Raw genomic sequence first — 72,089 nt, 5'->3', positions numbered from 1 at the left:
ATTTTACCTTCTATGGGGCCCTGAATTGATCAAGTTTTTCAAACTTTTGAAATCCGTCCACAAATAGTTAACGCTGTTGCTCCTGTATTGTATGGCAGCGCGTGACGGAGGCGACCTGAGAGCGCTCGCCCCCCAGGTCTCCAGGGATTGGCTGGGAGCCGCGGCCTCCCCTGTGTACATGGCTTCCTATACATCACAATGGCCAGGAGCGGACAAAGGTTCCTTTCTTGTTTGTCAGTGCAGGCTACATTTTAACAGGATCCTCGTGCCTCCAGGAGCCCGGCGTCATCTTGTAACCCTTTGTCTGAAGTTTATCTGCAGCTTTAAAGCAAAAAAAAAAAAATCTTCAGTTTTTAAAGGCAAATATATTATGAATATGCTTGTCCCAGTGCAGCCACAATGAAGATTTTTTTTTGTTAGATTACCCTTAAAGGGAATCTGTCAGCAGGTTTTACTATGTAATCTGAGGACAGCATCATATAGGAGCAGAGACCCTGCTCCTATATGATGCTGGGTCTCTGCTCCTATATGTTTTGATAGAATCCCTGTTTTCTCTGCTGTAGATCTTGGAATGCTGAGCCGTGTATAACCCCGCCCACACCCCTGATTGGCTGCTTCCTGTGTACACTGTCAGCAAACTGCCAATCAGTGGTGGAGTTACAAATTAGCTGGACTGCTGTGCACGTGATCCCAGTTTTCTAATGATAAAACACTGATTGAATTGAAACTACAGTAAACAGCCTAATAAGTGACACATTGCTGAAACCAGACTCTCTGCCCTACATCATGCTGCTCTGATTCCCTTTAAAGAGTAATTTAACCCCTTAATAACATCTGACGTACTAATACGCGTCTGTGCCCTGGGACTTAAGAGCCAGACCCGTATTAGTACGTCATGGCGATCGCGCGCGCACACAGGCTGTGCGGGCGCGATCGCCGCCCGGTGTCAGCTGATTGTCACAGCTGACACCCGGTACTATGTGCAGGGAGCGGTCACGCACCGCTCCCAGCACATTAACCCCCGCGATGCTGCGATCGAAGTCGATCGAAGTCGATCGCGGCATTGCGGGGGCAAGGGGAGGTGATCGCCGATACTCACCTCCTCTTCCGGCTTCCAGCGCAGTCTGCAAAGGCTTCCCGGGTGTTGCCATGACGACCCGATGTCGTCATGACAACATCCGGGTCACCAGAGAGCAGGAAGATTGCTTGGACATGCGCAGTGCATCTCCAAGCAATCTTCACACTGTGCACTTCTGACAGCCTTCATGGCATAGGGATGGTGCTCCATTCCTGTGCCATGCAGGCGATCAGAAAAAAAAAAGTGAAAGTCCCAGAGTGGGACAAAGTAATAAAGTGTATAAACTGTGTGAAAGTGGAAAAAAAAAAAAAAAAAAAATGTGCAAAAATATTATAAAAAAATAAAAAAAATAATACACCAAAAATAAAAATATAATGTACCCATCAATAAATATTATTATAAAAAAAATAAAAAAAAAACAATAAAAGTACACATATTTGGTATCGCCGCGTCCGGAACAACCTGACCTATAAAACTGTCCCACTAGTTAACCCCTTCAGTGAACACGGTAAAAAAAAAAAAAAAAAAAACAAGCAAAAAACAATGCTTTATCACCATACCGCCAAACAAAAAGTGGAATAACACGCGATCAAAAAGACGCATATAAATAAAAATGATACCGCTGAAAACGTCATCTCGTCCCGCAAAAAACAAGCCGCCATATAGCTCCATCAGCCGAAAAATAAAAAAGTTATAGCTCTCAGAATAAAGCGATACTAAAAAATATGTTTTTCTATAAAATAGCTTTTATTGTGTATAAGCGCCAAAACATAGAAAAATTATACAAATGTGGTACCGCTGTAAACGTACTGACCCGAAGAGTAAAGCTGCCTCATCAATTTTACCACACGCGGAACAGAATAAAAAAAAAAAAAAAAAAACAATTCCTGAATTGTTGGTTTTTGTTTATTCTGCCTCCCAAAAATCGGAATAGAAAGCGATCAAAAAATGTCACGTGCCTGAAAATGGCACCAATAACAACGTCAAGTCATCCCGCAAAAAACGAGCCGTCACATGACTGTCTGCCAAAATTTGGAAAAATTATAGCTCTCAAAATATGGCGATGCAAAAACTAGATTTTACAAAAAATGCGTCTTTTAGTGTGTGACAGCTGTCAGTCATAAAAACCCCATATGATTCTGGCATTGCTGTAATCACACCGACCCGAAGAATAAAGTCGTCTAATCACTTATACCGCACAAGGAACGGCGTCAAAAATAAACTCTTGAGTTAGGATTGGGCTAGGGTTAGGGCTGGGTTTGGGGCTAGGGTTGTGCTGGGGCTAGGGTTGTGCTGGGGCTAGGGTTGTGCTGGGGCTAGGGTTGTGCTGGGGCTAGGGTTGTGCTGGGGCTAGGGCTGGGGTTGGGATTTTTTTCAAAAGTAAGAAAAAAAGATGACGATATGGCGACTAGTGTTGAGAGCAAGTGCTCGCTACTTGAGTTTGCATCGGGTGCTCTGGTATGCATTTAGTATCGTGGGTATTTGAGTGACATGCTCGAGTCTCTGCCCCATATGCTTCGCGGCCAAAAAACTTTACGGGGATTGCCTGCCATGCACGAGCGATCCCCGCATGTTTTTTTTTGGGTGTCTAATAACCGTGAAACATGCGGAGCAGGGACTCGAGCATGTCACTCGAGCACACGCTGTACATGGTGCATACCTGAGTACCCGATGCAAACTCAAGTAGCGAGCACTTGCGCTCAAGAATAATGAAAACTTATTCAATATGATGACCTAATGTAAACAAATAATGTGCCGTACCTCTGGGTTCAAAATGTTCACTATACACCTTAATAAAATCTTTGAGGGGTATAGTTTCCAAAATGGGGACACTTGTGGGGGAGCTCCACTGTTTAGGCACATCACGGGCTCTCCAAACGCGACATGGTGTCCGCTAACAAATTGAATGGAAAATCGGCTCAAATTGTTAGCGGACGCCATGTTGCGTTTGGAGAGCCCCTGTGTGTCCAAACATTGGAGCTCCCCCACAAGTGACCCCATTTTGGAAACTAGACCCCCCAAGGCACCTATCTAGATGCATAGTGAGCACTTAGAACCCCCAGGTGCTTCACAAATTGATTCGTAAAAATGAAAAAGTGAAAATAAAACACTTTTTCATTTTTATGAATCAATTTGTGAAGCACCTGGGGTTCCAAGTGCTCACTATGAATCTAGATAGGTGCCTTGGGGGGTCTAGTTTCCAAAATGGGGTCACTTGTGGGGGAGCTCCAATGTTTGGGCACACAGGGACTCTCTAAATGCAACATGGTATCCGCTAACAAATTGAATGGAAAATCGGCTCAAATTGTTAGCGGACACCACATTGCGTTTGGAGAGCCCCTCTGTGCCCAAACTTTGGAGCTCCCCCACAAGTGACCCCATTTTGGAAACTAGACCCCCCAAGGCACCTTTCTAGATGCATAGTGAGCACTTGGAACCCCCAGGTGCTTCACAAATTGATTCGTAAAAATGAAAAAGTGAAAAAAAAAACACTTTTTCATTTTTATGAATCAATTTGTGAAGCACCTGGGGTTCCAAGTGCTCACTATGAATCTAGATAGGTGCCTTGGGGGGTCTAGTTTCCAAAATGGGGTCACTTGTGGCGGAGCTCCAATGTTTGAGCACACAGGGACTCTCCAAATGCAACATGATATCCGCTAACAAATTGTCGGCTCAAATTGTTAGCGGATATCATGTTGCATTTGGAGAGTCCCTGTGTGCCCAAACATTGGAGCTCCTCCACAAGTGACCCCATTTTGGAAACTAGACCCCCCAAGGCACCTATCTAGATGCATAGTGAGCACTTGGAACCCCTAGGTGCTTCACAAATTAATTCGTAAAAATGAAAAAGTGTTTTTTTTTTCACTTTTTCATTATTACGAATCAATTTGTGAAGCACCTGGGGGTTCCAAGTGCTCACTATGCATCTAGAAAGGTGCCTTGGGGGGTCTAGTTTCCAAAATGGGGTCACTTGTGGGGGAGCTCCAAAGTTTGGGCACAGAGGGGCTCTCCAAACGCAATGTGGCGTCCGCTAACAATTTGAGCCGATTTTCCATTCAATTTGTTAGCGGATACCATGTTGCATTTAGAGAGTCCCTGTGTGCCCAAACATTGGAGCTCCCCCACAAGTGACCCCATTTTGGAAACTAGACCCCCCAAGGCACCTATCTAGATGCATAGTGAGCACTTGGAACCCCTAGGTGCTTCACAAATTGATTCGTAAAAATGAAAAAGTGTTTTTTTTTTCACTTTTTCATTATTACGAATCAATTTGTGAAGCACCTGGGGGTTCCAAGTGCTCACTATGCATCTAGAAAGGTGCCTTGGGGGGTCTAGTTTCCAAAATGGGGTCACTTGTGGGGGAGCTCCAAAGTTTGGGCACAGAGAAGCTCTCCAAACGCAATGTGGTGTCCGCTAACAATTTGAGCCGATTTTCCATTCAATTTGTTAGCGGATACCATGTTGCATTTAGAGAGTCCCTGTGTGCCCAAACATTGGAGCTCTCCCACAAGTGACCCCATTTTGGAAACTAGACCCCCCAAGGCACCTATCTAGATGCATAGTGAGCAGTTGGAACCCCCAGGTGCTTCACAAATTGATTCATAAAAATGAAAAAGTGTTTTTTTTTTCACTTTTTCATTGTTACGAATCAATTTGTGAAGCACCTGGGGGTTCCAAGTGCTCACTATGCATCTAGATAGGTGCCTTGGGGGGTCTAGTTTCCAAAATGGGGTCACTTGTGGGGGAGCTCCAATGTTTGGGCACACAGCAGCTCTCCAAACGCAACATGGTGTCGCTAACAATTTGAGCCAATTTTGCGTTAAATTTGTTAGCGGACACCATGTTGCATTTAGAGAGCCGCTGTGTGCCCAAATATTGGAGCTCCCCCACAAGTGACCCCATTTTGGAAACTAGACCACCCAAGGCACCTATCTAGATGCATACTGAGCACTTGGAACCCTCAGGTGCTTCACAAATTGATTCATACAAATGAAAAAGTGTTTTTTTTTTCACTTTTTCATTGTTACGAATCAATTTGTGAAGCACCTGGGGGTTCCAAGTGCTCACTATGCATCTAAATAGGTGCCTTGGGGGGTCTAGTTTCCAAAATGGGGTCACTTGTGGGGGAGCTCCAATGTTTGGGCACACAGGGACTCTCTAAATGCAACATGGTGTCCTCTAACAAATTTAACGGAAAATCGGCTCAAATTGTTAGCGACACCATGTTGCGTTTGGAGAGCCGCTGTGTGCCCAAACATTGGAGCTCCCCCACAAGTTACCCCATTTTGGAAACTAGACCCCCCAAGGCACCTATCTAGATGCATTGTGAGCACTTGGAACACTCAGGTGCTTCACAAATTGATTCATAAAAATGAAAAAGTGTTTTTTTTTTTCACTTTTTCATTGTTACGAATCAATTTGTGAAGCACCTGGGGGTTCCAAGTGCTCACTATGCATCTAGAAAGGTGCCTTGGGGGGTCTAGTTTCCAAAATGGGGTCACTTGTGGGGGAGCTCCAAAGTTTGGGCACACATGGGCTCTCCAAACACAACATGGCGTCCGCTAATTATTCAAGCAAATTTTACAATCAAAAAGTCAAATAGCGCTCCTTCCCTTCCGAGCCCTGCCGTGCGCCCAAACAGTATTTTTTCCCAAAATATTGGGTATCTGCGTGCCCAGGGGAAATTGCACAACAAATTTTGGGGTCCATTTTTTCTTGTTACCCCTGTGAAAATAAAAAAAATTGGGTCTAAATTAACATTTTTGTGAAAAAAGTTAAATGTTCATTTTTTTCTTCCACATTCAAAAAATTCCTGTGAAGCACCTGAAGGGTTAATAAAGTTCTTGAATGTGGTTTTGAGCACCTTGAGGGGTGCAGTTTTTAGAATGGTGTCACTTTTGGGTATTTTCTGTCATAAAGACCTCTCAAAGTGACTTCAAATGTGATGTGGTCCCTAAAAAAATGGTTTTGTAAATTTTGTTGGAAAAATGAGAAATCGCTGGTCAACTTTTAACCCTTATAGCTCCCTAACAAAAAAAAATTTTGGTTCCAAAATTGTGCTGATGTAAAGTAGACATGTGGGAAATGTTATTTATTAACTCTTTTGTGTGACATATCGCTCTGATTTCAGGGCTTAAAAATTCAAATTTTAAAAATTGCAAAATTTTCAAAATTTTCGCCAAATTTCCGTTTTTTTCACAAATAAACGCAAGTGATATCGAAGAAATTTTTCCACAATCATGAAGTACAATATGTCACGAAAAAACAATCTCAGAATCAGGGGGATCCGTTGAAGCGTTCGAGAGTAATTACCTCATAAAGTGACAGTGGTCAGAATTGTAAAAATTGGCCCGGTCATTAACGTGCAAACCACCCGCGGGGCTTAAGGGGTTAAATATAATTACTTTTTATCGGTCGACCATGACAGCACCACGTGAGAGGGGATCCGCCCACCAAGCACAGGAAACCTACAGGCTTAAAAGGGGCGGCCCTCTCTCTCGCATCAGTTTGGTTTCCTGTCCTTGATGGAGGGAACCTATTTCAGGCTCGTGGAAAGAACCGGATGGCGACGGCTGTCGAGCAGCGCCAATATCTGGGATCTGCAGCTCCAGCGTCTGCTTTGTGGGTGCACCCCTATCTGGGAGTGGCACAGCATATTTTGCACCGGATAAACAGGAGGCTGCGCCCCTATCTGGGGTGGCAGCCCTTTTATCAGCTGCTTCAGCCAGGTTTGCGCCCCTTTCTGTGGAAAAGTCTGCCCCTGGTCTGATCCAGACTGCAGTGGGACTGCGCCCCTATCTGGGGTGGCAGAGCCCACCATCGCCCTGAAGACAGGCGGGTTGCGTGGGATGCAGTCCCCATCGACACCCAGCGGAGGTCGGCGCGCTATATATCCGACGCTGCGCCCCGATCTGGGGTAGCAGGCCTGTGGATCTTGGCAGAGCCTACCTGGAGCGGCGGCGACTGGAGCTTCCCGGCGCGAGTCTCGTGCGGGCGCGCACCTCCGGCCTCCTCCTGTAAGTCGCGGCCCGATGACATCACCGCGCCTCGGGGCGATCACTTGACCGGGATCGGAAGTCCGGTCACGTGCACCTAATTGTAAGTGCGGTATTAACCGCAGCAATGGGGCGCCAAGCGTCCCTGTGTAAAAAAAAAAAAAGGAAATGGAGAAATGTATGCAATTGATATCAGGTGGCTGAGGGGTGGAACAGGTGCTACTTAACTGGCCCAAGCACCACTGTTCAGGGCTTCCCAGCTTGTTCTCCTCATCATGGAGTCCGATAATGAGCAGCAACAGCAGCAGCAGCAGGTACTGCAGCAGCAAGTTGAGCAGCCGCCATCTCCACCATCTCAGAGGCTGTTTGGGGAGCCCCAAAAAGTGCATCGCCTTCGTGTTTCTGGTAATGCCCGGTCCTCAGGAAAAAGAGGTTCGGCGTCTAAGTCCAGTCATCACGGCTCCAGCAGGATGGACGAATCTGCAGTCTCCAGGGATGATCCTCCGGCTGAGAAGGGTCCTTCCTCCAAATTGGTACCAGCCTTTTTTGAGCCGCCTGGGTAAGTGATCTTCGAGAAAGTTCACTTAGTAATGGAGTATCCCTTCTCCTCTTCTAATTTTAATAGGGGAAGAAGTGTACCTCCAAGACCTGGCATATTCAGTGTGCATTGTGTAACTCCGTCCTTCCCGACTCATACCCCAAAAAATTGTGTCAGTCCTGTGTAAATCAAATGCTGGCAGAGGAGACCCATAGCCTGACCTCGGGATTAAGAACCTTGGTCAAGTCTGAAATCAGTAAAATCCTCACCAAAAAAAATAAAGGAAAGGTGGAGCCTCTTCATAATCCACTTCCTCAGATAGAGGTGCGGGTCAGAATTGTTTTCCCCTTAATGGTGTCGATGGTTTAATTAAAGCAATTCGGTAAACCTTGGGTATTACAGATTCAAGACCGGAAAAATCAGTCCAGGATGTTATGTTCAGGGGGCTGGGGCAGAGGAACAGAAGAAGTTTTCCCTTTAACGATAAAATTCAGGACTTGATACGTAGAGAATGGAAAAGGCCAGAGAGCAAGGGTATTCTTTCTCCGTTCTTTAAAAGAAAATATCCCTTTGAAGACTCAGCTTCTTCCTCCTGGGAGAAAGCCCCCAGAATAGATGTGGCTATAGCTAAGGCATCTAAACGATCCTCTCTCCCCTCTGACGATATGGGGGCTCTTAAGGACCCTTTGGATAGGAAAGCTGACACTTTTCTCAAAGGGACCTGGGAAACATCTGCGGGGGCCTTAAAGCCAGCGATTGCCGCTACTTGTACCACCAGGTCCCTAATGATATGGCTGGACCAACTTGAATCCCATCTGAGAACTAACACCCCCAGGAAGGAGATTTTATCAGATATGTCACTCCTTCAGGGGGCAGCAGCCTTCCTGGCAGATGCCTCTGCAGATTCAGTCAGATTGGCAGCGAGGTCAGCCGCCATGTCCAACTCAGCCCATAGAGCCTTGTGGCTGAAATGTTGGCCAGGTGATATTCAAGCAAGAACGAGACTCTGTACTATTCCATGTGAAGGTAAGCATCTTTTTGGGCCTGTTCTGGACGAACTTCTGGATAAAGCTAGTGACAAAAAGAAAGGTTTCCCTAGCTTGTCTATCCCCACTTACAAACGTCCTTTCCATAGGAGAAGGTTTCTACAAAAAAGACCACAGAAGGGTCAGGAGAAATGGGAAGACCACAGACCGAAAGGTAGAGGGCTCCTATTCGGCTCTTCTTCTTCTAACCAAGGCCCCCGGAAACCGAGTCAATGACTCGCAGCCCAAGTTCTGGTCTGAGGTTCGAGTTTCGGCAGATTCCTCGTGGGAGATTCACCTTGACCCCAAACCGTTCCTCAGCATTAGAGCAAACGGCCCTACAAGTGGAGGTCCTGAACTTGGTCCATAAAGCGGTCCTAGTAGAAATCCCGACAGCAGAAAGGGGACTAGGATTCTACTCGCCTCTCTTTTTGGTTTCTAAGCCTGACGGGTCTTTTAGGTGCATCATTAACCTTAAAGCCCTTAATAAGTTTTTGTTAGTTCCCACCTTTAAGATGGAATCCATTAAAACTACAATAAAGTTACTTTTTTCAGGCTGTTACATGGTAGTGTTAGACCTAAAAGACGCCTATTACCATGTACCTATACATATGAACTTCCAGAAATACCTTAGGGTGGCTTTGATCATAGATGACGAAATTAAACATTTCCAGTTTAGAGCCTTACCGTTCGGTCTGGCCATAGCCCCCAGGGTATTTACTAAGGTTATAGCGGAAGTCATGGCTCATGTTAGGGAACATAATATTTTGATTATCCCTTACCTGGATGATTTCTTGATAGTTGGAGACTCAGCCTCCAAATGTGATAATCATCTTAAATTAGTATCCTCCATTTTGGAAAGTCTGGGTTGGATCCTAAATCTAGAGAAGTCCAGGGTAGTGCCTTCAAAAATACAACAGTTCTTGGGTATCATGCTGGATTCAGACATTCAAATATGTTTCCTCACGGAAGCCAAAAAACAAAAGGTTAAAATTGTAGTAGAGAAAGCATTATCAAACCCGGTCATGACCCTTAGAGCTGCGATGTCCTTGTTGGGTACCCTGTCATCTTGCCTTCCTGGGGTTCTGTGGGCACAATACCACTCCAGGGTTCTATAATGGGACATTCTACATAATGAGGTTTTGTTAAATGGGCACTTAGAAGGACGAATGTCCTTGTCTCCCTGATCTGTTGAGTCCTTGCAGTGGTGGGTGAACATGGCGAACCTGTCACGAGGTGTTCCCTGGGTGTTTAGAGTCACTAAAATAATTACAACCGATGCAAGCTTCCATGGATGGGGGGCTCATCTGGGGGATATGGTTGCCCAGGGGTCCTGGTCAGACGCTGAAAAAAGTCTTTCCTCCAACACTAAGAAACTGCTAGCAGTGTGTCTGAACTGTGCCCTAGCCTGTTTGTCCGCCATTCTGGGGGCCGTATACCCAGACTCTCTCCTGTATCTCTTGCAGTAGCAGTTTCTGTCTGAACTGTACCCTAGCCTGTTGTTCTGCCTCTCTGGGGGCCGCATTCCCAGACCTGTTACCTGTGACTTCTAGTCTGTTTCCGCCTCTGGGGGCTGTATACCCAGGCCTGTTCTTGTATCTCCTTGCAGTAGCAGTTCCTGTCTGAACTGCATCCTAGCCTGTTATCTGTTTGTCTCTATGTTCGTACCTTCCCTTTTCCTGCAGTATCTGAACCTGCACCTAACTCCTACTCGTTGTCTATGTACTTCTGTTGTGAGTTTAGAGTCCACTCGCTACTTCATTGCAAGTACCTTGTGTGTATCTGGTTCTGCTTGTCCCTTCCAGTCTGTTCAGTGTGAACAGAGCCCTGTCCTCTCGGCCTTGTCCACCGCACTTGCGGATTCGCTCCGCTCTGTCTTGCCCACCGCTCCAGCAGTTCCTTCCTGCTCTGCCTTGCTCACCGCTCCGGCGGTTCCCCTCTGCTCTGCCTTGCTCACCGCTCCGGCGGTTCCTTCCTGCTCAGCCTTGCTCTCCGCTCCGGCGGTTCCTTCCTGCTCTGCCTTGTTCATCGCTCCGGTGGTTCCGCTCTGCTCTGCCTGTCTACCGCATCTGCGGTTCTGTTCCTGAATCCCAGTCTGTACTGGACCCTATCCTGCCTGTGCTCCAACCTGCTAGTACCCCCACCTGTCTGCATACCAGCCGTGCTTGCCAGCACCCACCTGTCTGCATACCAGCCGTGCTTACCAGTATCCACCTGTCTGCACTCCAGTCGTGCCTGCCAATACCTACCTGTCTGTGTACCAGCCTAACCTGCCCATTCCTGCATTTTCCGGTGTGGGTCAACAGCTGTGACCGGGGTCTGACCAGGAGTCGCACCTGGTCCCTCTGCTCGGTTCCTCCTTGGTTCACGGAGTCGTTAACCGCCGTGTGACCTTGGCCGGATCGGGTTGATACTTAGTTACGCCCCTCAAGGCACTCCTCGGTTCATGGCACAGTGGGATCACTAATCACGCTCACGCCAGTCAGCCCGGGCGCGAGCGTAACAGTTTGCTCAGGCCATGGTTCCCGTTGAGCCCCACGGCCTTTCGCTCTCAGAGACATTTTGAATCCTTGTCTGGCGAATACGTGCACCATGAAAAAAAAAAAAATATTTTCTCAAGCTATGGCCCAGGCGATTTATGCACCAGCCCAAATGGATCTATCAGCATTCGTTCCTGCAGATCCACCACGGTACTATGGGGATCCAAAATGAAGCCTTGCATTTGTGGAGCAATGTATGCTGCATTTCAAGTTCTATGCTCACTATTTTCCTACCGATCAGGTTAAAGTGGCATATATGATGTCCTACCTAGTGTAACGGGTCTGGGAGGCGGAACCTCTGAGCTACTATACAAGGGGGCAGTCCTTGTAAGGGAGCGGGTGGCGACCAGGCAGGCAGTCACAGCAGGTGACCGGGACAGTCTCTGGAAGAACGGGCAGGAGATCACGACAAGTGACTGGGGCAGTCTCTGGGTGAACGGGCAGATGGTCACGGCAAGTGACCGGGACAGTCTCTGGAAGAACGGGCAGGAGATCACGGCAAGTGACTGGGGCAGTCTCTGGGTGAACGGGCAGGTGGTCACGGCAAGTGACCGGGGCAGTCTCTGGGTAAAGGGTTGGTACGACCTGTGGCGGCTGATGGTAGACTTGAGCTCCCAGGTGAGCAGGCGAGAGTCTCTGGATAAACGGGTGGTCACAGCATGTGACGGCGGAGCCTCCAGGAAGACCAACAGACAGGCGGCAGATGAGTGCTCCCAGGAGAGCGGGCAGAAGTCTCTGGACAGGCGGGTGGTCACAGCACGTGACGGCAGAGCCTCCAGGTAGGCTAGCAGACAAGCAGCAGATGAGCGCTCCCAGGTGAGCGAGCAGGAGTCACTGGACAGGCAGGTGGTCACAGCATGTGACGGCGGAGCCTCCAGGTAGACTAGCAGGCAGGTAGCAGGTGAGCGCTCCCAGGTGAGCGGGCAAGCTGGTCCATAGACAGACTGACGGGAGTAGGAAGGCAGACCGTCGGACCTCAGGCAAGCAGGCAGGTGGCTGGTGTGCGCTCCCAGGTGAGCGGGCAGGCTGGTCCTTAGACAGACTGACAGGAGTAGCAAGGCAGACCGTCGGACCTCAGACTAGCAGGCAGGTAGCAGATAATCAGGCAGGAATCTGGCAGGCAACTGGCAGGTAACTGGCAGGTAACTGGCAGGTAACTGGCAACGGGACCTGAGGGCTGAAGCAGAGTAGTGAACAGTGCAACAACATTGCTCGGGCACCTCCATTTTGGAGGAGGTGCCTTATATATGGTAAAGTCCTCCGGCCATTGGCCGGGGACTGCTTAGGACGGCGCGCGCGGCCCCTTTAAGAGGGAGGGAGGGCGCGCGCGCGCGCCCTAAGCACAGTGGCCGGGAAGGAGCGCGCGCTGCCAGCAGAACGGGAGAGGGACGCCGGGCACGGAGCAGAGCGGTGAGGGGAACAGCGTCCCTGCCTAGCAGAGGGCAGGGACGCCGGCACTACAGTACCCCCCCCTTTAGGCCCCCCCTTTTTTAGGCCAGATAGAAATTTAGCTAGGATGAGAGGGGCATGGATGTTCTCCCGGGGCTCCCACGTTCTCTCCTCAGGACCAAACCCCTTCCAATCTACCAGAAAAAAGGTCTTTCCTCTTACCCTTTTGGTGGCAAGAATGTTCTCTACCTCAAACTCGTCCTCAGCAGAAACCGGAGCAGGAGGCGTACCTGTAGACTTGGAAAAAGAGTTAAGCACCACGGGTTTGAGGAGAGATACATGGAAGGAGTTAGGGATCCGTAAGTTGGCCAGGAGTTTCAATTTATAGGCCACCGGGTTGATCTGACTGATGACCTCCAGAGGACCGATGAACCGAGGCCCTAACTTGTAAGAAGGTATCTTGAGTCGAACATATTTAGATGAGAGCCAGACTTTATCTCCTGGACGAAATTGTGGAGGATCCAGGCGTTTTTTGTCAGCGTGTCTTTTCATACGCTCGGATGACAGAAGGAGTGCGGACCGGGTACTCTCCCATATGGAGGAAAATTTGCTAACGAGAGATTCCGCAGCCGGGTTGTCCACAGAGGTGGAGACAGGAAAAGGAATCCGAGGATGCTGACCAAAGACTACAAAAAACGGGGATTTGGAGGAGGATTCGCTCTCGTGATTATTATAAGAGAACTCGGCCCATGGTAGGAGATCCACCCAGTCAGAATGGTGGGCATTAACGAAGTGCCGGAGGTAACTGGTCAGGTTCTGATTGATCCGCTCCACTTGACCATTGGACTGTGGGTGGTAAGCGGAAGAGAAGTCCAGGGTGACGTCTAGTAGTTTACAAGTGGCTCTCCAGAAACGTGAGGTGAACTGTACCCCACGATCTGACACGATGTGGAGGGGCAGGCCATGAAGACGGAAGATGTGGCGGATAAAGTCTTTAGCCAGCTCGGGTGCAGACGGAAGGCCTGGCAGGGGAATAAAGTGAGCCATCTTGGAAAAGCGGTCAGCGACCACCCAAATGACCGTACAACCGGCAGAGACGGGAAGATCTGTTATAAAGTCCATTGCTATATGCTGCCAGGGGGCAGCAGGTACAGGAAGCGGAAGGAGGCGTCCGGCTGGCAGATGTCTCGGGACTTTGTTGCGGGCGCAGGACACACAGGCAGAAACAAAGTCTATTATGTCCTTGTGCAGGGTAGGCCACCAATAGTGCCGGGCAATAAGCTGGAGGGTCTTTTTCTGACCGGCGTGGCCAGCTAGTTTAGACGAATGGCCCCAGTGTAGGATCTTCTCCCGATCAGGTACTGAAACAAACGTCTTACCGGGAGGGAGACGATTTAGACTCACGGGAGCCACCTGCATTACTCTGGCGGGATCGATGATATGTTTAGGTTCTTCCTCGAGATCGGACACCAGAAAGGATCGGGACAAGGCGTCTGCTTTGACGTTTTTGTCAGCCGGGCGAAAATGAAGAACAAAATCAAAGCGAGCAAAAAACAAGGACCACCGGGCTTGGCGCGGGTTAAGTCTCTAGGCATGCTGGAGGTGAGCCAAGTTCTTGTGGTCAGTGTAAATTATTACCGGATGAAGAGCCCCCTCGAGTAGGTAACGCCACTCCTCCAACGCCAGCTTGATGGCCAATAACTCTCGGTCTCCTATGGAATAGTTGCGCTCAGAAGAGGAGAAGAGTTTGGAGAAGAAGCCACAAGTTACCATTCTCCCGGAAGATGATTTTTGAGTAAGTACCGCTCCGGCTCCAGAGGAGGAGGCGTCAACTTCCAGGAAGAACTGCTTGTTGCCGTCCGGGCGATGCAGCACCGGGGCGGAAGAGAAGGCCTGTTTTAGGGAAAGAAAGGCCTCCTCTGCTTCGGGCGGCCACTCTTTGGGATTAGTACCCTTACGGGTGAGCGCGGAAATTGGGGCAGTCCGGGAAGAGAAGTGAGGGATGAAGAGGCGGTAATAGTTGGCGAAGCCCAGGAACCGTTGAATAGCCTTCAACCCCTCTGGTCGGGGCCATTTCTCGATGGCAGACAGTTTCTCAGGATCCATTTGTAGGCCGGTCTGAGAGATAATGTAGCCCAGAAACGGAAGCGAGGTCTGCTCAAAGAGGCACTTCTCATATTTAGCGTAGAGATGGTTCTGCCTGAGCCTGAGCAGGACCTGACGAACATCCCTCCGGTGAGTCTGGAGATCCGGAGAGAAGACCAAGATGTCGTCCAGGTACACCACTACGCAGGAGTAGAGAAGGTCCCGGAAGATGTCATTGACCAACTCTTGAAAGACGGCAGGAGCGTTACAGAGGCCAAAGGGCATTACCAGATATTCATAGTGGCCGTCCCGGGTGTTGAATGCTGTCTTCCATTCATCCCCCTGATGGATACGAACCAGGTTGTAAGCCCCACGGAGGTCCAGTTTGGTGAAGATTCTAGCCCCTCTCAGACGATCAAATAACTCCGGAATGAGCGGAAGGGGGTACTTATTTTTCACCGTGATCTGGTTAAGGCCTCTATAGTCTATACAGGGACGGAGAGAGCCGTCCTTCTTTTTTACGAAGAAGAAGCCTGCTCCCGCCGGGGAGGTAGACTCCCGGATGAATCCCCTGGCCAGATTCTCCTCAATATATTCGGACATCGACCGGGTCTCAGCAGCGGATAATGGATAAATACGCCCACAGGGAGGAGTAGTACCGGGTAACAAGTCGATAGGGCAGTCGTATGGTCTATGAGGGGGTAGTGTCTCTGCTTCCTTTTTATTAAAGACATCAGCATAAGACCAATAAGGAATCGGAAGTCCAGGTAGATTAGCTGGGGTAGGAGAAGGACGGACGGGATGGACGGGAACCAGACAGGTCTTATGGCAGTCCTGTCCCCAGCGAAGGACTTCTCCGGTCTGCCAGTCAAGCACGGGTGCATGTCTCTGGAGCCAAGGTAGACCTAGCAGGAGGGCGTGAGAGAGTCCAGGCAGAACATGAAAGGAGATACTCTCAGAATGCAGCATTCCCACTTGCAGAGTAATGGATTCGGTGATGAGTTGGATGGGGCGTGGTAAGAGACCCCCATCCACGGCAGCAACAGACAAGGGTACAGCCAGAGGTTTGGTGGGGATGCGGTACTTCTCTACCAGGGACTGTGAAATAAGATTCCCGGCTGCTCCAGAGTCCAGTTGGGCTAGTTCGAAATAACGGTTCTCCCCGCAGACGATTGAAACTGACAGCAGCAGAGATGTAGAGGATTTATTCTTGTCTAGGTCGACCTCTCTGAGTGAACCTAGACACAGGCGTTTCCCGACCTCTCTGGGCAGGCACGGATCCGGTGCTCCTTACTGCCACAGTAGAAGCAGCTCCCCTCGGCACGGCGTAAGTCCTGACGGGTTTTGACCATCTTGGTCTGGTCGACCTGCATAGGCTCAGGAGAGTGTACCTGGGGAGAGACGGAGGGAGTGACGGGTTTCTGAAAAGTAGGAGCTAGACGTGGAAACCTCCTCTCACGGGTGACCTCTTTGGCACGCTCCTGGAACCGTAAGTCAATCCGGGTGGCAAGAGTTATTAGGTCATCGAGAGTGGTAGGAACGTCCCGACCGGCAAGTTCATCTTTAATACGGCCGGACAGACCCTCCCAGAAGACGGATACCAGAGCGTCGTTATCCCAGGCCAGCTCCGAGGCAAGGGTACGGAACCGTATGGCATATTGGCCCACGGTGAGACTTCCCTGACGGAGGCGTAGCAGAGACGATGCGGATAAGGTCTTCCGTCCGGGTTCATCGAAGACTTTCCGGAAAGCCGTGAGGAAGGCAGGCAGGTCGGACACCAGGGGGTCTCCTCTCTCCCATAGAGGATTTAGCCAGGCCAGGGCCTCCCCGGTGAGATGGGACATGATGAAGGCAATTTTGGCCCGGTCGGAGTTAAACTGGTGGGACAATAGTTCAAAGTGCAGGGTGCACTGATCAATGAAGCCCCGAGCCTGGGCGGGGTCGCCTCCGAAGCGAGGAGGTGCAGAAAGCCGGGGTCCGGGGTAGGATACCATGGTATTGGTGGGCAGCGGAGCTGCCGGGTTGCGAGTCATGGCACTGGCGGTGGTTGCTGGTGGAGCAGTCAGAGTGTCCAGGCGAGAATTGACATTCCGCAGGTGACCCAGGATGGACTCCTGTTGGGACCTCTGACGGGACAGTTCATGACAGAGGTCCGAGAGCGAGGGAGCTTGGGTGCCACCGGGTTCCATGGCCCGAGCAAACTGTAACGGGTCTGGGAGGCGGAACCTCTGAGCTACTATACAAGGGGGCAGTCCTTGTAAGGGAGCGGGTGGCGACCAGGCAGGCAGTCACAGCAGGTGACCGGGACAGTTTCTGGAAGAACGGGCAGGAGATCACGACAAGTGACCGGGGCAGTCTCTGGGTGAACGGGCAGATGGTCACGGCAAGTGACCGGGACAGTCTCTGGAAGAACGGGCAGGAGATCACGGCAAGTGACTGGGGCAGTCTCTGGGTGAACGGGCAGGTGGTCACGGTAAGTGACCGGGGCAGTCTCTGGGTAAAGGGTTGGTACGACCTGTGGCGGCTGATGGTAGACTTGAGCTCCCAGGTGAGCAGGCGAGAGTCTCTGGATAAACGGGTGGTCACAGCATGTGACGGCGGAGCCTCCAGGAAGACCAACAGACAGGCGGCAGATGAGTGCTCCCAGGAGAGCGGGCAGAAGTCTCTGGACAGGCGGGTGGTCACAGCACGTGACGGCAGAGCCTCCAGGTAGGCTAGCAGACAGGCAGCAGATGAGCGCTCCCAGGTGAGCGAGCAGGAGTCACTGGACAGGCAGGTGGTCACAGCATGTGACGGCGGAGCCTCCAGGTAGACTAGCAGGCAGGTAGCAGGTGAGCGCTCCCAGGTGAGCGGGCAAGCTGGTCCATAGACAGACTGACGGGAGTAGGAAGGCAGACCGTCGGACCTCAGGCAAGCAGGCAGGTGGCTGGTGTGCGCTCCCAGGTGAGCGGGCAGGCTGGTCCTTAGACAGACTGACAGGAGTAGCAAGGCAGACCGTCGGACCTCAGACTAGCAGGCAGGTAGCAGATAATCAGGCAGGAATCTGGCAGGCAACTGGCAGGTAACTGGCAGGTAACTGGCAGGTAACTGGCAACGGGACCTGAGGGCTGAAGCAGAGTAGTGAACAGTGCAACAACATTGCTCGGGCACCTCCATTTTGGAGGAGGTGCCTTATATATGGTAAAGTCCTCCGGCCATTGGCCGGGGACTCCTTAGGACGGCGCGCGTGGCCCCTTTAAGAGGGAGGGAGGGCGCGCGCGCCCTAAGCACAGTGGCCGGGAAGGAGCGCGCGCTGCCAGCAGAGCGGGAGAGGGACGCCGGGCACGGAGCAGAGCGGTGAGGGGAACAGCGTCCCTGCCTAGCAGAGGGCAGGGACGCCGGCACTACACCTAGCGGGTGATGCCTTGAAATGGATCACCCCCTATGGGAAGCATGGGATCCTATTGTCTTTGACCTGCAGGCCTTCCTGGTGGCCTTTCTAATGGTCTTCGATGACCCTAACCCTGAAGCCTCTGCTAAAGCTTCCCTTCCCAATATCCCGGAGCAGCCCCGATGGGTAATGTGTGTAGGTAGCCTTCCAGTCCTCCTGCCCGAAGAGACTGCTGCCCACCCAGAATCCACACAGGATGACTATGCTCCACAGAATACGTGGTTTGGGACCCCCTGACGGTCTTTGTCCAGTGAAGGTTGAAGAATCCCAACACATTAGGCCTGTAGGAGAGGCTGCCCTTGGCATTAGTGTTTCCTCTCCACAGATGACCATGACTGTCTCCGTGGCAAGTGAAGGCCTCGGATTAACCGCAAGTTTCGGGCTTAAAACCTTGAAGAGTCGGTGTCTGATTCCCGTCCGACAACTTCAGAAGCCGGTTTGGGCATTGTCAGCTGAAGGACGAGCCCTACTCAAAAACAGTTAAAATATGTCTGTACAAATTAAGCTCCAGATTGGAGCATTACACATGAAGAAATTCACATTCCAGTTACTGACTGGCTTACCCACAGGTCATCCGGAGCCGAGACATCTAGTACCCGCTCAGGTCTGGAGATCGTGCATGGTGTATCCTGGGGGACTGTTAAGGTACAAGGGGTGTCCAGTCTCCATATCTTCAGGACAGTCAGCAGTTTCTTCTTCTTCACCAGATCTGCTAGTCGCTGACTCCCTGTGCGCTGAAGTCTCCGAAGGAAGAGAAGCGGAGGCGATGTCCCCACACAGTCTCGACGATTGTACCAATGATCTGGCTTCAGGTACCGCCCCGCCTCACAGACATGTCATCCCTGAAACCAGATTGAAGATGGTCCCTATGCAAGGACCCTCCATCTCTAATAAATCTGGTCTCAAGTCCATAAAGGCGGTACCTACCTCCAAGTCTCTGCCGCCCTCCAACCAGGCGGAGGAACCCCAGTTGCCTCCTGAACCCTCTGGGGTGCTATTTGATAATAAATGGAGAGAGACTTTTCTGCACCCTGTACCTGGTTCTTCGCCCACTTCATCCAGCAAGCCTGGCAAAATGAACTCTGAAGCAGTGATTACCCCCGAGTCTCTGCACCCCTCCAACCAGGCGGAGGACCTCCAGTTGTCTCTTGAATTCCCCGGGGTGCTACCTGATAAACGGAGAGAGACTTCTCTACACCCGGTACGCCGCCCACCTCTTCCACTAAGCTTGGCAAAGTGTATGTCATGGCGGTGGTTACCCCCGAGTCTCTGCACCCCTCCAACCAGGCGGAGGACCTCCAGCTATCTCCTGAATCCACCAGGGTGCTACCTGATAACAAATGGAGAGAGACTTTCCTGTGTGCTGTTCCTGGTACTTCACCCACTTCATCTGTTACTGAGGATGGCTGGATGGGAGGAAGCATCCTAGTCACCAAGATGATGAGACCAGTTTCGTTTACTCTAGTGGACAGAAGAAGTAATCCTCTTGAAGAGAAGAATTGGCCTCCAAATTCTCTACAGATGACCCTTGCAGGCTTGAAGAAGAGGGGGCATAAGGGGGGAGGGTACTGTAACATACTTGGCGGCATACTTGCATAGTGCACCATCTCCCACTATGCAAGATCGCAATCTTAGCCTTCAGTCCAGTTTGTAAGCCGTGCTCCTGTTCTTACTGTGTGCATGCTCTTGTGACACCTCATGCTTGAAAAAGCCCTTTAGTTTACCCTGGGTGATGGGGGGACTCGGAGTCGGGTCCTTTGATGGAGAGATGGGGTGCAGCCGTGGCCCGGACCCGACCCGTGCTCAGGGCCGTCACATTAAAAAGAGATGGTGTGGGCTCATCCGGGTTGAGTGGCTGATTTACGACTACGCCACCTGTGGCACCTGGTGAAGGCCACCAGCGCCGCTGCAGTCCGCTGAGGCATGGTGTTATGGCGGCCAAAGTTTTTACTACTCCCCACAGGCGGAGCAAGGCCTCAGGGCAGATAGACAGGAGGATGGGGGTAGTTGTTAGAACTCTCCTGTTAGGTTTTTTTTTAGTTTGCTGGTCACATGACCATTTTTGCCTATTTAATCCGGCTCCGCCCTCCTGGTCTTGCTGGACTTCATTGTATTTACTACTCTTGAGCTAGCTTGGTGCTCTGTTGCCGTTCTCTGTTAGTTTTGCTAGGTCTTCTGACCTCTATGCTTTTTGTTGTGTGTTTGTCTTTGACTGCTACTATTTCTGCTAGGAGGTGTCCAACTTATCCCAGTCCCTAGTTCTTGTAGGGATCCCTCCCTCACATCTATAGGTCTTCGTTCAGACTAGCCGAGGACTTTAGCAGGTCTGATCGCAGGATCAGGTTCCCCGTTACATCGTAGGGATCTAGTTTCGTTCTATTGTAGGGACAGTTCTCCTGTCTTTCCTTAGTCCCTGTAGCAGATCATAACAGTAGTAGTAGAGGAGACGGGCGCCGCGTCTCGCGGTGTGGTGCAGAATAAACAGTCCAGAGGCCATAGGGGTGAACTTCCAAGGCTTTACTCACTTTAGAGATGGCAGAAGGAAGGCGCCTCCCTGCTCCCCGCGGAGTCCTGCGGTCACCAGGGACGGGGGTCCGATAACCTCCGAGTAAGTCCAGAATTCAGTTGGGACCCTACACCAGAGTGTTCCTGAACTACAGACCAAATCCTTTCCTGTCCGTGTGTGTGCGAATAGGCCGGGTCTCCCGCTGAGCTCCTCTCAGAACAAGGGCACGGGTGGCAGCTCCGCTCCGTCCGATACTCGCTGGGATCTTCAGGGCCTACCGGGCTTTCCCGACCAGGACATGGAGTAGCAAGGTCGGATGTCGGGGGCCGGTACCCCGCTTGCAGCCGGACTCCCTCTGAATATATCAGCATGGCGAGGACAGGTGGCGTACACCACTCCGTCTGCATCCTGCCTGGGATCCATTTGCTGTGGAGCCACGCTCTTAAGCTCCGGCCTTCTTGGTCGTGGTCATTGGCCGGGTTGAGACATTCCCCATCTGCAACCTGCCCCTCGTCCCAAGGCCAGGGTACGAGGGCTGTGTCTCCCAACCCTGCAGGCCCACACAGGATCTGCACTCCGGGAGGGATGTCACAGTCACACACAGTGTTTGACAGCACAAAGACTGCTTGACAGACCAAAAACCAAGAACCAAAATGGCTTTTTATTAAATATGAAATTTAAAGTGTAACTAACTTGTAAGTCCTCCACCCTCACCCACTAAATGGTTCCCCTAACTCTTGGTTCCCCAGTCTCCCTGTAACCAGGGGAGCAGCACCTAGTGCATATTAGCCCCTTCTGGTGGAGAAATGTGGTGTTGGATGCAAAGGTTGGGTCACGACTATCACACTGTTCTTACCTCAGAGGAGTAACACTACACTCCATTAGAGAAGTGCAGCATCCCTGTGGCGGTCGAACCCTCAGGGGCACCACATTCACCCCTGGTAAAACACAGCACGTCCGGGGGCTGCAAAAGAAGTAACACCCAGGAAATTTATTTTTTAATATAAACATGAACTATCTTCCCTTTATGGGAGGCACATCTTCTTAAACGTTGCATAACAGGGCATACAGTATAAAAGTACAAAAGTATGAAATTATAACATTATAAAAGTGCTAGCATTTTCCAGAGACATTATGTGCAAACAGACGGGTTAAGGTGCAAAGACGCAGAGTCAGTTCAGAAGTGCGAGGGACCTGTCCTAAACCCTCAATGTGGGCCCTGAGGTGGCTTTAGGGCATGAAGATCCCGAGTTGGACCTCCTGGAGAGCCACCCTGACAGGTTTTTCTTCCAAGGTCTTGAGGTAGAAATGACACGCGGTTTTTGTATAAAACCAATATGGAGCACCTAAAAAGATGCAAACTATATACAATAGAAAGAGTCTGTCTGCTGCCAGTCCGCAGGGACACGTGTCTCTAGAAACCGGGTATTATAAAATAGGCAAAAATAGAAAAGTCAACACACATAACTTGTAAACGAAAACTACAACAGCCGGGGGCTGCTTTAAACCTCGGGCTCCCTCCTGGGAAAAGGCTCGTTCCTCCCGACGGAGGCTAACCGGTCCCCTGAGGCTGGGCGCGGGGTGGCGTCGCTCCCGGACACTTTGTGTACGTCCAGGGCGTACCACCCTCGCTCTCCCTGGTGGCGAGAAAAGGTCACTGTATCGCCCGGGAAGAGGTTCCGGCCAGGGTGTCCCTTCTTTAGGTGCGGCTCGACGTCCCGCCGGCTGACGAAGATGTCGTCCTGGTACTGGGAACATCGGATGAACCCCCACCCCGCCTCATGGTGGAAACGGACGACTTGGCCTTCCACTCGGGGACTGGGACGGGTGGCCTCCTCCTGATGAGCCCGGGATTTGGCAGCTTTGGCCCGTACCTCCAGACATTCACAGCGGAGCTCTCATTGACGTTGCTCCCGAGCGAGCTGGAAGATCTGGTCGCTGCACCACTGGCTACTCCTCTGCGCTTCAGCCCGGGCCTCCCGGGGGAAGCCCATCAGGTCCCCCCCCTGGTTGTCCCAGGCCCACTCCTCAGCCTCGGGCCAGGTTACTGCTGGTGCGGGTAGCGGGGCCATGACGGGTTGCTGCGGGTCCTCTACAGGCACGTACCAGTCCGGGTTGGAGCCGGTGGATTCCTCCGCAGTTTCAGGCACCTCCGTTTCAGGTTTAGGGCGGCATCGCAGGTCCCCACCTACAGCTGCCGATTGCAGCTCTGGTGCCAAAGCCTGCTCCCAGGTGGCCGCGTGGGGTATTAAATACTCTGACATGAGGTCCAGGATTGTCACGGTAGTCTCTGCAGCCGGGGCAGGGGTTGCGCACTCACCCGCCGCTGGGCCGCCCTCGACCTCTGTCACCGCATCCCCTTGTCCTGGGACCTCAACTCCTTGGCGGCAGTCCCGGATACGCAGCAGCATCTCCTGCCGCCACGCAGCCGTCGCCGCCTCCTGGGCCTCTCTTTGTCTCCGCAAGAGACCTGGAGCTTCCTGTCAGAGAAATTCAAAATCTCCCGATGTGAGGATACTGCTGCTCTGCTCTCTGCCGGGTGAAGGGCCTGAACCGGGTTCAGAAGGTGCGTGGTTTTGCTCCCCAGAAGCGTCCATGTCTGCCTCTGACGATTGCCAAGCTCCGACTGCAATGGCCGCACCTTGTTGCTTTTCTCCTTCCTCCTCTTTCGGGGTGGTTCCTGGGCGGCATGCTGACAGGCCCGCCTTCGTTCAGCCCATCCGGCTTGACGGGCATTACCCCGCGGACAGTCTCTGATGGAAGGGGCAGTCCACATTTTTGGCGCCAAGCGGGAGCCCAGCCCACAATGGGAGGTGTTCAAAGACAGTCTTTTCACAGCATTATGGTGCCTGTTCTTCTTGGGCAGGCACCATTTTAAGTGTAAATGACAGTTCAAGGTGTAAGGCACACAGTACCCGGTAGTAATGGGTACTTCCTTCCTTTGCTGCGGGCACGCGATCCTGCCGAATACGCCAGGTTTGTGACGCCTCATGCTCGAAAAAGCCCTTTAGTTTACCCTGGGTGATGGGGGGACTCGGAGTCGGGTCCTTTGATGGAGAGATGGGGTGCAGCCGTGGCCCGGACCCCAGCCGTGCTCAGGGCCGTCACATTAAAAAGAGATGGTGTGGGCTCATCCGGGTTGAGTGGCTGATTTACGACTACGCCACCTGTGGCACCTGGTGAAGGCCACCAGCGCCGCTGCAGTCCGCTGAGGCATGGTGTTATGGTGGCCAAAGTTATTACTACTCCCCACAGGCGGAGCAAGGCCTCAGGGCAGATAGGCAGGAGGATGGGGGTAGTAGTAGAGGAGACGGGCGCCACGTCTCGCGGTGTGGCGCAGAATAAACAGTCCGGAGGCCATAGGGGTGAACTTCCAAGGCCTTACTCACTTTAGAGATGGCAGAAGGAAGGCGACTTCCTGCTCCCCGCGGAGTCCTGCGGTCACCAGGGACGGGGGTCCGACAACCTCCGAGTAAGTCCAGCATTCAGTTGGGACCCTACACCAGAGTGTTCCTGAACTACAGACCGAATCCTTTCCTGTCCGTGTGTGTGCGAATAGGCCGGGTCTCCCTCTGAGCTCCTCTCAGAACAAGGGCACGTGTAGCAGCTCCGCTCCGTCCGATACCTGCTGGGATCCTCAGAGCCTACCGGGCTTTCCCGACCAGGACATGGAGTAGCAAGGTCGGGTGTCGGGGGCCGGTACCCCTCTTGCAGCCGGACTCCCTCTGAATATATCAGCATGGCGAGGACAGGTGGCGTACACCGCTCCATCTGCATCCTGCCTGGGATCCATTTGCTGTGGAGCCACGCTCTTAAGCTCCAGGCCTTCTTGGTCGTGGTCGTTGGCCGGGTTGAGACATTCCCCGTCTGCAACCTGCCCCTCGTCCCAAGGCCAGGGTACGAGGGCTGTGTCTCCCAACCCTGCAGGCCCACACAGGATCTGCGCTCCGGGAGGGATATCACAGTCACACACAGTGTTTGACAGCACAAAGACTGCTTGACAGACCAAAAACCAAGAACCAAAATGGCTTTTTATTAAATATGAAATTTAAAGTGTAACTAACTTGTAAGTCCTCCACCCTCACCCACTAACTGGTTCCCCTAACTCTTGATTCCCCAGTCTCCCTGTAACCAGGGGAGCAGCACCTAGTGCATATTAGCCCCCTCTGGTGGAGAAATGTGGTGTTGGATGCAAAGGTTGGGTCACGACTATCACACTGTTCTTACCTCAGAGGAGGAACACTACACTCCACTAGAGAAGTGCAGCATCCCTGTGGCGGTCGAGCCCTCAGGGGCGCCACACTCTGGTCTGACAGCTTAGGGCGGTGGCCAGGTTACTTCCTGCTTCTTATAGCTGCTGTGGGCGCACCCCTAATGCGTCTCCAGCCTATTGCTGTGAGTCTCTGGATATTTAAACCCCCTCCACCCAGTAGGAGGTGCCTGAGCAACACCTTCACTCAGTTTGTCTTTGCATTCTGTATTGCCAGGTCCTGTCCTGTTACCTCTGTATTCTTGTCTGTTTCCACCACTCTGGGGACTGTATTCCCAGACTGGCTCCTGTATCTCTTTCAGTAGCAGTTCCTGTCTGAACTGTACCCTAGCCTGTTTGTCCGCCATTCTGGGGGCCGTATACCCAGACTCTCTCCTGTATCTCTTGCAGTAGCAGTTCCTGTCTGAACTGTACCCTAGCCTGTTGTTCCCCCTCTCTGGGGGCCGCATTCCCAGACCTGTTACCTGTGACTTCTAGTCTGTTTCCACCTCTGGGGGCTGTATACCCAGGCCTGTTCTTGTATCTCCTTGCAGTAGCAGTTCCTATCTGAACTGCATCCTAGCCTGTTATCTGTTTGTCTCTATGTTCGTACCTTCCCTTTTCCTGCAGTATCTGAACCTGCACCTAACTCCTACTCGGTGTCTCTGTACTTCTGTTGTGAGTTTAGAGTCCACTCGCTACTTCATTGCAAGTACCTTGTGTGTATCTGGTTCTGCTTGTCCCTTCCAGTCTGTTCAGTGTGAACAGAGCCCTGTCCTCTCTGCCTTGTCCACCGCACTTGCGGTTTCTCTCCGCTCTGTCTTGCCCACCGCTCCGGCGGTTCCTTCCTGCTCTGCCTTGCTCACCGCTCCGGCGGTTCCCCTCTGCTCTGCCTTGCTCACAGCTCCGGCGGTTCCTTCCTGCTCAGCCTTGCTCACCGCTCCGTCAGTTCCTCTCTGCTCTGCCTTGCTCACTGCTCCGGCGGTTCCTTCCTGCTCTGCCTTGTTCACCGCTCCGGTGGTTCCACTCTGCTCTGCCTTGCTCACCGCTCCGGCGGTTCCTCTCTGCTCTGCCTTGCTCACCGCTCCGGCGGTTCCTCTCTGCTCTGCCTTGCTCACCGCTCCGGCGGTTCCTTCCTGCTCTGCCTCGCTTACCGCTCCGGCGGTTCCTCTCTGCTCTGCCTTGCTCACTGCTCCGGCGGTTCCTCCCTGCTCTGCCTTGCTGACTGCTCCGGCGGTTCCGCTCTGCTCCGCCTGTCTACCGCATCTGCGGTTCTGTTCCTGAATCCCAGTCTGTACTGGACCCTATCCTGCCTGTGCTCCAACCTGCTAGTACCCCCACCTGTCTGCATACCAGCCGAGCTTGCCAGCACCCACCTGTCTGCATACCAGCCGTGCTTACCAGTATCCACCTGTCTGCACTCCAGCCGTGCCTGCCAATACCCACCTGTCTGTGTACCAGCCTAACCTGCCCGCTCCTGCATTTTCCGGTGTGGGTCAACAGCTGTGACCGGGGTCTGACCTGGAGTCGCACCTGGTCCCTCTGCTCGGTTCCTCCTTGGTTCACAGAGTCGTTAGCCGCCGTGCGACCTTGGTCGGATCGGGTTGATACTTAGTTACGCCCCTCCAGGCACCCCTCGGTTCATGGCACATTGGGATCACTAATCACGCTCACGCCAGTCAGCCCGGGCGCGAGCGCAACACAGTGGATAAGGCGATTAATCATTTCTTGCCTTTCCTTCATGATAAGAGCGTTAAAATCCTTTCAGATAATAGGATAGCTGTAGCTTACGTGAAGCATCAGGGGGGTACACGTGCTGGATCATTGATGAAAGTGACGGATCATCTTTGTCAGATTTCGGAATGTCATCTCCTTTCCTTAACGGCCCAAAGGAAAAGAAAACGTAAAAGCAGACTACTTAAGCCGTTTTTCTCTGAGGCAGGGCGAATGGGAACTAAAGCAGGATATTTTTTCCCAAATAGTCTGAAAATGGGGTCTTCCGGTGGTAGATCTCTTTGCCACAAGGCTAAATTGAAAGACAAAGCTCTTTTGCTCCCTAAATCCCAGAGAAAACCCCCTGGCAGTAGACGCTCTCCAAATAACTTGGAATTTCAGTCTGGCCTACTCCTTCCCACCATTGAATCTCCTTCCCATGGTTCTAAGAAAGATCAGAGAGGACAATGCGAGGGTCCTCCTGATCGCCCCCTTTTGGCCCAGGAGACCCTGGTTCTCATGCCTGAGGAACATGTCCATCTCCGATCTTTGGGTCCTACCCGAAATTCCAGATCTCCTCAGCCAGGGTCCAATAGTCCGTCCTCCAGCTCCCGGCCTCCACTTGACGGTGTGGAACTTGAGAGGTCCCTGTTAGAACGCAAAGGATTCTCCCGAGATCTAGTGACTACACTAATGCGTAGTAGAAAACCTGCCACTACCAGGATTTACGCTAGAACTTGGAATTTTTTTTTATCTTTCTCTGGTTCTACAGTTGGTGAGGGAGCGACAATTGGTAAAATTTTAGAATTTTTACAGAAAGGCCTCGAGTTGGGGTTGGCAACAAGCACCCTTAAAGTCCAAATCTCTGCCTTAGGTGCCCTATATAACTGTGACCTGGCAGGAAATTATTGGATTTCTCGCTTTATCAAAGCTGCGTTTAGATCCAGGCCTGTTATCAAAAGCAATTTAGCACCCTGGGATCTAAATTTAGTTCTAAAAGCATTAACTGGTTCACCATTTGAACCAATGGATTCAGCATCCCTTAAGTCCATCTCCCTTAAAACAGCACTTCTAGTAGCTTTAACATCAGCTAGAAGGACTAGTGACATCCAGGCTCTGTCTTCAGCTTCACCTTTCACTCAGATCTTGGACAATAGAATAATTCTTAAAACTGACCCAGCATATCTCCCTAAAGTAGCTTCCCGTTTCCATAGACTCCAAGAAATAGTCCTACCCTTGTTCTGTCCTAATCCAAGTAACCAAAAAGAGGCAGAATTCCATACCTTAGATGTTAGAAGATGTGTGATTAAGTATCTGTCGGTCACCCAGGCTTTCAGGAAAGATAGTTACTTGTTTATCTCCTACCAAGGGGCTAGAAAAGGGCTTAAGGTTGCTAAGTCCACCATAGCTAGGTGGATCAGGGAAGCAATTACTGTAGCTTAAGTCTCCAGCGGGGAGGAATCGCCACAGGGGTTGAAGGCTCACTCTACTCGGGCAGTGGCGACCTTGTGGGCGGAGAAGACGGGTGTCTTGATGTAAGGCTGCTACCTGGTCTTCTCCATCTACCTTCTATAGGCACTATAGACTGGATTTGGGTGTTTCATCTGACCTCACATTTGGAAGAAGGGTGCTCCAGGCTGTGGTCCCTCCCTAAACTTCTTCATCTCTGCAATTCTCTCGTGGTGCTGTCATGATCGACCGATAAAGTCATAAGTTACTTACCAGTAACGGGATTTTTCGGAGACCATGACAGCACCCTTATATTCCCTCCCTTCACTTTATGAGAGCACTCCTCAGTTATTAATTATAATTCTCTCACTTAGTGGTGTTGTATAAAAATATTATTTTTATGATTGTTTACAATGTCTACTAACCTGGTGGTCCTCTCAATGCTCTGTAATCCAAACTGAGGCGAGAGAGAGGGCCGCCCCTTTTAAGCCTGTAGGTTTCCTGTCCTTGGTGGGCGGATCCCCTCTCTCATTGTGCTGTCATGGTCTCCGACAAATACCGTTACCAGTAAGTAACTTATGACTTTTTTATTTATTTTGTCCAGCATGTTTTGTTTTGTTTTTTTACAGGAATGAGGACAAATTCCCTAATAAAGTGATTTAACAAGTTTTATAACTTTTCCTACTTAAAAAAGTAACTTTTTTAACTCTGCATATATGCTGATTTTTACAGTGGTCACAATCTTGCTCCCTGGTCCATGTTTTTTCTCCCCGGTATCATTGGTAAGTCCCCATGATCTGTACATGCTGTGTCTTCCTCCTCGGCCTTGTCCTCTCATTATATGGGGTCACTCCCCCACAGTCCGGTGGGTCATCACCCCCAAGAACATCAGAATGAAGGAGTTGAAAATCTGTTTGTACTGGATGGTATTTCATCACTGACCTTCACAGTCGGGTGGATTTTCGGTGATTTCAGAGTGTAAGAGACCTAAAGATAAGACCGAGCCGTGCGTGTCCCCCATATCACTGGAGGCTGTAATCCACAATATATCTGTCCCACATGATGGATCCACGTATCTAGGAGCTGTAATACTGTCAAGTACATGGTGCGTCTCTTGCTCAGCCTGTTCATTTTAAGAGCATTAAGCCTACTTACAAGCACAATTAGTATATACGGCACTTCCCTATAAACAACAACAACCTACAAATTTAATGGAAGCAAACAGTCAGTAGCATAGAAATTGTTTTTTTTGTTAATAAAGATTATTAACATATTTTTAAAAAAGGAAAATAACTAGCAGAATTTTTTTTCCCAAAAAAATGGTCATATCAAACTATACCACTGGAGGGAGCCGATGTTCACTAGTAGTTATAATTCATAGTGAAAATCAAGAGTAAGCTCCATATGTTAGCAGCGTATGCATAGGCCAGTATCCTAAGTAATTCCAAATGGTATTAGCGTCTATACATATAAAGCTAGCAAGTCCACAATAGCATCATTCAAAATAAATGGGGGGATACCCATCCCCCTGGAAGAGGCATCGTGTGAAACGCGCGTTGGGGCCATTATTTTCAAACTTAGGTCATACCTGCTGCTCCTTATTTCACTATAAGCAATTTATATTCTTTGTGACTATATTGGATGTGTAATCCTGTGCACTATACCTTGTCTAATGTGATTGATTTAAATGCATTTGCACATAGCACTTTATATATTTATTTAGCACTTTGCACTTTGATGTACCTATCTCCCATTTATTTTGAATGATGCTATTGTGGACCTGCGAGCTTTATATGTATAGACGCTAATACCATTTGGAATTACTTAGGATACTGGTCTATGTATATGCTGCTAACATATGGAGCTTACTCTTGATTTTCACTTATAACTACTTGTGAACATGGGCTCCCTCCAGTGGTGCAGTTTGATATGACCAGTTTTTTTGGGAAAAAAATTCTGCTAGTTATTTTCCCTTTTAAAAAATGTTTTTTATTTTTGTTAATAAAGATTATTTTTATGCTACTGGTTGTTTGCTTCCATTAAATTTGTAGGTTGTTGTTGATGTGACTCACCCCCTGGGCCATGTTGTGCTGCGTTGCGCATGCGGGGATACCCGGAGCCGGATCCGATGGGGGTAGTAGTCTTCGTGTGGCGGTGACCCGGTCCGCGCCCAGGGTGGTCAAACTAAGTGGCAGTTATTGGTATGATGGTATTAGTGTCCGACTACGCCACCCGTTGATTTGCGGTCGCAAGGCCGCCACTGCAAAACAGTCCGCTGAGGCCGATGGTATATATGTGCAGCTATGGTGGTATAACCCCCAACGGGAGAGGTATAGCCTCAGGGCAGCTGGTGCGGGTGAAGGGAGTGATAGTAAGAGCGTCCCGGTACCTATGGTGCTGGTGGTGCGATGGAACACAGAGACTGATTGCAGTTTTCAATGCTTTACTCACAGTTGTTATTAACGTCAGTCCTGCAGGTGATGACGACCCGAGCCATGCTGCGTCCACCAGGTACGGGGCTCGACCAACCCCCAGGCAGTTCCAGAGTGTGACCTTGAACTCCTTTCCCCGTTCCTTTCTCTGGCCGTCCCCAGTAGGGACCCACCCATGTCCAGCTTCCTCGGGCCTTCTGGTGGCGAAACCTTTCTCCGGTCTCCCTGACCCTATGTGGCTTGCCTTCGTGGTGGGTGTAGTGAGTGGTCGCACCAAGACGTGGCCACGACCTCCGGTTCCTGGCTGAGGATAAGTGGCCTCCACCAGTTTGGGATCCGGTACCCTGATCTGCCAACCCTTCACCCGCTGACTCCTAGCGTGTTCGGGTTCCTTCTTGCTTCATGTCTCTGGGCCTTTCCTTATGTTTCATTCTTTCCTTGCTTCTTGTTCCTTTCTTCCTCACTCTTGCTCCCTCCAGGGGCAGCACCCAGACAGGGCTGCTGCTCCCTGTCACTCCTCTTCTCACTCTTCTTCTATCTGACTGAACTCTTCCTGATCCAAGATGGTGCCCACCTTTTATACTCCCTCTGACACCCGAGCCCAGGTGACCAGCACCCAATGGACTCCTACCTATGCCCAGAGTCCCTCCCCTGTCTGCTCCTACACCACTGGGATGTTCCCCCCCCCCTCCCCACTCCAGCCAGGAACAGAAGCTGTCGTACCTGCACATCTTTCTAGTGGGAGTACCGTCGGTCTGTTCCTCGGAAATGGGGTGTGTGTGGTGCATGCAACTAACTGAGTTCTAGTCCACACTCCATCCTTACCCGGGAGTGGAATACCACACCCCTGGTTCGAGGTGCAATACCCCTGTAGCAGCCGAGCCCTCGGGGTGCTACAGATGTTTATAGCAACTGCAATTCTTCACTTTGCTTGTGGTGGCGCTGCAGGAAAAGTGAGCACTTGCCGTGGGGTTCACTTGTGGATTACTGATTTTTGAGACGACTTTTACAATACAAGGAGATTTTAAACCAAACGATCCCTCTCTGGTCATTTCTAAGCGTGGTTTCCATCAAAAGGCGGGCAATAAACGCTTTTTCTCATCATGATAAATGGCTAAAAAATGTCAAAGTCCTCTTGATAACGGGCAACTTTGCTAAATACCCTTGGATTTTTAATTCTATAGTTAATGGCTCATTGTCTAAGTTACCGGATACCGCTGCAGTCTATCGTTGGTGACTGATCTCCTAGGCAAAGAGAGCAGCGCTTACAAGCTCTTTCCTCCAGTATGGGGAAGAGCACAGCTGGAATCAGTGGCGTGACAACACCACTGGCCGTAAGTGCCTCTCGAGCGGTGAGTGCGCGCCGCCTCTCGAGCGGGGAGTGCGCGCCATCTCTCAAGCGGTGTGCGCCGCCTCTCGAGCAAGGCCTGATTTCTCATTATCAGTTTTTGTTTTTTTTCCTGAATTTATGATTTTATTTTTATTTTTTTATACTCATGGTTAGAGATGAGCGGTGTTCGAATTGAACTGTTCGCCAATCTCAAATTCGAGCTGTTTTGGGCGGTGTTCGAGCCGTTCGACGAACCCGAACGATTTGAAAAAAATCCGGCTGTTCGAGGTTATGTTCGATAACTGTTCGTGCACCAAAATCGTAACTGGATTTTTTCACAGTAATGCTGATAATCAATGTTAATAGACAGTTTCAGTGTAGAGTGGGCGGGGGGAGGGGCAGGGGCTGGATCTCTGTAGAATTAATGAAGATCTCCATTTTTTTTTTTCTTTCCCGCATTTACAGTGGGGAGGTGCAGTCTGTCAGCCTATCAGCAGCGCGCACACACGCAGCGAAGTGCTTTTTTTCACACAAGCAAGGGCATGTGTCATTGGCTGTGTATGTCACGTGTCCTTGCCCTATAAGAACCAGCCATTTTCCCCGTTGCCACCATTTTCTCACTGCTGCAGCTGAGCATTAGACGGCGCTGCTGCTGCTGTGTGCGCTATACAATATAACTGTGTGAATTGCAAGCGAATTTTATCTGAAATAGAGAGATAGCTTGGGAGTAGGGACTAGTTCTAATTGCAGCCCTTTTGAGGGCTAGGTTACAGCAGATCCTACGACTTTTAGCAGGCAGGTCTGTGCTCTTAAATAGACAGATAGGTTGGGAGTAGTGACTACACTGTGTTCCAAATTATTATGCAAATAATATTTTCTCAGATTTTCCCAAATTACCTATATGAATTGCCGTCATTGTAATTTTCCAGTCAAATAACTATTAGAGTACAATTGAAAGGTTTTTGTAAAAACTGCCTATGATAACAGTATATTTTTAAAAAAATAAAAAACTCAAACTGCACTCAAAATGCATGTTCCAAATTATTATGCACAGCAGAGTTTTCAACCATTTCATTTTAATAAAGAACAAAAAAATGATCATTTTTGAAATTATAAGCATTAGCAGGTTATTACAAACTGAAATCAAACAGTTTTCAATGCAAAACTTTATTCTAGGTGATGTTACATTTGCACATAGGACCGCTTGTTCGAAAGGAGCTTCTGAACTCTCCCATTCATTGAATTTGTCAGGTTTTGGATGGTTTCTGCTTTAATTGTTTTGCATGAGGACAGAATACCCTCCCAGAGCTTTTGCTTAGATGTGAACTGCCTCCCGCCATCATAGACACTCCTTTTGATGATGCTCCAGAGGTTCTCAATGGGGTTGAGGTCAGGGGAGCATGGGTGCCACACCATAAGTTTGTACCCTTTTATGCCCATAGCAGCCAGAGATGCAGATGTGTTATGTGCAGCATGAGACGGGGCATTATCATGCATGAAATGATCTCGATGGTCCAGATGGATGGAGTGGTGGATGGCTGGTTGATGAACACCCCATGCAAACACGGCTACGGCGCTAACAAGGAGGAGGTGGAGTAATGTTTTGGGCTGGAATCATGGGGAGAGAGATTGTTGGCCCTTTTAGGATCCCTGAAGGGGTAAAGATGAACTCCATAATGTATGTTGAGTTTCTCAAACAGCACTTTCTTCCATGGTTCAAGAAGAAGAACCGTGTATTCCGCAGCAAGATCATTTTCATGCATGATAATGCCCCGTCTCATGCTGCACATAACACATCTGCATCTCTGGCTGCTATGGGCATAAAAGGGGACAAACTTATGGTGTGGCACCCATGCTCCCCTGACCTCAACCCCATTGAGAACCTCTGGAGCATCATCAAAAGGAGTGTCTATGATGGCGGGAGGCAGTTCACATCTAAGCAACAGCTCTGGGAGGGTATTCTGTCCTCATGCAAAACAATTAAGGCAGAAACCATCCAAAACCTGACAAATTCAATGGACGAGAGAGTTCAGAAGCTCCTTTCGAACAAGGGGTTCTATGTGCAAATGTAACATCACCTAGAATAAAGTTTTGATTTGAAAACTGTTTGATTTCAGTTTGTAATAACCTGCTAATGCTTATAATTTCAAAAATGACAATTTTTTTGTTCTTTATTAAAATGAAAAGGTTGAAAACTCTGCTGTGCAGAATAATTTGGAACATGCATTTTGAGTGCAGTTTGAGTTTTTTTATTTTTTTAAAAAATATACTGTTATCATAGGCAGTTTGTACAAAAACCTTTCAATTGTACTCTAATAGTTATTTGACTGGAAAATTACAATGACTGCAATTCATATAGGTAATTTGGGAAAATCTGAGAAAATATTATTTCCATAATAATTTGGAACACAGTGTAGTTGTAATTGCAGCCCTTTTGAGGGCTAGGTTACATCAGTTCCTATCACTTTTTGCCAGGCAGGTCTGTTTTAGTGCTGTGCAAGTGTTTTTCACAGCATTTGGCTAAATCTAGCTAAGCAAATCCTTTTGGGCCTCTTGCAGTGTGTGTTAGTCAGTGGAGTAGCCTACCTGTGTTGCAAGCTACACCACCTGTGTATGTAATACAAATTTTTTACTGCACCTAGCCAAGTAAAACCTTTTGGGCATATTAGCAGTGTGTGGTACTCATTCTATTAGGCCATCTATACTAAGCTCGACCAGCTTTCAAATTACTAATAATTTTTAGCTGCATCTTGCCTGTAAAATAATTTTGGGCATATTAGCAGTGTGAGGTACTCATTCTATTAGGCCATCTATACTAAGCTCCACCAGCTTTCAAATTACTAATAATTTTAGCTGCATCTTGCCTGTAAAATAATTTTGGGCATAGTAGTAGTGTGTGGTACTCATTCTATTAGGCCATCTATACTAAGCTCCAACAGATTTCAAATTACTAATAATTTTTAGCTGCATCTTGCCTGGAAAATAATTTTGGGCCTGTAACAGTGTGTGGTACTCATTCTATTAGGCCATTTATACTAAGCTCCACCAGATTTCAAATTACTAATAATTTTTAGCTGCATCTTGCCTGGAAAATAATTTGGGGCCTGTAGCAGTGTGTGGTACTCATTCTATTAGGCCATCTATACTAAGCTCCACCAGCTTTCAAATTACTAATAATTTTTAGCTGCATCTTGCCTGGAAAATAATTTTGGGCCTGTAGCAGTGTGTGGTACTCATTCTATTAGGCCAACTATACTAAGCTCCACCAGCTTTAAAATTACTAATAATTTTTAGCTGCACATGTTAAACAGAATTCGGAGTCAGGTGGTGGGACAAGAGGAGGTGGAGGAAGTAGAGGAGGAGGAGTTGTATGCGGAAGGGCTAACATCTGCAAGGTCCAGACGGTCGGCAGCACCAAGGCGGCAGGCATGGGAGGGTGGGGGAGATGGATTAACCAGGGTGCATGGTAGCAGCCAAACTAGTGAGGAAGGTGCAGGAGCCCAGGAAGAAGTGGAGGACGAGCTGGCGATGGACATGGAAGACTCATCAGATGAGGGAGACCTTGATCACATTTCTGTTGTGCGAGGTTGGGGGCAGAGGGTAGAGGAAGGAAGCATGATTCTCACCTCACCACCAACACAACAAGGACTTGGTGCTCCTGGATGCACAAGACACATGAGTGCCTTCTTGCTGCACTACCTGCAACATGACCCTCGAATTGTCAGAATTCGAAATAATCCTGACTACTGGGTTGCCACACTCTTAGATCCCCGGTACAAAAGTAAATTTTCAGAAATAATTCCTGCCATAGAAAGGGATTCACGCATGCAGGAGTATCAGCAGAGACTGTTGCAGAATCTTACATGTGCTTTTCCACAAAACACCAGTGGTGCATGTAGTGAATCTCACAGTTCTAACTTGCCAACCGTGGGACTGTCGAGTCTTCAGCACTCAAACCGTAACAGAAACACAGTATCTACTGGTAACAGCAATTTCGCGGAATCCTTCCACAACTTTTTTAGCCCATCCTTTGCAAGGCCACAGGAGACAAGAAGTCTGACACATAGTCAACGCCTAGAGACGATGGTACAGGAGTATCTCCAAGTGAACATCAAAGCCATGACTGTGTCACTGGACCCTTGCTCTTTTTGGGCTTCCAATCTGGATAAATGGTCGGAGCTCGCCACTCACGCCTTGGAGATCTTGTCATGCCCCGCAGCCAGCGTTCTCTCTGAACGTGTGTTCAGCGCTACTGGTGGTGTGCTGACAGATAAGCACACGCGGCTGTCCACTGACAATGTAGACAGACTCACGTTCATAAAGATGAAAAAATCATGGATCCGCAAGGACTTTTCTAACTCTGTGTCATCCTGGGGAGAGTAAAAGCTTGAGGATTTGTTAAAATCACCTCACCAACCGTTTTAAGCAACTCTGGGGCAATTGATGCCACTTAAGTGGTGTCTGTGCCCCAAATTTTTGGAAAAAATGGAGACTCTTTTTGGAGTCCCCTTGCTGTGTTTTACGTGACGTTGGCATCGTCAATTACAGGTGGTTTGGGTCTCCCCCCCCCCTTTTAACCGTAAGAAACTACATACACTATGGCTTGGGGTAACACAGATGGTTGAGTCTGAAGAGCTGTTTACTCAGAGGTCTGCTCCAAAGCTTCAGTGTCTGCTAGTCAGCGTAGTAACCCAGCTGCGAAGCAAGCTGCACCGCCTGTGTATCTAATAATGATTTTTAACTGCATCTAGCCTAGGCAGACTGTGGTGACCCCCAACCAAACCCAGACACTCAGCCCCTTACCGCCCCCCTTTCATTGACAATACAATCATGTAACTCTTACAACTGGATGGGTGAGGATCGGTCACAGCTTTATTAACTGTTTATACTCATTACATTAGAAAGGCATTTTATTTCTAAAATAATTCAGCTTGTTGCAGCATGCCCTGTGTCTCCAGTCTCCACAACGGCAAGTTGGCCAACAAGTGTAACTCTCCAACATGTCCTTTCTATTTCCAGGCCATGGAGGATCCTGCGTACTCGTATGCAGGACTCTGACCCCCATCCATCACTCTTAACGCTTGTTCCACTCCATCCTGGAGTCCTGACAGGAATATGTCCTGTCCAATATCCATTAAGTGAACACAGTCGGGCCGTATGAGGCCTGCTTTATCACCTTCCAGTTGTCCGCCTCTGTCTCTTATAAATTTTGGCATCCAAATATTTATTAGCCGCCTTATCCATTCGATGGCCGTGATGTCGCGGGCACCTTGCCATACCACGCTCGGCACAATCTCTGACTATTTTTGTGAAAAATTCTCTGAAGCGCTCAGTGTCTATGTTCATTATTGCCATTAGTTATGCGCTCCTGTGATAACCTAGGTCGTTTCCCCCGGCCTGTATAACTAAGATGACCGGACCTCTTGCCTCTCTCCCTACCTTGATTACCTCCATTAGTACCTGTGGCCATTGCAGGCCTCTAATACCTCTCCAGTTCAAATATGTGTTATGAAACTCTAATTTCCTCCCGCCTGGGCGGACTTTCGCCCTTTTTTCTGCCCAATATATATACGAGTGGCCTATCACCCACACTGTTGGCTTAGCGTCACCTGTAAAAGAAACAAACCACGTTAGGATAACAAGTCCGGTCTTATGTATCTTGCCAAACACGTGGATCGCCATCTCCCTATACTGTAAACTTCCGTTTGTGACAGTCCTGCTCTTGCTGCTTCCGTTGCCGCGCCTATGCGGAATGAGTGTGTCCCATAATCTTTGCGGTGGTTCCCTGCCAATGTTATGCATTTATTAAATATAGCTTGGAACTGGTATCTTGATAATGGCGTTCCATCAATGTGTAATAGGAAGAAATTACTTTGTGATCTGATGGTTATATATGTTTTTACTATTGTTACCCGACTCAGCGTACCATTTGTGGGTTGTAGAAGTACCCAAGTGCCCCTGCCCGCTGGAACCGTTTTCGATTTGCGTATGCGTAGACGTATTGCATTATTGGCTATGACTACGTCCTGGTGTAATAAGCCTCCACTGGTGTTAATTTTGGATTGAGGGACTAATTCGCTTATGCATAGCGCCCCGAAGAAGGCGATTGCAAATACAGTAGACAGTAGTGTTGCTTCGAATTGTGAGTATCATGTTAATGGTGTTAGGGATATGATGTGAGAAATCAGTTTTAGTAACACAGGATGGGACGTCTACACTAGTGTTGAGCCACCCCCGTAGTGTTCGAGTTCGGTTCGGTTCGTCGAACACCCGTGTGTTCGCCGAACTGTTCGTCGAACTGTTCGTCGAACACCTTCGAACACCGTTAAAACCAATGGCAGGCAAACAAAAACACATAGAAACACATAGAAAACACCTTCAAAGGTGTCCAAAAGCTGACAAACTGCTCAGAAGACACAACTAACACATGGAAAAGTGACAAGTACATATAGTCATGCGAAAAGAAAAGAGGTGGAGGAGTAAAAGGAGGGGGAGACACAGATATAGGCATGTCATGCCCTTCTAAAATCCAAAAAGTGAGAAGCCGAGACGGCCAGTCCGCTCCTGCCCGTGCCACCTCCGTGTCGCCGGGTTTGTGCCAGAGCCGCGGTGAACCCTGACGGCCAGCCCCCCTCTCCCAATACTGGTGCCTGTCCGCTGGTGGGTCGAGAGAGCCCCCCTGTGGTGGAGGCAGCTCTAAGCTTTTTAATTTAAATTGTCCCTCTAATTTGAATGAATACACTTTAAATCCATTTACAAGGATCTATTGGAGGGCAAGTCTCATGCCAGCAGCCGCGTAATTCCAGCTCCAGTAGCGTCCACTAAAGCTGCTGCAGTTAAAAAGCTTTTATAAGGATCGAGCTCGGCTGTCCACCGCAAGGCATCCTAGTGCCAGTCCCAGCCCCTATGCCTTGGGGTGCCTCCTGATGCTCTTCACTAAGTATCCCGTGGTCCCGAAGCATTTCCTTTGAAAAAATTAAGTGTCCAAACTACAGGTGGTGTAGCTTGCTTAACAGCCGGGATAATCCGCTGACTAGCAGACACTGCTACTAGGCACAAAGTATTTCCTGGGCTAGATGCAGTTAAAAATTTGTAAGTAGATACTCTCGTTGGATGCTGAGAAAGCATTCCATAGAGTCTCCTGGCACGCCATATATGATTCTCTTAAAAAGCTTGGGGTAGGGGTCTAGGGGACCCTTTTATAGCCAAAATCACGGCCCTGTATCACAATACGTCACCTAGGCTGAAGATGAATGGAACTGTAGCACCGAGGGCTCGGTTGCTACAGACGTATTGCACCTCACCCAGAGGTGTGATATCTCACTCTCAGATAAGGATGGAGTGTGGATCAGGACCCGACACCTGCATGCATTACACCACATTGCCGTGGGGCAGGGCGACCAATATGCCCCTGAGATGGGCACGACAGTCCCTGTCCCTGGCTGGAGTGGGGGGAGGGAACACTGAGGAAGGGGAACCCTGCAGTGCAGGAGCAGGGAGGAAGCAGTTCCTGGGTGCATTGAGAAGGGAGTATAAAAGGTGGGCACCATCTTAGTTCAGTGCAGAGAAGTCTGAGCAGAAGTGGCAGGGAGCAGGGGCTCTGCATGAGCTCTGCTCCGGAGGCGGGCCTAGTAACAGAGGCCCAGGCCTGCAAGAGGGAGAAGGAAGGAAGAGGAGCGGAGAAGGCTCCAGGAACGAGGAATGAAGGGATCCCAGGGGTGCGGACGGGCGAGTCGCCACCGCACGCCCGAATCCACCTGCGTGGAGGGGTCAGGCCAAAGGGGGAGACCGGTCCCCGAACTAGTGGAGGCAGGAAACGACCCTCAGCTAGAAACCGGAGGCTCTGACATTTTATGTGGCGCAGCCCCTTGCTCCACCCGCTAGGAAGGCACCACATAGGGTCAGGGAAACTGGCGCCAAGTTTACCAAGAGGAGGCCCGAGGCAGCCGGACAGAAGTGTTGGTAAGAAAGGCCAGACAAAGGACACACAAAGGGGGTCCTGTGAAGCGCTCCAAAGTTATCTGGGAGTTGTCTGAGCCCCTCACCTGGTGAGCACAGTACGACGTGGGCAGCCGTTACCTGCAGACGTGGTCTGGATAATAAGAACTGTGAGTAAAGGCCCTGAACTGCATCACTGACTCCGTGTCGTTACTGCTGCTGCCCTGCACCATCACCCCCATCCTCCGCATACACTGCCCTGAGGCTATACTCCTCCCGTGGGGTGTTATGCTACGCTCTGCTGCACCCACAACACCAGCCTTAGCGGTCTGCCCTGTAGCGGCGGTTCACTCTGACCGCAATCCACGGGTGGCGTAGTCGGACATTTAAACATCAAAACCACATAAATAGTTCCGCCACTGGTTTGACCGCCCTGAGCCACGGAACCGGATCGCCGCCACGAAGACTACAACCACCAGCATCCACCAAAAAGGGTCCGGCTCCGGGTGTCCCAAGGCCCAGGGGGTGCGTCAGAACATTTTCATCACCTTTCACAATCACCAATGGGACAAGGCAGGGATGTCCTCTGTCCCCTCTCTTATACATCCTAGTGACGGAGCACCTGCTCTCATCAATTCGCCATAACCCCAATATTAGGTGGATTGAGGTGGGAGGCACCGAGTATAAGTGCTCTCTATTTGCTGATGATGTCCTAGTATATATCACTCAATCACATATATCCATCCCTGCTGTTATGGCTGAAATAGATCACTTTGTTACATGGTAAAATTTTAAAATCAATGCAGCGAAGTCTGAGGCCCTCGATGTCTCCCTCCCTAAATCCATATAGGATTCTATCCAGTCCAACTTTCCCTTTGCCTGGCCCTCACAGGGTATCAAATACTTAGGAATTCCTATTCATAGAGACCTCTCCCATCTATGTTATCTTAATTTTGGGCCCTTTATTGAACAATTCCATACAGACCACGGTTGGCAAGTTAGAACTGTAAGATTCACTACGTGAACCACTGGTGTTTTGTGGAAAAGCACATGTACACCGCGTTCCAAATTATTATGCAAAAAGTGTTTAGGAGTGATAAGGGAAGAATTTGTTTGTTTGTCAGTTAAACTCATTGATGGTGATGTGTGTCAGGGCTCTTTATATCACTGTAAGCAATTGCAGACACCTGTGCTAATTAGTTTGGCAGGTGTGTCCAATGAAAGGCAAGACTACTTAAGAAGGCTCTCTCACATTATTAAGCAGCCTACATTTTCTGCCAAAATGGGAAAGAAAAAGGATGTGTCGGCTGCTGAGAAGCAACAAATTGTGGAGTGTTTAGGTCAAGGCATGACTACAATCAACATTGTGCGATGATCAGGATGAAGTGTCTTGGCAATCAAGAAGTATGTAGCTGATTCACAGTACACACGTGTGCGTGCTGATAAGGGCAAATTGAGGACTCTTTCCTACAGGCAATTACGTCAGGTTGAAAGAGCAGCGGCAAAAAAGCCTTGTCATAGCAGCAGACAAGTTTTTGAAGCTGCTTGTGCCTCCAACGTCCCCCGAACAACAAGATGCAGGGTCCTTCAGAGGTTTGCAGCTGTGCATACGCCATCCTGTCGACCTCCTCTATCCACTTCACACAAGCAGAAACGGCTCCAGTGGGCCAAACATTACATGAAGACTGATTTCAAAACTGTTTTGTTCACGGATGAGTGCCGTGCAGCGCTCGATGGTCCAGATGAATGGAGTGGAGGATGGCTGGTTGATGGACACCCCACGCAAACACGGCTACAGCGCCAACAAGGAGGAGGTGGAGTAATGTTTTGGGCTGGAATCATGGGGAGAGAGATTGTCGGCCCCTTTAGGATCCCTGAAGGCGCTAAAGATGAACTCCATAATGTATGTGGATTTTCTCAAACAGCACTTCCTGCCATGGTTCAAGAAGAAGAACCGTGTATTTCACAGCAAGATCATTTTTCTGCATGATAATGCACCATCTCATGCTGCACATAAAACATCTGCATCTCTGGCTGATATGGGCATAAAAGGGGACAAACTTATGGTGTGACCCCCATGCTCCCCTGACCTCTACCCCATTCAGAACCTTTGGAGCATCATTAAAAGGAGTGTCTATGATGGCGGGAGGCAGTTCACATCTAAGCAACAGCTCTGGGAGGGTATTCTGTCCTCATGCAAAACAATTGAAGCAGAAACCATCCAAAACCTGACAAATTCAATGGACGAGAGAGTTCAGAAGCTCCTTTCGAACAAGGGGTCCTATGTGAAAATGTAACATCACCTAGAATAAAGTTTTGAGTTGAAAACTGTTTGATTTCAGTTTCTAACAACCTGCTAATGCTTATAATTTCAAAAATGACCATTTTTTTGGTCTTTATTAAAATGAAAAGGTTGATCGAAAAGTTTGGGGGATCTAAGAGTGTGGCAACCCAGTAGTCATGATTACTTCGAATTCTGACAATATGAGGGTCATGCTGCAGGTAGTGCAGCAAGAAGGCACTTATGTGTCTTGCGCATCTCGGAGCCCCAAAATTATTTTCCGGGCTAGATGCAGCTAAAAATTATTTTTAATTTTAAATCTGGTGAAGCTTATTATAGATGGCCTAATAGGATCAGTGCTGCACACTGCTACAAAGCCCAAATTATTTTCCAGTCAAGATACAGATAAACATGATTAGTAATTTGAAAGCTTAAAACGGTTGGTAGGGTGATTTTAACCAATCATCAAGCTTTTACTCTCCCCAGGATGACACAGGGGTAGAAAAGTCGTTTCGGATCCATGATTTGTTCATCTTTATGAACGTGAGTCTGTCTACATTATCAGTGGAGAGCCGCGTGCGCTTATCTGTCAGCACACCACCAGCAGCGCTGAACACACGTTCAGACAGAACGCTGGCTGCGGGGCATGACAAGATCTCCAAGGCGTAAGTGGCTAGCTCCGGCCATTTATCCAGATTGGAAGCCCAAAAAGAGCAAGGGTCCAGTGACACAGTCGTGGCTTCAATGTTTACTTGGAGATACTCCTGTACCATCGTCTCTAGGCGTTGACTATGTGTCAGACTTCTTGTCTCCTGTGGCCTTGCAAAGGATGGGCTAAAAAAGTGGTGAAATGATTCCGCAAAATTGATGTTACCAGCAGATACTGTGGTTCTGTTACGGTTTGAGTGCTGAACACTTGACGGTCCCACGGTTGGCAAGTTGGAACTGTGAGATTCACTACGTGCACCACTGGTATTTTGTGGAAAAGCACATGTAAGATTCTGCAACAGTCTCTGCTGATACTCCTGCATGCGTGCATCCCTTTCTATGGCAGGAATAATTTCTGCAAATTTACTTTTGTACCGGGGATCTAACAGTGTGGCAACCCAGTAGTCAGGATTATTTCTAATTCTCACAATTCGAGGGTCATGTTGCAGGTAGTGCAGCAAGAAGGCACTCATGTGTGTTGCGCATCCAGGAGCACCAAGTCCCTGTTGTGTTGGTGGCGAGGTAACAATCATGCTTCCTTCCTCTGTCCTCTCCCCCCAACCTCGCACAACAGAAATGTGATCAAGGTCTCCCTCATCTGATGAGTCTTCCATCAGTTCGTCCTCCACTTCTTCCTGGGCTCCTGCACCTTCCTCACTAGTTTGGCTGCTACCATGCGCCCTGGTAAAATCATCTCCCCCACCCTCACATGCCTGCCGCCCTGGTGCTGCCGACCGTCTGGACCTTGCAGATGTTAGCCCTTCCGCATACAACTCCTCCTCCTCTACTTCATCCACCTCCTCTTGTGCCACCACCTGACTCCGAATTCTGTTTAACATGTGCTCCAGCATGTAAATCACCGGAATAGTCATGCTGATAATGGCATCGTCAGCACTAAACATCTTCGTCGCCATTTCAAAACTGTGCAGAAGGGTGCATAGGTCCCTGATCTGAGACCACTCCTCCAGCGTGATTTGCCCCACCTCTGAATCTCGTTGGCCCAGGCTATACGTCAGAACGTATTGCACCAGGGCTTGTCGGTGCTGCCACAGTCGCTGCAACATGTGCAGAGTTGAATTCCACCGGGTAGGCACATCGCATTTTAGCCGGTGAAGTGGCAGGCCCAACGACTTCTGTAGAGATGTAAGTCGCTGAGCTGCGGGATGCGAACGGCGGAAGTGAGCACACAGCGACCGTGCCCTCTGCAGAAGGCCATCTAGTCTGGGATAGTGGGCTAAAAATTGCTGGACAACCAGGTTCAACACGTGAGCCATACAAGGCACGTGTGTGACATTGCCCCGGCGAAGGGCCGCACCCAGGTTTGCAGCATTGTCGCACACGGCCTTCCCTGGTTTCAGGTCCAGTGGAGACAACCATTCATGAAATTGGTTCTCCAGAGCTGACCACAACTCCTCAGCTGTGTGACTCACATTTCCCAGACATTTCAATGTAAAAACCGCCTGATGACGTTGAGCCCTACTGCCAGCATAGTAAGGAGGTGTGCAGGATCCCTTCTGCGCAGTTAGAAAGCTTGTGGCATGACCAGACAGGCTTTGGGTGCAGGTGGAAGACCGAGAGGAGGTTGAGGAGGCAGAAGCAGTGGAGGAAAAATGACATAAAGAGGATTGACGCACAACTCGTGGGGACGGCAAGACTTGGACAGCAGCCCCTTGTCCTGCTGTCACCATAGTTACCCAGTGCCCAGTCAGCGACATGTAACGCCCCTGTCCATGCCTACTCGTCCAAGTGTCTGTGGTGAAATGCACCCTGTCACACACAGAGTTTCTCAAAGAAGCGGTGATGTTGTGTGCGACATGCTGGTGGAGCGCAGGCACACCTTTCTTTGAGAAGTAGTGCCGACTGGGCATCTGGTACTGGGGCACTGCGACGGACATAAGGTCTCGAAAATCCTCTGTGTCCACCAGGCGGAAAGGCAGCATTTCTGTAGCCAAGAGCTTGCAGATGGTGAAATTCAACCTCTTAGCTTTCTCATGGCTAGGAGGAAATGGTCTTTTACTTGTCCACATCTGAGGGACCGAGGGCTGGCTATTGTGCTTAGACGGGGTTGATAAGGGTGTCCCCGGCAAACTGCCGGTCTGTGAGGAAGATGCAGGCGGACATGGTAGGTTGCCTTGATCCAAAGGTGGTGCTATCGATGTCGGACAGCGCTCAAGACCAGCTGGTGTTACCACCTCCAAAGAAAATGATGACCTGCCAATCACGCTGGCTGTTGCGGCTAAAGAGGTGGCAGGTCTGCGCCCCAAAACAGGTGTGACTGCTGTCCCCCCAGTCACAGAGGATGAAGAGGCCACGGATGCACAAGATATGGCAGACGGTGGTTGGCCCGGCCGGCTAGACCGCATTGTAGCACACTGAGCTTCCCACTGCAACTTATGCTTCATGTCCATGTGCCGGTTCATGCATGAAGTACTCAAACTATGTATTTTTTGGCCTCTACTTAGCTTTTGCTGACAAATGTTACAGATAACACGAGTTGGGTCATCTTTATCGATCTGAAAAAATGCCCAGGCTATGCAAGGCTTAGCACCCATGCGACCTGAAGAGCCACCACGACTTGTGGTGAGAGGCAGAGTTGTGTTTGAGGATGCAGTTGTTGACGTGCTTCCAGTACTACGTCTCTGTCCAGGAAGGCGCAACCTGACCTCGTCGTCACTAGCATCTTCCTCCACCTCCTCTGCTGACCTCATCTCTTGGCTGACTGTGGGTTGACAGTAAGTGGGATCTCCGACCTCATCATCATCACCCTGTGCGTTATCACACCCGTCGTCCTCAGAGCCAACCTGTTCCTGCCCTGACAAAAAACTAAAGTTGTCGCTCCAATCAGGTATTTGAGTCTTATCATCGTCTTCCTCATTGTCTCCACCAACAGGAGTTACAGTTTGGGAATGAGGGTCTACATTATGGTCAGAACCTTCTGCGTCTGGTCCTGGATCCGACTCATAAAGATTCTGGGCATCAGTGCAGATCATTTCCTCGTCTGGATTCACAGAAGCGCTGGAGTCGACCTCTGATTCCCAGGCTATAGTATGAGTAAACAGCTCTGCAGACTCAACCATCTGTTCTACCTCATACTCAGACGGGCAGCTGGAGATTTGGGAGCTGTGAGGAAGCAAGTGCGATTTGGGAGACACCTTTGAGGACTGGAGTATTTGTGATGTTGAAGTTGATGTGGAGGAGAGCCCACTTAAAGGAGCACTTGATATCCGTTGAAGCACCTGCTGTTTTTGTGCCTCATCTGGAATTTGTAGCGATTGGCGTGGCCGTAAGAAAGGGATCTTATCACATTGTCCGCTAAAAGAAGTAGACATTTTAGTTTGGCTGGAAGATGGTCTTTCTTCTGCACCTACCCCACGGACACAACCTTTTTTCCCCTTCCCAACACGCCTATTCCCCTTTCCACCAGCAGCAGGCCTTTTTCCACTCATTTTGGTGGTTAACTAATTCACAACTCTGGAGTTGTTTGCACAAAAAAACAATGGATGGTAACCGAGCAGAGCTGAGTGGCCAAACTGTGGTATTAGGCCAAAACTATTGGCTGGGTTAGATGCAGAAAAAAATTATTTTTAATTTGCAACCTGATGGAGGTCAGTATAGATGGACTAATAGACCAAGTCCCACACACCGCTAGAAGCCCAAATATTTTTTCAGAGCTAGATGCAGAAAATTTTTTTATTCAATTTGCAACCTGATGGAGGTCAGTATAGATGGACTAATAGACCAAGTCCCACACACTGCTAGAAGCCCAAATATTTTTTCAGAGCTAGATGCAGAAAAAAATTATTTTTAATTTGCAACCTGATGGAGGTCAGTATAGATGGACTAATAGACCAAGTCCCACACACCGCTAGAAGCCCAAATATTTTTTCAGAGCTAGATGCAGAAAAAAATTATTTTTAATTTGCAACCTGATGGAGGTCAGTATAGATGGACTAATAGACCAAGTCCCACACACCGCTAGAAGCCCAAATATTTTTTCAGAGCTAGATGCAGAAAAAAATTATTTTTAATTTGCAACCTGATGGAGGTCAGTATAGATGGACTAATAGACCAAGTCCCACACACCGCTAGAAGCCCAAATATTTTTTCAGAGCTAGATGCAGAAAAAAATTATATTCAATTTGCAACCTGCTGGAGGTCAGTATAGAAGGACTAATAGAACAAGTCCCACACACTGCTAGAAGCCCAAATATTTTTTCAGAGCTAAATGAAGAAAAAAATTATTTTTAATTTGCAACCTGATGGAGGTCAGTATAGATGGACTAATAGACCAAGTCCCACACACTGCTAGAAGCCCAAATATTTTTTCAGAGCTAGATGCAGAAAAAAATTATTTTTAATTTGCAACCTGATGGAGGTCAGTATAGATGGACTAATAGACCAAGTCCCACACACCGCTAGAAGCCCAAATATTTTTTCAGAGCTAGATGCAGAAAATTTTTTTATTCAATTTGCAACCTGATGGAGGTCAGTATAGATGGACTAATAGACCAAGTCCCACACACTGCTAGAAGCCCAAATATTTTTTCAGAGCTAGATGCAGAAAAAAATTATTTTTAATTTGCAACCTGATGGAGGTCAGTATAGATGGACTAATAGACCAAGTCCCACACACTGCTAGAAGCCCAAATATTTTTTCAGAGCTAGATGCAGAAAAAAATTATTTTTAATTTGCAACCTGATGGAGGTCAGTATAGATGGACTAATAGAACAAGTCCCACACGCTGCTAGAAGCCCAAATATTTTTTCAGAGATAAATGAAGAAAAAAATTATTTTTAATTTGCAACCTGATGGAGGTCAGTATAGATGGACTAATAGACCAAGTCCCACACACTGCTAGAAGCCCAAATATTTTTTCAGAGCTAGATGCAGAAAAAAATTATTTTTAATTTGCAACCTGATGGAGGTCAGTATAGATGGACTAATAGACCAAGTCCCACACACCGCTAGAAGCCCAAATATTTTTTCAGAGCTAGATGCAGAAAAAAATTATATTCAATTTGCAACCTGCTGGAGGTCAGTATAGAAGGACTAATAGAACAAGTCCCACACACTGCTAGAAGCCCAAATATTTTTTCAGAGCTAAATGAAGAAAAAAATTATTTTTAATTTGCAACCTGATGGAGGTCAGTATAGATGGACTAATAGACCAAGTCCCACACACTGCTAGAAGCCCAAATATTTTTTCAGAGCTAGATGCAGAAAAAAATTATATTCAGTTTGCAACCTGATGGAGGTCAGTATAGATGGACTAATAGAATGATGCTATGCCCAAAAGATTTTACTTCACTAGGTGCAGTAAAAAAATTGGTATTCTATACACAGGTGGTATATCTTGCAACACAGATAGGCTACTCCACTGACTAACACACTCTGCAATAGGCCAAAAAGGATTAGCTTTGCTAGATTCAGCCAAATGCTGTGAAAAAAACTTGCACAGCACTGGCACAGACCTGCCTGGCAAAAACTGATAGGAACTGATGTAACCTAGTCCTGAAAAGGACTCCAATTACAATTAGTCTTTACTCCCACAATCTATCTATTTAAGAGCACAGACCTGCCTGATAAAAGTCGTAGGAAATGCTGTAACCTAGTCCTTAAAAGGACTGCAATCACAACTATTCCCTACTCCCAAGCTATCTGTATATTTGTGCGAAAATTGGCTTGAAATTAACAAGGTATAGCGCACACAGCAACAGCGGTGCCGTCTAACACGCAGCTGCAGCAGTGAGAAAATGGTGGCGACGGGGAAAATGGCTTGGTCTTATAGGGCAAGGACATGTGACATACACTGCCAATCACACATGCCCTTGCTTGTGTGAAAAAAAGCACTTCGCTCCGTGTGTGCGCTGCTGATAGGCTGACAGATTGCACCTCCCCACTGCAAATGCGGGAAAGAGAAAAAAAAATGGAGATCTTCATTGTTCCTGCAGAGATCCATCCCCTGCCCCTCCCCCCGCCCCGCTGTACACTCAAACTGCGTATTAACATTAATTTTCATCATTACTGAGAAAAAATCCAGTTATGATTTTGGTGCACGAACAGTTATCGAACATAACCTCGAACAGCCGAATTTTTCTCAAATTGTTCGTGTTCGCCGACCGGCTCGAACACCGCCCAAAACAGCTCGAATTTGAGATTGGCGAACAGTTCGAGTAGAACAATGCTCATCTCTAGTCTACACTCCTGACTTGGCTGACCCCTTTTCCACCCTTTTATGGATTGTCTGATGATGAATCTCTTTGTCACATGTCCCCAATTCAGTAGTTGGAAGTGAAATGCTACTCCGGTCAGCCACCGCTGCGCTGACGCCCCTGATATGCCCCTCATCATTAGCTGGTGGAGAAATTCTATGGTGACTTGTAATCTGGCTTGTTCACATTGGTCAACCCGTCTGCCTGCTACTAGTCGTGTCCACTGTTCCCATGCCTTACCGTATGCTTGCCACATTGACGGGGCAACTGACGCTCTGATTAATGGCATCAACTATTCTCCACTAGATCTCATAGGGAGGCTGGGCAACTGTTGCCCGATGGGTGGGCATTGGGGAGGAGCTCTGTGAAAATCTGCCAATTGAATTGTGATAAAGCGTTAGCAGCAGCGTTAGACCCCTCAGCATCGTGGCTAGCGCAGACCCATACATTGTGTTTTAGGCACAGGAATGCTAGCCGGCGTAGTAGGCCTAGCACTGGGAGAGACGATGATGCCATATTATTAATGAAGTGCGCTAGGCTGGTGTTTTTTGTTATGAAGAGTATATTTTTGTTAGCCAGGCGCGTGCCCCATATTTCTATTGCTACCACTATTGGAAACAGTTCCAGGACTGTCTGTTTTTTTGTCAGCACTTGTTCTGCCCAATACGGAGGCCATAAGCTTGTGCACCATTGGTTATTTAGTATCGCTGCATATCCGCCTGATTCTGCCGCCCCGGTGAATAATCTTAGTTGAATGTTGGACTGTTCTGCTGACATAAATAACGTGTGACCATTGAATGATTATAAGAAGGTTTTCCACACTTCTAAGTCCACCCATAGCTGCCTGCTGATTCTGATTGTATGACTCGGTTTAGAAGCCCCTTTTGTTGCGGGCGATAAATGAAGAGAAAAAAACCCTCCGACTGGCATCACCCGGCTCGCAAACACGAGGAGACCTAGTAATACTTGCATCTGCTGTAGTGTTACTTTCCATACTGCGCAAAAAAACAAGATCAGGTGTAATGTTTTGGTATTTTTTCCCATGGGAGGTGGAACAACCTTGCTGTGGTGTCAATTTCGATGCCTAAGAACGATTTTTTTTAGTTGTGGGGCCTATGTTTTTGGTTGGGCATAATGGGACTCCAAACCGAAGGGAGATGTTTGTGAATTCGTTGAGTAAGGGGCAGCGAAAGTGGATGACCAATCGCCACATGGCAGAAAAAGAAAGGAAAAAATCAGCTCACCCACCTAGAAGATCAACAGCACGGAGCCAGGAGTGCTACCAGACGAACCAGGAAGATCCAGCTGAACAAATCTTCTAAAATCCACTTTTTATTGGGTCATACAAAAAATAATTTAAAAGACCACCTTGGAGAAGAACAGCAAACGCGTTTCGAACTAAAGGTTCTTAATCATTGCATAGCAAAAACACAGCAAGGAAGTGGTATTTATATGTCATGTCCTGCTATGCACCTGTTCAAGGCTGAGTTAAACAGAAATTTAAACACACATACCATGTTAAAATCGTATAGCATAGAAACAATGCATATAAATGTAAATAATCCAAAAGAAAACGAAAAGAAGAAAAAAGGAACATATATATAATAATAATCTATAAATGATCATTCATAATGATACATCAAATCATGTCTGATGTTTAAACCCACTGGTACACGTGTATTTAAAGTATAAATCCACCAACTTTCTCTATTAAGGAGATTTCTCCTATAATCATCCACCAAATCTCCACCAATCGCCACGGCCCACGGAGGAGCCACCACAGTCAGTGAATCCTTCCTTATTTAGTATAGAGTCTACCAATACTTTGGGCATATTAGCCCAGCTGCGAAGCTAGCTGCACCGCCTGTGTATCTAATAATAATTTTTAACTGCATCTAGCCTAGGCAGACTGTGGGGACCAACAACCAAACCAAGACACTCTGCATCTAACCCAGCCAATCATTTGATAGTATTGCTAGTAGCAGAGTCGCATGGGCTCTAAACCTTGCATAGCCTGTGCATTTTTTCAGATCGATAAGGATGACCCAACTCGTGTTATCTGTAACATTTGTCACCAAAAGCTAAGTAGAGGCCAAAAAATCCATAGTTTGAGTGCTTCATGCATAAACCGTCACACGGATATGAAGCATAAGTTGCAGTGCGAAGCTCACTGTGCTACAATGCGGCCTAGCGGGCCGGGACAACCACCATCTGCCCCACCTGTGTCATTCTGGGGAGACTAAAAGCTTGAGGATTTTGGAAAATCACCTCATCAACCATTTTAAGCAACTCTGGGACAATTGATGCCACTTAAGTGGTGTCTGTGCTCAATTTTGGGAAAAAATGGAGACTCTTTTTGGAGTCCCCTTGCTGTGTTTTACATGACGTTGCCATTGTCAATTCCAGGTGGGTGGGGTCTCCCCCCCCCCCCTTTTAATCGTAAGAAACTAAATACACTATGGCTTGGGGTAACACAGATGGTTGAGTCTGAAGAGCTGTTTACTCATACTATAGCCTGGGAATCAGAGGTCTGCTCCAAAGCTTCAGTGTCTGCTAGTCAGCGGAGTAGCCACCGCCTGTAGATCTAATTACAATTTTTTTTTTTCAAATTCAAGGCTTTTTTTATTTTTGTGTTGAAAAAGTACAAGAAAATACAATATACATAGTAAAAGGGGTAGTATAACTATAAATCTATGCATAATGACAGTACATTGGGGGGGTACAGGGAGGGTTTTCCATCAATATCCAGATCAAGCATGTGACGCGCCCCCTGGGCCGCGCGTGTGTGGGGATACCCGGAACCGGCCCCATTGCCGATGCTGGGGGTTGTAGTCCTCGTGTGGCGGGGACCCGGTCCTGCGGCTCAGGGTGATCAACTCAAATGGCGGTCTATATACCGAATGTCCGACTACGCCACCCGTGGATTGCAGTCAGAATGAACCGCCGCTGCAGGGCGGACCGCTGAGGCTGGTGTTGGGAGTGCAGCGAAGGATAGTATAACTCCCCACGGGAGGAGTATAGCCTCAGGGCAGCTAGTGTGGATGTTGGGGGTGATGGTGCTTGGGAGCAGCCGTAACGACACAGAGTCCTGTAATGCAGTCCAGGATATTTACTCACAGTTTTTTATCCACATTACTACAGCTGGTCATAACGTCCCTCGTAGCACTGTGCTCACCAGGTGAGGGGCTCGGCCTACTCCCAGATAACTTTGGAGCGTTTCACAGGACCCCCTCTGTGTGTCCTTTCTCTGGCCTGTCATATCCCGCCAGTAACCTCGCTTCTGTCCGGCGGCCTCGGGCCTTCTCTGGTAAACTTAGGCGCCAGTTTCCCTGACCCTATATGGTGCCTTCCTAGCGGGTGTAGTGAGGGGCTGCGCCACGTGAAATGTCACAGCCTCCGGTTTCTAGCTGAGGGTAGTTCCCCGCCTCCACTAGTTTCAGGGACCGGTTTCCCCCTTTGGCCTGACCCCCCTACGCAGGTAAATTCGGGCGTGAGGTGGCGACTCGCCGGTCCTCACCCCTGGGGTCCCTTCATTCCTTGTTCCTGGAGCCTCCTCCACTCCTCTTCCTTCCTTCTCCTTCCTCCAGGCCCCGGCCTCTCTCCGACCTGCCTGCGGAGCAGAGCCTGTGCAGAGCCTCTGCTCCCACCTCCTGCTCCCTATTCTTCTCTGTCTGAACTGAACCCCTGAACTAAGATGGTGCCCACCTTTTATACCTCCCTCTAGGTGCACCCAGGAACTGCCCTCTCCCTCCTATGCACTACAGGGTCCCCCCTTCCTCGGTGTTCCCTCCCCCCACTCCAGCCAGGGACAGGGACTGTCGTGCTCTACTTGGAGCATATCGGTCGCCCTGCCCCCCGGAAATGTGGTGTAATGCATGCAGGTGTCGGGGTCCTGATCCACACTCCATCCTTACCTGGAAGTGAGATATCGCACATCTGAATGAGGTGCAATACCTCTGTAGCAACCGAGCCCTCGGAGTGCTACACATGTATTTTTCCATATGAAAGATAGAAAGAGAGGGAGTGGACCACGGCAGACCACCAATCAATAGAGTGCAATTATGATCATTGCTGTGCCGACATCACGGATAACTTTAGTTGGGGGCTAGATGGTAGGCGTCAGAGTTTTGCAAATCAATCCAATCCCTCCAAATCACACAGTATCTATCAACATCAGCCGGTGAGATGGCAATCAGATGCTCCATCCTATTAAGGAGGGAGATCTCCGCAAACCATTCCTCCACAGTGGGTAGGTCTCTGCTTTTCCAGTGTCGTGGAATGACATTCTTAGCCGCCTGTATTAGGTAGCCTATTGATGACCTTTTATAACTACATTTACTTATTGGTAACATTGATAAAAGGAGGGCTTCTGGCGTATTAGGGATAGTCAAACCAGTTATTTTCTCAATCATGGGAAGCACCTTTGCCCAAAATGCATTTATTATAGGGCATGCCCACAATATGTGTGACATTGTCCCTTCCCCCTCCCCACATCTCCAACATCTATCTGAGACCACAGGATGCCATCTATGAAGGACCGCTGGTACCCGGTACCATCTAGCGATAATTTTGAAGGAGCTTTCCTGAGCTTTGGACCCTATTGAGGTTTTATGTGTTAGGAAGAAACATTTATCCCGTTGTGAGTCAGAGAAGGACTTCCCCAGTTCCCTTTCCCATGCACCGCAGAATCCTGGCCTATTGTCAGTTACCTGGGCAATGAGGAGATTATACAGTAGGGAGATGGAGTGTGTAGGGGGTGACAATGATAGGCTCAATTTTTCAAAGTTTGTGAGATCTCTATGAAGATGTGTGCGCTTCTTCACAGTTGAATAGAAGTGTTGTAACTGGCTATATTCAAAATTAGTCTTCGAGGAAGTGGCTCTTCCCTGTAACAAGTCATTGAGGGGGAGCAGCGAAGTATTGGAGATGACATGAGAAAATAATATCGGATGGGATTTATTTGAACCGAGAAATCTATTTGCAGATAGTCCTGGAGGGAAATCTGGATTATCTGAAATCGGGAGCAAGGGGCCCTGGGGGTCGATTGAGGATAAGCTTTTTTGGGGGATCTCAAAACCAAAGAAGTGGCATAAGTACTATATGACATGAGGCCAAGTGAGGGGAAAATTAAATGGGCGCACCATGGGAGAGTGGTAAGAGCTTTAGGACAAATGGATTGAGCTATTTTGACCCACAATTGATGGAAGAAGTCCAGGATTCTAGCGTGTACTGCTGCCATGTAATACCTTCTACAATCCGGAAGGCTAAGGCCCCCCTTTTGTTTGTGTCTGATCAGAACGTCCCCCCGAATGCGTGGACGCCCAGATAAATCTGCAAAAGCTACTGCGTAGTCTTTTCCAAAAATTTGAGGGAATTACCACAGGAATGGTTTGGAAGAGGTATAAGAGTTTAGGTAGGACGTTCATTTTTAGTATATTTATTCTGCCGAACCAGGAAAAATCCTTCACCATCCAAGAAGTAAGATCTCTATGGAGTTGTTCAATAAAGGGCCCAAAATTAAGATAAAATAGATGGGAGAGGTCTCTATGAATATGAATTCATAAGTATTTGATACCCTGTGAGGGCCAGGCAAAGGGAAAGTTGGACTGGATGGAATCCTGTATGGATTTGGGGAGGGAGACATCGAGGGCCTCAGACTTCGCTGCATTGATTTTAAAATTTGACCATGTACCAAAGTGATCTATTTCAGCCATAACAGCAGTGATGGATATATGTGGTTGAGTGATATATACTAGGTCATCATCAGCAAATGCAGAGCACTTGTACTCGGTGCCTCCCACCTCAATCCCCCTAATATTGGGGTTATCGTAAATTGATGAGAGCAGATGCTCCATCACTAGGATGTATAAGAGAGGGGACAGAGGACATCCCTGCATTGTCCCATTGGTGATTATGAAAGGTGATGATAATGTTCCATTTATCGTCAGCCTAGCTGACGGATTGCGATACAGGGCCATGATTTTGGCTATAAAAGGGTCCCCTACCCCAAGCTTTTTAAGAGAATAATATATGGCGTGCCAGGAGACTCTATGGAATGCTTTCTCAGCATCCAACAAAAGTATCTAATTACAAATTTTTAACTGCATCTAGCCCAAGCAATATTTTGGGCCTAGTAGCAGTGTCTGCTAGTCAGCGGATTAACCCAGCTGTTAAGCAAGCTACACCACCTGTAGTTTGGACACTTAATTTTTTCAAAGGAAATGGTTCAGGCCCCCGGGACACTCAGTGAAGAGCATCGGGGAGGCGACACCCCGAGGCACAGGGGCTGGGACTGACGGTAGGACACCTTGCGGTGGACCGCCAAGCTCGATCCTTATAAAAGCTTTTTAACTGCAGCAGCTTTAGTGGACGCTACTGGAGCAGGAATTACCGTGGCTGCTGGTGTGGCACCCCAGGGGTCTGGTTTTCCACAGTAATGTAATGTTATGTCTGAGAGCAGGTGGGAGGTCCTTTGGTCAGGGATCCTGTGAATGCCACACCTCCTGCCCAGTCTTGGGAGGGGAAGAACTTCCCCTGTATAAACCCGGGGCTGAGGCAGGGTGAGTCAGACAAGGAGAGTGGAGACAAGAAGCAGCATAGGAAACAGCAGAGTTACAAGGAGTCAGGGGCTGGCAGCTGCAGAGCTCACCCTGACTAAGAAGATTCTTTACCGGACCCGGAGTCCGAGGCTGTGGGGACTAACTCCTACCCAGCAGCAGAATCCGTCAGGCAGGGGATTTCAGGTCCTCTGGCCCAGAAGCCCGAAGGCACGGTCACACGCGTGGGACCAGCACCGCCATCGTGGAGCGGAAGCCATTAGAAGGCCCCGAGTCACCGGCCATACGGGTGAGCACCACACGGTACACTCAGGGACGTGGGCTACTTACATCAGCTTCTAGCAAGGTAGCCAGAAGAGTACAGTCAGTTTGGGAGGCCTACAACTACGCCTGGCCAGGGGAGATCCCATCTGCTCAAAGACTGACCAGGCCCCGTTTGCTAGCAAGTACTCCGGGAGGGTCTGTCGTTGTTACCAGTAAAGACCCTGAACTACACCGTACCGTCTCTGAGTGGTTCCTGCTACCCCCATCATCCACGTCGGCTGCCCTGAGGCCATACCCCTCCCGTTGGGGGTTATACTATCACGCTGCACAATCCTACCACCGGCCTCAGCGGTCTGCCCTGCAGCAGCAGCTTCCTGGCTGCACTCAACGGGTGGCGTAGTCATCAACTATTTACTACTAATAGACTGCCGTCTAGTTTGACTCCCTGGGCACGGACCGGGTCACCGCCACGAGACTACAACCCTCCACTGATCCGGCTCCGGGTAGGCTCCCGCGTGCGCAACGCAGCGCGACACAGGCCCAGGGGCGCGTCAACTTTGGCGTAGTCGGCAGGATTTCGTGCCCGCAACCACCGGGTACTGCGTGCCTGAAAAGCAAAGACTGTTCAAACTTACCAGTGGTGAAGGTTTCCCGCCATCCGGCGCCATCTTCTACCTTCTTCCCGCCATCCGCGAAGTTTTCCCGCCATCCGGCGCCATCTTCGACCTTCTTCCCGCCATCCGTGGAGTTTTCCTGCCATTGGACGCCATCTTGAGGACGCCGCGCGGGAAGAAGAGGGGCGTGGACTCCGAAAGCGCGCGAGAACTGAAGCCCCGCCTCACGTCCGGACGTTGCGCAAGGTCCTGGAAGGAGCCCAGCAGACGCCGACGTCACAGGAGCGCGACGGAAGGTCCTCAACCCTGACGATCCACTGCGGAGCCGCGGCCTACGGAAGAGGATCATCGCAAGGTAGGCCACGGTCCACTAGGGGGGAGGAAGATGTCGGATACGGAGGAGAGCTTCACTGCCTAAACCCCCGCCAGCGCTACCGCTGCTGCAGTTATGCCCTTCACCATGCCCTATATCCCGGGAGCAGCTTGGCTACCCCAGTACTCAGGGGAGTCACATACCCTGCATGACTTTAGAGAAAAGCTGGATAGCCTCTTCCAGGTGTACCCCCTCACAGAAGAGCAAAAAGTGAGCATCCTGGTGGCCCAACTAACCGGGGCAGCCAAAAGGGAAGTAAAATCCTGGCCACCTGGGAGGAAGACTGTCGCAGGGATACTAACCCGGCTGAAGGACACCTTTGATACCCGCACCTCAGCCGAGATTAAGCTTAGATTCTACGGGTGCAAGCAGCGAGCGCATGAGAGTATAAGGGACTATGCACTAAACCTACAAGAGGCCCTGAGGGCCATAAAGCAGACCGACCCTGATGGGGTGGGAAACGAGGACAGGCTATTGACTGAACAATTTATAGAGGGTTTATATTGCAATGCCCACCGAACCCAGTTGCGGGCAATGGCCTTACAGGATCCCCATCTGGACTTTGCACAGTTCAAGGATAGAGCTATCCGGGTGCTCCGAGAACCAGCACCGGGTGGCGTTGTTACCCACAGGCGCCCAGCTATCACTTACCACCAGGAGGCGGCGCCCTTGTCGGCAGGGCCTGTGGGAGCTGATGCGCAGGCATTGGGCAATGACCCGGCTCCAGACCTACACCATCAGGTCCAAGAGCTAGCTAAGAGCGTTGCTGCGCTAACCCGAACTGTGCAGTCTTTACAGGTTTCCACCCCAGGGAAGATCCAGCTGGCATCCGGACCGGAGGACATCCCGTGGCGTCGACTAAGGAGGACCCCACCGGCCAGAGGAAGACCCAGTGACCGATACAGCGAGGACGGACGACCCATCTGCCGCCGCTGCAATCAACCCGGACATATGGAAAGGTACTGTTCTTTAAACGGGCACAACCTGGGGTAGAGGGCCAACCCCCAGGAAAAAGATCACCAGGCCCATCGAACTGGCGCGACAGATATGTGGGAGGACGTCCAGTCTTGCCTGTGGTACTGGATGGCATTCCCATGAGTGCCCTACTGGATACCGGGTCACAGGTCACCACCATCCCGTACGTGCTCTTCAAGCAGTACTGGAATGACTCGGATATTACCCGCTACCCTGACGACGACTTGAGTATCATCGCCAGCAATGGCCAGCCCGTGCCACAGATCGGATTTAAAGAGGTGACCCTCAAAATCGGTAGAGTCGAACTGGCCGCACAGGGACTGATCATTGTAGATATTGATAAACATGAGAGTCACCCAAAAATAACTCTAGGAACTAACGTAATTGAAAATTGTCTTGCAGAGGTGATTTTCCTTTTACAGCAGGTTGCCAAGAACGCCAGCTCCGGCGAGCAGCGGGTGCTCCAGAAAGAGATCCGGGCACTGATGCAACGGCAACAAGTGGAACTCTCCGGCGGTGAGATTGGTAGCGTAAGAATGTGTGACCCTTTTCCTATTGCCATGCCCCCAAAAAGTGAAATGATGATTTGGTGCCGGGCAGCTATTGGTCTGAGAGGTAGAGATTACCAGGCAATGGTAGAACCAGTTTACTCAGACAGTAGGCCCACCATTTTGACAGCACGGGGGGTGGTCAATGTACGCCATGGGAGGGTGCCCATTCGCATAATAAATATCGGGGAGAGGGAAGTGTACCTGCCCCGGTATGCCACGCTAGCCAAATTATATACCACTAATCAAAATTCTATACAATCTGTGGAACCCTTGCCTCCATCTCACCCGGAGGAAGGTAACGGCTCTAAGAAAGACATGGAGGACTGGTGTCAGCAACTACATTTGGGTACTGATTCCACTCCCTCACATCAGAAACAAGGAGTCTATCGGGTGGTTCAAGAGTATGAGAGAGTGTTTAGTAAACACCCGTTAGACTTCGGGCGAGTCAAGGGGGTAGAACACCGCATCCCCACGGGAGATCATCCTCCCATAAAAGAGAGGTATCGACCCGTACCCCCTGCACATTACCAACACGCCAAGGGGATGCTTAGAGACATGAAGGAGGCTGGGGTAATCCGGGATAGCTGTAGCCCCTGGGCAGCCCCACTAGTTTTAGTCAAAAAGAAAGACAACACCATGAGGATGTGTGTAGATTACCGGAAAATCAACCGGATCACACACAAGGATGCGTACCCCTTACCAAGGATAGAGGAGTCATTGGCTGCTTTAAGATCTGCTAACTTCTTCTCTACCTTGGATCTCACTAGCGGGTACTGGCAGGTTCCTGTAGCAGAGGCGGACCGGGAGAAGACCGCATTCACCACCCCGATGGGACTTAGCGAGTTCACCTGCATGCCGTTCGGACTCTGCAACGCCCCAGGAACCTTCCAACGATTAATGGAGTGCTGTCTGGGCCACAGAAACTTCGAGACGGTCCTGTTGTACCTGGACGATATCATCGTATACTCCAAAACTTATGAGGACCACCTGAAACACCTGGCGGAGGTGTTCGAAGCTCTGGCGAGTTACGGCCTAAAGGTGAAACCCTCCAAGTGTCACCTCCTGAAACCAAAGGTGCAATACCTGGGACACGTGGTGAGCGCTGACGGAGTGGCTCCCGACCCCGATAAGATCACCGCAATTAAGGGATGGCCAAGCCCCTCCAGCGTAAAAGAAGTGCGGCAGTTCCTAGGGTTGGTAGGCTACTACCGAAGGTTTATTCCCGGTTTCACCAAAAAGGCAGCGCCTATGCAGGACCTCCTGATAGGCCAGTCCCGAAAGGCCAAGAACCAGAAGCCGCCCTTCAAATGGGAAGAGCTAGAAGAAGAGTCCTTCCGCCAGCTGAAGATGGCCCTCACGGGGGATGAAATCTTGGCGTACCCGGACTATAGCCAGCCCTTCATCCTCTACACCGACGCCAGTAACATCGGGCTAGGAGCCGTACTGTCCCAGATTCAGCAGGGGAGAGAACGAGTAATCTCCTATGCCAGCCGAAAACTGCGACCCACCGAAAGGAACCCCGAGAATTACAGCTCATTTAAGCTAGAGTTCCTGGCCGTGGTATGGGCAGTCACCGAGCGCTTTAGGCATTACCTCGCTTCTTCCCGGTTCACCGTATACACGGATAACAACCCGTTGACACACCTGGACACGGCAAGACTCGGTGCCCTGGAGCAGAGGTGGATGGCCCGTCTGTCCAACTACGAGTTCACAATCAAATACCGGGCAGGACGCTCCAATACTAACGCGGATGCCCTGTCCAGGATGCCCAACCTGCCGGACGAAGGAGAAGATCCGGAGGGACTGGAAGAAGTTGAACTCCCTGCGTTCCACCGTCATGGGACTATCCAGTATTCCCACCGGGTAAGGGGTAAGCAGGCTGCTACGTTGAACCCCTTACCCCACTACAACTGGGCGGAAACGCAAGACAGCGACCCTGCCGTCCGACTGGTGAAGGAGATGCTGACTCGGCCGGAGGCTCGCCTTGAACCAGACGCTCCGGAGGAAGCCAAACAACTATGGGCGGAGAAGAGTCGACTATTCCTTTACAAGGGGAAGTTGTGCCGCAGAATGGTCAACTCCCGGACGCATGAACTACTCTGGCAAGTAGTGGTGCCACGAAGAGACGCAGCCATGGTGATGGAGGCATACCACGACGGAGCTGGACACTTCGGGTGGAAAAAGCTGGAGTTCCTGCTGCGCGAGCGGTTCCACTGGGTAGGCATGAGGGGAACCATCGAGAAGTGGTGCAGAGACTGTGGCCCGTGCAATCTGAGAAGGAAGGACCGGGCCAGCCAGAAGACTCCCCTGCAGTCCATCGTCACCCGGCAACCGTTGGAACTGGTAGCCTTGGATCATGTAAAACTGACCCCAAGCAGAAGTGGCTACGTCTACGCGTTAACCATCGTGGATCATTACTCCCGGTTCTTGGTTGTCATCCCCGTCAAGGACTTAACGGCTCAAACAGCAGCTAGAGCCTTCCAGCAGCACTTCTGCCGTCCACACGGGTACCCGGACCAAGTGCTGACGGATCAGGGACCTGCCTTTGAAGCGGAGGTCTTCCAGGAATTCTGCAATCTGTATGGCTGCCGGAAGATAAGGACGACACCCTACCATCCGCAAACTAATGGACTTTGTGAAAAAATGAACCAGGTGGTAATGGATCTTCTAAAAACATTGCCCCTGGAAGAACGCAGTCTGTGGCCTGAGAAGTTGCCCGATCTGGTGGACCTATACAACCACATCCCGGTAGGTTCCACCAACTGTACCCCGGCTTACCTAATGAGGGCGAGACCTGGTAAGTTACCTGTTGACCTGGAAATGGGAGTCTTGACACCTGAGGACACTTCACCAGAAACAGACTGGGACACAGAGAGGCAGCAGCAGTACCGGAGAGTACAAGAGAGCGTGGAGCGAAGTCTCTGTCAGGCTAGGGAAAGACAAGAGAAGACTTACAACCAGTATGCTCCCGCTGTTCCCCTGGTACCCGGAGAGCAGGTCTTGAAGAGGAAAAGACGGCTCCACAAGTTGGATGACCAGTGGGAGAAGGACCCGTACACCGTACTGCCCTCAAGCCACGAGAACCCGAAGGTCTGTACCATCAGTAAAGACGGAGGGGAAACCACAGCCATTGTATCCCGGGACCACCTGAAGAAGTGTCCCGAACAACTGAGGAACCCTGAAGAGGAACAAGAAGACCATCGACCCGTGGGAGAAAGGGAAGATATGGTTAGTACCGTGCTCGGGGACTTCCCTCGGTCTTGGACTCAAGTCAATGGTGCAGTTGTGGTACCCGTACTCACCTTCCTCCAACCATCATCCCAAGAACCTACGGAGCAACGGGTAGAGCTGGAAGAACAGCCGGTCCAGGAGGCAGAAGACTCCACACGAGTAGAACAGGAGAATCAACCCTCTGCTTATAGTGAGCCTGCCGTACCCCTAGTGAGACAAAGAGCCGGTAGACAGCTGCCCAGTTTACCCTTGACAGCTCCTACACCCTGTAGTTCAGGGCCAGACAGTCAGCTCCGTAGGTCCACTAGGGCCACTAGAGGCCAGTTACCCGCACGCTGGAGAATTTGAAGTGTAAAAATAGTTTTATTTATGTTTATCTGTGTATTGTTGCTTGTGTATAATTTTGTGTTTCCAGTTGTTTTTAGGAAACCTTGGTGGATTTACGGGAATCCTTGTATATAGTTGGAGCGTAACCCAGGATGGACTAGAGACTGTTAAGGACTCGGGGTAGGACAGACCCCTACCTGGTTACGTCTCCCTGTGTTGGTGAAATGGACACCTTTGCTTTTCTTCAAAGACTGCATCCGGTTGCGGACACGCCGTAACCATCTTATGTGTTTTTCTTATAGTATTGTTATTGTTATACTTTGTTATGTTTTTCTAAATGTGTTTAGTCCCGGAGTACTAAATTTCACTAGGGGGGAATGTGGCACCCCAGGGGTCTGGTTTTCCACAGTAATGTAATGTTATGTCTGAGAGCAGGTGGGAGGTCCTTTGGTCAGGGATCCTGTGCATGCCACACCTCCTGCCCAGTCTTGGGAGGGGAAGAACTTCCCCTGTATAAACCCGGGGCTGAGGCAGGGTGAGTCAGACAAGGAGAGTGGAGACAAGAAGCAGCATAGGAAACAGCAGAGTTACAAGGAGTCAGGGGCTGGCAGCTGCAGAGCTCACCCTGACTAAGAAGATTCTTTACCGGACCCGGAGTCCGAGGCTGTGGGGACTAACTCCTACCCAGCAGCAGAATCCGTCAGGCAGGGGATTTCAGGTCCTCTGGCCCAGAAGCCCGAAGGCACGGTCACACGCGTGGGACCAGCACCGCCATCGTGGAGCGGAAGCCATTAGAAGGCCCCGAGTCACCGGCCATACGGGTGAGCACCACACGGTACACTCAGGGACGTGGGCTACTTACATCAGCTTCTAGCAAGGTAGCCAGAAGAGTACAGTCAGTTTGGGAGGCCTACAACTACGCCTGGCCAGGGGAGATCCCATCTGCTCAAAGACTGACCAGGCCCCGTTTGCTAGCAAGTACTCCGGGAGGGTCTGTCGTTGTTACCAGTAAAGACCCTGAACTACACCGTACCGTCTCTGAGTGGTTCCTGCTACCCCCATCATCCACGTCGGCTGCCCTGAGGCCATACCCCTCCCGTTGGGGGTTATACTATCACGCTGCACAATCCTACCACCGGCCTCAGCGGTCTGCCCTGCAGCAGCAGCTTCCTGGCTGCACTCAACGGGTGGCGTAGTCATCAACTATTTACTACTAATAGACTGCCGTCTAGTTTGACTCCCTGGGCACGGACCGGGTCACCGCCACGAGACTACAACCCTCCACTGATCCGGCTCCGGGTAGGCTCCCGCGTGCGCAACGCAGCGCGACACAGGCCCAGGGGCGCGTCACTGGCATGAGACTTGCCCTCCAATAGATCCTTGTAAAAGGATTTATAGTGTACTCATTCAAATTAGAGAGACAATTTAAATTAAAAAGATTAGACCTGCCTCCTCCGCAGGGGGGCTCGCTCGACCCACCAGCGGACAGGCACCAGTATTGGGAGAGGGCGGCTGGCCGTCAGGGTCCACCGCAGCTCTGGCACAAACCCGGCGACACGGAGGTCGCACAGGCAGGAACGGACTGGCCGTGTCAGCTTCGCACTTTTTTGGTTTTAGAAGGGCATGACATGCCTATATCTGTGTCTCCCCCTCCTTTTACTCCTCCACCTCTTTTCTTTTCGCATGACTATGTGTACTTGTCACTTTTCCATGTGTTTGTTGTGTCTTCTGAGCAGTTTGTCAGCTTTTGGACACCTTTGAAGTATTTTCTATGGGTTTTCTATGTGTTTCTATGTGTTTTTGTTTGCCTGCCGTTGGTTTTAATGGTGTTCGAAGGTGTTCGACGAACAGTTCGACGAACAGTTCGGCGAACATACGGGTGTTCGACGAACCGAACCGAACTCGAACACTACGGGGGTGGCTCAACACTAATCACGTCCACTGAGCTGAGACATCAGAAGCACAGAGGAGAATAATGGAGGAGGGAGCAGACGGTTCCCTCCTCCATCATTCCTTTCAATTGTATCTGCATCCAGAATGCGGATACAGTTGAAAGTGTGATGCTGGATGCGGGGGGGGGGGCCCAATGCCTGTGCTGACATCGCCACCTGTCTCACAGTTGCAAAGCAGCTGCGGGGTCTGCCGTTATTAGCTGTATGCCAGTGCCATTGTTATGTCACATGAGCCCCGGGAGAGCCAGTGCCGAGACAGCTGGTACAACACCAACACCGAAGGTGAATATAAGTGTTATTTTACTGGGGAGAAACATAAGGATTTAGAAGGGGTTGTCTGATTAGTGGACATCCCCTTTAAGTAATCAAGTTCATTAAAGGGGTTGTCCACTACTGCACATCCCCAGCTTATTAAATTTAGGACTTCAGCACCGCTTTTTCCGGACATTGCTATGACTTGTTTTGTCCTCTGCAGCCAATTAGCAGATGTTGGTCAATAGTCTGTCAGGACGGACATCTGCTCTGAAGAAATAGAGTTTTTGAGACTTGTAGACATTATGGAATAACGTCCATAAAAATATCACAAGCAGGTATTGGTCCTCCAAGAAGCATGAAGCCCTCGCTGCTACTAACTTACTCCCATACCTGGATCTACCTAGATGATGAAAACACTTGGACTGTAAGGTACAACTCAGGTGAAATTATGAAACCTGGAGGGAATGTAACTTCAGGTTGTGCGTAGATATCCGTAGATAGAAGTCGTTATTTATCCGCCATTAATGAAATGTTTTGTCCATTTTTGCTCCACAAATCTGAGGCAGATGAATAGGGGAATGGCACCAATGCTATGGAGAATGCCTTGAAAATTGAAAAGGGCGTAAATCAGGCTCCGCTGGACCTCCACAAGATTGCTATCGACCATGCGGACCCTCATGTAAGTGACTCCCCCATAGCGTGTTCATTTTATAAAATATCCTCAATGAAGGAACAGTTCATGTATCTTCTGTGACCTCCATATTGTGCTGTTCCTGGAAATGTAATACCACCCGACTACTAGATGTCACGTTCCCCTTTATAATGGGGGGTGTTCCTACACAAGCTGCATATTATGGCACTGTTATAAAGCTATGGGACAATTCATTAGTGTATTTGCACCTTTTTTTCCTAGTTTTTAGTGTTTTTCATTTGCGCCTTGTTCTTCTTTTAATTTGCGCCTTTTTGAAGTCTGCAGCGTTCCCTTTTCTTTCATTGATCATTATGGGGCTTCCGGGTAATTATCTAATTGTGACTTTTTAAAAAGTTGTCACATTTTTACTCAAACATATTTCAAGTGATTTTATGTTCTGTAGTCTGGGAGTTTTTTTTGCACAAACTTTGCAACACTTTAGCATGCCACTTTTTTTGCGATACAAAGACACAAAAAGGTTTAAAGACAAAAAAAAAAAAAAAATTTTTGATTTTGGGCAAAATCCATGAACCAGGTGCGCCACTTTCAGGAATTTGGCACAAAAAATCAAATGATACAAAAGACATAAAAGAGAAAAGGGACTTGAAAAAATACAATGTTCTATTGGGCCCTATGACGGCACAGCACAGATTTTAGTAAAGGTTTTGCAGGATTACTAAGAGGGGTTCACATGCTATCAATTGTTAAAAAAAACAAGCAAAATGATGAATCGGACCCTCTGATTTTCGAGGTATAAGGCTACGTCCCCACGATGAGCAGATTTTCTGCCCCATTAAGTAAAATAGGTTACTTGCATTTTTTCAAAAATATATAACATAAAAAACTCACCCAAAACTCATTGTGAGAACATAGCCTAAGGGTATGTGCACATCATTTAGACGCCGGTGAGTTGTCCTTGGTGAAGCTCTGCCACCGGCGGTTCTCACTCTATACTTTAAAGGGAACCTGTCATGTCCCTAAATACTATTAACCTGCAGATATGGGGTTAATCTGCAGGTTTCTAAAGCTGCCGGGCGTCTTACTGAAAGGCCGACTACCGGGAGGAAATGCACTTTATTCCCCACGGCAGCCTCCAGCTCTCAGTCATAGAGGCGCGGCCAGCGTGGCTTCAGTCATTGTTCAGTACATAGTGAGCGGCGGCTATAACCGCACCCTGGCACTGACTGACAGCCGGCTAAGCGGCCCCTGTAACCTCACCCTGGCACAGACTGGCAGCCGGATCTGTACTGATGTACTGCTGAGCTGTCAGTCAGTGCCGGGGCGTTGTTACAGCTGCCGATCACTGTATATTGAGCGGTGTCTGAAGTTGCGCCGAAACCTTTTGTTATGCACACGCCCGGGCTAAGCGGCGTGTGCGTGTGATTGGTAGTGATTCCACTGGACCGTGCCGGAGAGTGAATGCCTGGAGGGGCGTGACTAAGTATTCACCCGATCCGACCAGGGTCGCACGACGGCATACGACGCCAGTGCACCAAGGAGGAACCGAGCAAAGGGACCAGGTGCTACTCCAGGACAGACCCCGGACATGGCTGTTGACCCACACAGGGGAATACAGGAACAGGCTGGTAGGCTGGCACACAGACTGGAGGGTATAGGCAGGCACGACTGGTATGCAGGCAGGCGGGTATGCAGGCAGGGGGGTAAAGGCAAGCACAGCTAGAGTGCAGACAGGGAGGCACTAGCAGGTAGGAACACAGGCGGGATAGGGCCCAGTACACACTGGGACTCAGGAACATTACAGGCAGAGGGGTACAGGCAGGGCAGGACAGGACTGCCGGAGCAGCGGAACAGACAGGAAGGGAAAGACAGAGCCAGATACTCACACAGTACTGGCAGGGACAACAAGCAGGAGTTTGGTACGAGTTCAGACTCTGCAGAAAAAGGAAGGGAACGGACATAGAGGCAAAACAGGTAAAGGACAGGAGAAAGTTCAGACTGGAACTGAGTGTACGGAGGAGACCGACACTGCAGAGGGATACAGGAGCGGGTCTGGGAATACGGCCCCCAGAGAGGCGGAACGAACAGGCAAGGAGCGTGTTCAGACAGGACAGACCAGACACAGGAGCGGGTCTAGGAAATCGGCCACTAGAAGGCGGAACAAACAGGCAAGGAGCGTGTTCAGACAGGACAGACAAGAGAACACAGAAAGGACTCAGTTCAGACACGGGAACTAATACCGCAAAGCAGGAGACATACAGGACTTAGTTCAGACACGGGAACTAATACCGCAAAGCAGGAGACATACAGGACACAGTTCAGACACGGGAGCTGATACCGCAAAGCAGGAGACATACAGGACTCAGTTCAGACACGGGAACTGATACAAAAAGCAGGAGACATACAGGACTCAGTTCAGACACGGGAACTGATACAAAAAGCAGGAGACATACAGGACTTAGTTCAGACACGGGAACTAATACCGCAAAGCAGGAGAAATACAGGACTCAGTTCAGACACGGGAACTGATACAAAAAGCAGGAGACATACAGGACTCAGTTCAGACACGGAAACTGATACAAAAAGCAGGAGACATACAGGACTTAGTTCAGACACGGGAACTAATACCGCAAAGCAGGAGACATACAGGACTAAGTTCAGACAGGCCTGGAAATACAGCCTCCAGGAAAGGCAGAAAAGGAAACAAAGACGGGACCTGGCACCTTCAGAGTGCAAGCACACACTGAAGGAAAACACTATGCTCAGGCCGGGATAGAAGGGAGCTGCTGAGCTATATACCAAGTGTCAGACAGCAATAGGCTGAGGACGCACAAGGGGTGTGACCCACAGCAGGTACAAAAAGCAGGAAGTGATCGGGCGCCGCCCTTAAGCAGCAGAGACAGACACAAACAGACAGCATGGAGGGAAGCCAGAGAGACATTCTGGACAGGAGATCAAGTGCGCGCTCCTGCACAGTGGGAAATGGACCACTATGCAAGGACGCCGCCAGGTATGTTACAGTACCCCCCCCCTTACGCCCCCTCTTCTTCAGGCCTGCCAGAATCTTCCGCAGGGAATTCGAGGACCAGTCGTTCACTGGGTTGGAGGGGGACAGAGACTTGAGGGTAATCTCTGCTTCGAGGTACATCTTGTCAAGCTCACAGGAAAAAATAGACGGGTTATCAGGTACATAATGAGGAAAAGTCACTGTCTCTTTGTTATCTGGTATTACCCCGGAGGATTCAGGAAACAACTGGAGGTCCTCCGCCGGGTCAGAAGAGTGCAGAGGCTCAGAGAAAACAACTGCTTCAGAGTACACTAGGTCGGACTCACTGGAGGAAGCAGGCGAGGTATCGGGTACCGAGTATAGGAAAGTCTCTGTCCATTCACCACCAGGTGGCACCCCGAAGGGTTCTGAACACAACTGGAGGTCCTCCGCCTGGTCGGAGGGGTGTAGAGACTCGGGAGTAACTTCTGCTTCGGAGTACACTAGGTTGGACTCACTGGACGAAGCGAGCGAGGTATCAGGTACAGAGTATAGGAGAGTCTCTGTCCTTTCGCTACCAGGTAGCACCCCGAAGGGTTCAGGAGACAACTGGAGATCCTCCGCCTGGTCGGAGGGGTGTAGAGACTCGGAGGTAACTACCACTTTGGGGTACCCATTGTCAGGCTCACAGGACGAAGCGGACAAAGTATTGAGTACCGGGTGTAGAGAAGTCTCTCTCCATTTGTCATCGAGTGGTATCCCGGAGGATTCAGGAGGCAACAGGGGATCCTCCGCCAGGTAGTAGAGGTGCACAGACTCAGAGGTAACCACAGCTTTGGAGCATCCTTGGACATGCACACCGGTTAAAGAGAGAGAAGCATCTGATGCCGGGTGCAGGAAGTTCTCCTGTGTGGAGTCTGGATGGGCAGAAGTCTCTTCGGGCAGGAGAACTGGTGCACTACCCACGCACATTACCCATTGGGGTTTCTCCGGGATACAGGGAGATGAAGCTTCAGTAGGGACTTCAAGGTTGGGGTCAGGAGGTCTCAGGGAGGACAGACCCTGGCGTGACGGCTTGCCTCTACGTCTAGCACGTCTGGACTGCCTCTTGAGGTTGAGAGAAGTATTCCGGAAAGCGTAGTCACCCTGTGAGGATTCTGGGTGGGCAGTAGTCTCATTGGGCTGGAGGACTATTGCGCTACCCACACACATTACCCATCGGGGCTGCTCCGGGATATTGGGAGGTGAAGCTTCAGCAGGAGCCTCCGGGTTAGGATCATCGAAGACCATTAGAAAGGCCACCAGGAAGGCCATTAGGTCCCGGAGGATCGGATCCTGTGTTTCATATAGGGGGTTGATCCATTCCAAGGCATCACCCACCAGGTAAGACATAATAAAGGCCACTTTAGCCCAATCGGAAGGAAAATAGAGAGGGTAGGCCTTAAAGTGTAGCATGCATTGCTCCACAAATGCACGACACTGTCTTGGATCCCCATAGTAACGTGGCGGATCCGCAGGAACGAGAGCTGATAGATCCATCTGGACGGTGCGTAATTTCGCCTGGAACTCAGCTAAGAGAAAAAAAAAATTTATTTATTTTATTTTAATGCATATATTCGCTGGAAAACTTCTCAGAGAGCGAAGGCCGTGGGGCTCAAAGGGAACCATGGCCTGAGCATGCTGTTATGCACACGCCCGGGCTAAGCGGCGTGTGCGTGTGATTGGTAGTGATTCCACTGGACCGTGCCGGAGAGTGAATGCCTGGAGGGGCGTGACTAAGTATTCACCCGATCCGACCAGGGTCGCACGACGGCATACGACGCCAGTGCACCAAGGAGGAACCGAGCAAAGGGACCAGGTGCTACTCCAGGACAGACCCCGGACACGGCTGTTGACCCACACAGGGGAATACAGGAACAGGCTGGTAGGCTGGCACACAGACTGGAGGGTATAGGCAGGCACGACTGGTATGCAGGCAGGCGGGTATGCAGGCAGGGGGGTAAAGGCAAGCACAGCTAGAGTGCAGACAGGGAGGCACTAGCAGGTAGGAACACAGGCGGGATAGGGCCCAGTACACACTGGGACTCAGGAACATTACAGGCAGAGGGGTACAGGCAGGGCAGGACAGGACTGCCGGAGCAGCGGAACAGACAGGAAGGGAAAGACAGAGCCAGATACTCACACAGTACTGGCAGGGACAACAAGCAGGAGTTAGGTACGAGTTCAGACTCTGCAGAAAAAGGAAGGGAACGGACATAGAGGCAAAACAGGTAAAGGACAGGAGAAAGTTCAGACTGGAACTGAGTGTACGGAGGAGACCGACACTGCAGAGGGATACAGGAGCGGGTCTGGGAATACGGCCCCCAGAGAGGCGGAACGAACAGGCAAGGAGCGTGTTCAGACAGGACAGACCAGACACAGGAGCGGGTCTAGGAAATCGGCCACTAGAAGGCGGAACAAACAGGCAAGGAGCGTGTTCAGACAGGACAGACAAGAGAACACAGAAAGGACTCAGTTCAGACACGGGAACTAATACCGCAAAGCAGGAGACATACAGGACTTAGTTCAGACACGGGAACTAATACCGCAAAGCAGGAGACATACAGGACACAGTTCAGACACGGGAGCTGATACCGCAAAGCAGGAGACATACAGGACTCAGTTCAGACACGGGAACTGATACAAAAAGCAGGAGACATACAGGACTCAGTTCAGACACGGGAACTGATACAAAAAGCAGGAGACATACAGGACTTAGTTCAGACACGGGAACTAATACCGCAAAGCAGGAGAAATACAGGACTCAGTTCAGACACGGGAACTGATACAAAAAGCAGGAGACATACAGGACTCAGTTCAGACACGGAAACTGATACAAAAAGCAGGAGACATACAGGACTTAGTTCAGACACGGGAACTAATACCGCAAAGCAGGAGACATACAGGACTAAGTTCAGACAGGCCTGGAAATACAGCCTCCAGGAAAGGCAGAAAAGGAAACAAAGACGGGACCTGGCACCTTCAGAGTGCAAGCACACACTGAAGGAAAACACTATGCTCAGGCCGGGATAGAAGGGAGCTGCTGAGCTATATACCAAGTGTCAGACAGCAATAGGCTGAGGACGCACAAGGGGTGTGACCCACAGCAGGTACAAAAAGCAGGAAGTGATCGGGCGCCGCCCTTAAGCAGCAGAGACAGACACAAACAGACAGCATGGAGGGAAGCCAGAGAGACATTCTGGACAGGAGATCAAGTGCGCGCTCCTGCACAGTGGGAAATGGACCACTATGCAAGGACGCCGCCAGGTATGTTACACCTTTAACCCCTTTCTGACATTGTGCATAATAATACGTCCCTGTGCCCTGGGCCTTATGGACCAGGTACGTATTATCACGACACAGGCTGTGCGGGCTTGTGGCGCCCTGCTGCGCATGGTGCCACAGAACCCAGAAGGGTGCATAGATGGATTTCTCCACAAGAGGCCCTCACTACATGCAAACACCTCCACCTTTCACCTCATACCAGCAGAGGGAGCCCTGATAGGGATATATAAAGGGAAGGTGGAGCTAGGTAGCTCAGTTTAGTCTTCAGAAGAGTTCTCAGTGAGTCTACAGAGAGACAGGAGCACGCAGGCTGCTGTGTGAAGCATTTCTCTGAACTTTTATTAGTAATCGCTACCCCTTTTTGTGCACTGTCCGCCCTGGGCCAGCCACCGTGATAGATATATATATTTACTGTCCCCAAACAGTAAGGCTCACGGGGGCGCGACAGGCTCAATCGCCGCCGGGTGTCAGCTGATTTTGACAGCTGACACCTGGCACTTTAACCCCCTAAATGCTGCGATCACAGCATTTAGCAAGTGAGTGGAGTGACAGAAGCACCTCTGCTCTTGGATCGGAGACCTTGCGCTGTCCTCACGGGGTCCCGATCGTTGCCATGGTGACCCGATGTCGTCATGACGACATCTGTGTCACCAGGCACCAGCAAGTTAGTTTGATCATGTGCAGTGCATGATCAAACTAGCTTGTGTCTGCAGCACTGACAGTTTACAAGGTATAGCAGTGATCCTGCACTGCTATACCTTATAACTGCGATCAGCCTGCAGAAAGTGAAAGTCCCATAGTGGGACTAAGTAAAAAAAGTGAAAAAAAAAGTTGTAAAAATATTTTTTTAAAAATAAAAAAATAATAAAAAAATAAAATATTCTTATGAAAAAAAAAATAAAATAAGAGTACACATATTTAGTATCGCCGCATCCGGAACAACCTGATCTATAAAACTGTCCCACTAGTTAACCCCTTTAGTGAACACAGTAAAAAAAAGAGAATCAAAAAACTATGCTTTATCATCATACCGACGAACAAAAAGTGGAATAAAACGCGATCAAAAAGATGAATATAAATAAAAATTATACCACTGAAAACATCATCTTGTCCCGCAAAAGCAAGTCACCA

This window comes from Phyllobates terribilis, unplaced genomic scaffold (assembly GCF_046119375.1).
Source record: "Phyllobates terribilis strain yellow unplaced genomic scaffold, ASM4611937v1 Scaffold_12__6_contigs__length_324123572, whole genome shotgun sequence".
Taxonomy (NCBI): domain Eukaryota; kingdom Metazoa; phylum Chordata; class Amphibia; order Anura; family Dendrobatidae; genus Phyllobates; species Phyllobates terribilis.
This window is presented reverse-complemented; position numbering follows the sequence as displayed.